The following is a 72,089-nucleotide window of genomic DNA, read 5'->3' as shown; positions in this document are numbered from 1 at the left end:
TGAACAGGGACTTATTGAAATGGTCCCTGATCTCCCTGAAAAATTTCAAGTCCTAAAAATATGTACATCACAAACTTAACCTAAATAGCCCGTAAGCGAGTGTTTCGGCATTACCTTAGCGGGTTTGGCTCGTTTCCGACTTTTTAATCAAGTTTTCAGGTTCTTGTGCTTCTAAGAAAGCTAGGTACAAGTCCTATATCACAAACCAAGCAATATTTCATCAATATAACAGCCCTTAAGTTAGGGTTTCGGCTAGTGTACAAAAACGAACTTTTGAACCGTAAAAACGTCGTTTCAACCCTTTAATCCATGTTTATGGCCAAAAAAACTATCAAAACAGGTTCCTTACCATGTGTATGATCAAAACATGTTTAGGGACCATTTTTAGGATTTTTACACGGTTAGGAATGATTTTTAGTAACCAAGACATGTTTTTATGGTATTAAACAAGTTTAAACAAGTTCAAAAGCTACTTATTTAAGCCCTTTACCTTAGGGTTTCTTGAGTTTTTGGCTGGAGAAGAAGTTTATGTCCAGAATTTACAAGAACTAATGTTGAAAATATCTTGTATCTAGTTTAAATGTGAAAGAATAAAAAGGGGGGGCTGCTGCTGCGATCGGACCATCATGGGCCCACTTTGGGCCCATTTTGGCCCAAGTTTCTTATTTCTCAAGCCCAAATACGAAAAGCCCGGTCCAAATTTAGTTCGGGTTCGGTTTTTGGCGCGAAAAACTTATTGGGTGCGTTAAACAGCGCGAAAACGAGTGTTTTTCGGCTAGTTTTGTGTAAAATTATAAAAGCATACTATATGTTTGTAAAAATCAAAAATATTTTCACGAATCACTTAAAACATTTCAAATAAGTGTTTGGTAAGTCTTTTTCGGCTTAACGGATGATACAATGCTTGGTTTGTAACTATCTTTTGCGTTTAAATCTATAGCGGGTAGTTAAACGAGCATGTTTTCGTTTAACTTGTTCGCTATCAAACTAATACCATATTTCTAATATTTTAGCTTGCATAGATCGTATATCACTTATAGATGCCCCCCCGAGATATCTGGGTCATAACTCGATCCGTTCGGTTAATCATTCGTTCGTTACGCAATAAGCCGTTAAACGCTTATTCGGTTTGTGAATACCAAGGTGTCGGTTTTGTCACGAATGTCACAGTAGCGGAAATAAAGATAAGGCTGAAAACGCGTCAAAGAGTCAAAATGATTGGACCTCACAAACTATAAATAAAATAAACACAAAAATTGAAAGACTAACTAATGTGATTGATAAAGTTAAAAATACTTTAGTTGTAGGATTTTGTATTATTTTAATGTATTTTATAGCATTTGATTATTTTAATATTATTTTTAAGTCTTACGGAAATTTTCAACGTTTTATTATTTTAATATTATAACTTAACGCTTATATGAGAGTTATGGAATTTACAAGGCACGGATTTTAGATGGTGATCTTATCTCGAAAAACAATTATGTTAACGAATTAAAAAGCTAACGAAATAAAGTTAACGAATTAATATTAACGGGTTTAATGAATATGAAAGTTGCGTTTTAGGTGAGAAATGATAAAATATAACTTATACTTGATTTTATTTAGTTTAAAATAATTTTAGTTGATTTAAAATGATTTTTAATACTTTAATTGGTTTAATAAAAGGGTTTTTTTTAAATAATAATATATTAAAAGTGTCGACCCGGGTCTTGGGATTCATACTCAAAGGGAATAACCAGTAGACCAGCTTAACCACTTGTTATACTACCAGAAACGATTATTTAAATATAAGATATATGTTCATTATAATCAAAATTAAACCCTAGAAACCCAATTCAAGTAATTCATTCAATGTACGTTAAATCTATGTTAGGGGTTTTAATTGTCGATGAAAAATGATACAAAACCATATAATGATTACCTGAAATGGTTACGGATTGGTGGTGAACGATGATATGGCTGGAATCAAACTTGGATAATCAAAACGGGATTACAGAGAGTTTTTTTAAAGAATTTTGATGTTGTAAACGATTTTAGTTGAAGATTGGCGTCCCATTTATAATACTAAGTGGAGCGTATATGGATTAATTCTTTTAATTGTGTTTGACTCAAACTCCGGCCGTTTAAGGTTTGATTACAGACTGATTAGGTGGAATTACACGTTTTATCTATGATTACGGGTTTAATGTTAAGGTTCTAAGCCATTAGGAACATTTAATTTATTTAAGTTTGCGTTAAAATGTGTTATTGGGCTCGCCGAAGCCAAATTCCGGCGGCCGGAATTTTTGATGGGAAACCAGGCTAGGGGCGTGGGTTAGGATTAGTTATATTAATTTAATAGAATATTTGAAATAAGTTAAAAGTATGGTCCCTTAAGTTTTCATTTGTTTTAAAATCAGATTTTAAAGTATATTTACATTATAATAAACCTTGAACTTTGAAATGCTTTATAAATGTAATAAAGTTAATATACCTGGATAAATTTTTATAACCCGAAAAGTTTGCAAATGGTTTTACCATTAATTCCCAGAGTTTTATTAATTGATCGACAATAATGGAAAACGAACGAACGAAAACTTAAATTGTTGAGAATATTTTATTAATGAAGAAAAATAAATAAAATACATCGAAACGACGCAACGGGTCCGTTTATCAAATACAAATACGAATCCAAATATAAATAAAAATGATGAATGCCACAACATTCCTTACTTCTGATAATTTCATCCCGAAAGTAGAAGAATCCGTATAAAAGAAGATGAGGATACTTAGTTTGCATTTGTTCTTCCCGCTCCCAAGTGACTTCAGCGCCACGCTTGGATTCCCAATGAACATTTATCAAAGGTATATACGGCTACTTTTGATCTCCTTGTCTTTGCAATCCATGATTTCCACCGGTTTCTCAACAAAGTGCATTGTTTCATCAATTCGCACCTCATCGAGTGGTATGTGGAGATTTCCCTCAGCTAGACATTTCTTGAGATTTGAAACATGAAACGTCAGGTGAATATTCGAGAGTTCTTGCGGAAGCTCGAGAGTATAAGCTACACTAGCGACACGTTCTAGAATCTTGAAAGGTCCAACAAATCGAGGAGATAGTTTGCCTTTCTTGCCGAAACGAGCCACCCTTCCCAAGGGGATACATTGAGAAGAACACGGTCGCTGACATTAAACTCGAGAGGTTGTCGTCGGTTATCAACGTAACTCTTTTGACGGCTACGAGCGGCTAAGAGATTTTGTCGAATATGAGTGATTTGATCAATAGTCTCTTGAACAAGTTCCGGGCCAGTGATTTGGGTTTCACCAATTTCACTCTAACAGATAGGGGAACGACATTTACGACCATAAAGTGCTTCAAATGGAACCATATAGATCCTCGAATGAAAACTATTATTGTATGAAAACTCAATCAAGTGAAGATGAGAATCCCAGTTTCCACCAAAATCCATGACACATGACCTAAGCATGTCTTTGAGCGTTTGAATCATTTGCTTGGATTGCCCATCGGTTTGAGGATGATAGGCTGTGCTAAGATCCAATCGAGTTCCCAATGCAATTTGAAGTGGGATTTCAACTTTGATCGATGCCAGAGGGACTAAAGAAAAACAGAGTGCTTGGTCTCCCTCGACTACTAGCAAATTCAGTTACACGTGCTTTTCAAATACGGCAAGCAACTGCATATACTTCGGATATAAATTGCCCGTACTAGAAAATATGTATTTTATTAGTTATGTATATTGTATGCGATGACTGCATATATCTCTTTTGTAAAACAAACATGCCTTCCTATTTTTACTTGAGTAGAAGTATACATCAACAATAATAGCCATTAGCAAGCTTATTAAGCAACGTAACTACTTCTTTAACACCACCTCTACTAAGATTAACAACCTGTGGCGGGGTCTAATAACTAGTTAAAATCAATTTATAAAAAATCACTTAATGGTGGATGATATATACCCAATTATGTGTGCGTTCATTATTGAGTTGAGAAAATCAAACTTAACTTGTTTAATTTTTCGAGATCTGTTATAGTCATTCGACGACTGTATATCGACGTCAGTTCTTTTGAAATAGATTCTTCATTTTTAACTAGGTTATTGACCCGTGTATTACACGGGCAAAAATATAAAAAACCGTCCAAGTAAACGTATATATAATTTCAAATGACAACATTTTTTAATATGTATTTTGAGACAGCAATATAATTTATAATTGTAAGTCATATTCAAATGAAAACATAATATTGAAAGACATGGACTTACAAAAAAGGACATTATATAGTAGAATGTTTACAAACAAAAATTTAAACTTTAAAACATAAACTTCAAAAATGCTACAAATATTTGCTTATAAACAATATTTTTTTGCTTTGCTTGCAACTTTCTATTGCTTATCTAAAATAAGTATTTATTTTTTGTTCGACTCTACACTTCACTCTTGATAAATCTACATAAAATTGACCATGTGTAAAACGGGTCTTTTAAGTATGCCAACTCTTGCTAGAGACTGACCTAGAATTTTGTGGATGATCATTGCAAAACCAAACTACAACAAAAAACTGTCTTGTCTAAAACTTAAACAGAAGCTTTTTTATCTGAATGTGTCAATTGTATATATATATATATATGCTTATATATATGAAAAATTTGTAAATTTTGTATTCGTGTCAAATTATTTTAAATAAATGTTATGTTTGTCCTTAACTCACATATAGAAATGCATTTTAATAATCACAAAATTAATAATTCATTTTAGTGAACATAACACCATTTGCCAAAAAAAAGAAAAAAAACTATATAAAAGGGCTCCTTATTTTGTTTTATTCACTTAAACATTTTCAAATTTTCATAAAATAGATCGTTTTACTTTAAATAATTTATTTGTTATGAAAAATAATCCTATATATTTATTTAATTTTGCGTGATATAACAATATTCATAAATTAGATCGTTTAACTCGAATAATTAACTTGTTGTAAAAACTAATCCTATATATTTTATTTAATTTAGTGTGTCACAACAATATGTGTTAAAAATTCATTTTATGGAATTATAAATTTTTTAAACTAATTTCTATTTAAACCATCATAAATATATTGCCAAATAAATGTGGCTATTTTATAAATTTAATATTAACGTAAGTGTAATTTGGAAGAAATGATGGTTATAGTGGCCCTAACCTTTTTACTAAAAGAAATAGACATATTAGATTTTGACCAATTTAAGAAAACGTAAACAAAGTATGATACACAATAAAATTATCATATATTATTAATAGAACTACGTTTTATATTACAATGCTACTTAAAATTACATATTACATGGAAAAATTAATCAACACATTATAAGTAGTAACATACATAAAATTGTCACCTCTACGACAAAGGATGACCAACTTGTAGTCATGTTGCCAAATATTATCGCTGAAGATTTATGTATATCCAGAAAATCTTGTGCATTTAACCAATCAAAAAAGAAAGATGAAACTATAATATTATTATAATTCAAAAAATCCCCAAATACATTTAGCTCTCTAAAAGAATCAATTTAAAAAAAATTATCAATAGTTCAATTGTAATTATGTCTTTTCTTGTAATTAAATTCTCAATACTTTTGTGAAATGATCACCTAATCCAAATCATTGGATACAACAACATAGCCAAGCTCATTACTAACTTTCTTTGCCACATATGTTGTCTCAAATTTATAATTTCTATTACGAGCCTTACCTGATAAGAAAGCCTGAATGTAAACAGCATGTGTTACGATTTCTATACCCTTGGTCTATATTATGTAATTGATACACACCAAAACCGACCCATCATATCCTACTCATTAAATAAAGTTAGCTCTTTAGACTTATTCTGATTTAACAGTTTTGTAAATAACTCGTTTCGACCTGAACTCATTATGATCATTATTTACCCATTTTGGCCCGAATCTAATTTGGCCTGTTACTCCATCCAACCCGACCCATGTAACGCCCGTTAATTTTCGGTTCAAGGATTAGAAGCTTGTAAAGTGTGTATATTTCTCGGGATTTAACCGACTTTTCTCGAAAACCTTCTCGTCATCCCGGTACGTTAAATCATTTAAATTTTCTTTCAAGATGCCATATCATTCAATTTGGAGGGGCTAGGATGAAAATATTTTATATTATAACAAAACACAAAACCCTAATCCTCTCCCCCTCTCTTGCAGCCGATCGGCATAGTGCAGCCCCCCCCTTTCGAATTTCTTCTGTGCCGCGAAGATTAAGCCATAAAACTTCAATTCAAGGTTAGTTTAACGTCCATGCAAGTCTTTTTCACCATCAAACCCGTTATCGAACATGTTAGGGTTGAGTTTTTATGATAACAGTTTGCTGACAGATTCGTATACGTTTATTGTAGGGTCTGTAACGCCATGATAATCCATTGATTTTGACCGATTATTGTTTCCATGATGTTATACTTTTAGTCTAGTTTACAGAAAGATATAATATGTAATTTTTGAACGAGATTTGAATGGTTTTTATGAATTTATAAGATCGAGTGTCAAAGCTGATGCGGGATGATGGATTCTGGTCTGTCTTCCCGACATCATAACTCTTTTTCAACAAGTCCAAATAAGTTGGTTCCACTTCTGGAACTTAATATTTTGAGTTAAGAATCAAACCCAATTGGAATCGTTTAATTTGGTTGGTAATGAATTTTATAAAAATAAAACCATTTTGTTGCGCACTGAAATAGCTGCACGTACCTTGCTATGTTGGAGGAATTTTTATAATTTTTGTGTCCAGTAGAAAAATATAATAAAAATATTTTTATAAACCTAAGACATTTATTAAAGTCTTTTAAAAATTTAATAATTTATTTCAAAGGTTATCCTATGTAATTAAATGCATCCTCGCATGCTAAAATCTGCATGTTTTACTTGTTATTGATCGATAAGTTAGTTTTAGGCTTAACCGGTGGATGTTCAATTGTGTCCTTGTTGGGGCTGTTTGAAGTGAGTTTTTGCACCACAATCTTCCTAGGTATGTCCCGTATATCATACTTAAGTATCGTGTTCATTGGAGTTCGTTAGATTGGTCAACTAGTTATCGTTTGAAAGATTGTGTTCGGTTGACTAGAATTGTAGTTGGATGCGTTTAACGCGAGGGTTGAAGTGATTAACGACCAATTCAGCTCGGGGACATTTGGTTTGATGTACGGGCTGTTAAAAATCATTTTTATAAGTTATGGGGCTGAATTGGTTGTCGGTTACTCAAACGGATCGGTACAACAATTTCGTTTATTGAGTAATTGGTGCGTTTTACTTGCGAGTTACCAACCCATTTGACTCGTGTAGCGTCGTGTGGACTTGTTGGCTGTGATTTTATCATGTTGGGTCCACACGGGGCTGAGTTGAATGTTAAAGGCCTACACGACTCTTAAACGCGTGTATCGGTATCACCTAGTGTTTCCGGGAGTAATTTGGGAATTCTTTATTCCCGGGAGTATCTAAGGGTCATTTTGGTGAATGTGAGTCCTTGGGGGCTGTTGTGATTTAGTTTGATGAGGTCGAGTGTAACATTAGTTACTTTTCATACCCGACCCATTTTAAATTTTTTATTTTTGTTTTTTAAATATATATTCCACAAGTTCGTTCGTGTATTTATATGACTTTTGTTAAAAGTTATTTGGATTCATATTTGTATATGTTAAAACAAACCATTTCATTGCCTCATTGTATTCGTGTTAAAGTTCGTCGTTAATATAAAAAAAATTCACAACGATTTAAGTTGTTGTTCGTTCGTTTGCTTACCCATTTTAATCGATTAACGGAACTCCGAGATTTAACGTCTTAAGGTTTATATGTTTAAACAATTCACAAGCTATTCGGGATTAATACAAAGATATCTAAATTATATAATTCCTAATTCACTTTAAATACATTGCAAAGTACGAGGTTCAAATGGTAATTTATATTTAAATTTCTGTTTAATATAATCTGAAAGTCCAAGGGCTAGTTATGTAAATATGATAAAATTTTAAAACTACCCAGCCCCACCCCCCTCGTCACCCACGTTTTTCCGGCAGTGTTCCGGTCACCAGAATCCGGCGCCAGATAATCTAGTTTGGCCGATAATCTCGCTAATCAATCAAAATAATTATCATAACTTCTTTACCCGCCGATATTATAATATAATCAATGTATTAATTGTGATTTAACAACCATAAACCGTCGATTTAGCCGTATGACCCGCCTGATTCTTCGTTCGACAAATTAACCACCTCTTTGACCATACCCGTTGCACTTCAAGTATAATAGGGCTGTACCCAACCATCACAACCCGCTCATACCTCTCAATCTATCCCAATCTCTCTTAGCCGGCCGAGTATTGAGATCGAAGTTTTGTTTCTCCGGCGAGTCCTATCCCCATCAAACACAATAGTTACAGGTATTTACAATAGAAATTATAACGATTATGATACGAGAAGCAAGGTCCCTATGCTTTTTGCGTCGTACATGGACCAGATTCCTCAATTGAAACCCTAGGGTTTTGATGAGGAAGATGACCCTGAGTCTTGTGTTAAAACAAATCTTTATCATACTCTAAACGAATGTTATTGCTGGTCCAGTGGTTAATTCCTTGTTCTGCTAAGCGCAAGACCCGGGTTCGAAACCCGGGTCAGACTCCATTTTTTATATATCAAGTTTTATTAATTATTTTCTTATTCATTAATTATAATAAATTAAAAATCATATTAAAATTATAAAAACCATTTTAAATTAATTAATTTAAATTCTTAAATTAGTAAAAATATTAATAAATCAAATAAAACTATTTTAAATTAAATAAAAATAGTTATAAGTTACATTTATCACCTTTCACCTAAAAACCGACTTTTGATTTCATTAAAATTCGTAAAACCCGAATTGTTATAATATTAAATACTTGTCCGTTAATATTACAATACTTTTTCGATAACTTTAACTACGCTTGTAAACGAGGATACAATTAGACCAATTAATTTCGTATCTCATAAATATTAAAGCCTATCACTAATAATAATTACATAGTATTAAAATAATTAAAACCGTTAAAATGAGTTATAGTTCGTTCACTTTAATCAAATAACATAATTGCTTTTCGATATAAAACCCGTGCCTTGTAATTATCATAACTCTCATATTAGTGTTAAAATTATAACTTAAATCATAAACATCGCTAAAATTTCGTTAAACTCAGATATAATATTATATTATATTTTTCCATAAAAAGCTAATAAAAATACATCACAACCTCTTTATCTAAATTATTGTTTTCATCAATTCCGTCAGTTAGTCTTTAAATATTCGTATTTATTTTATTTATAGTTCGAGAAGTCCAATCATTTCGGATTCTTTAAAGTACTTTCGGTTGCTTCGGTTTCGTTATTGTGCTTACAGTTTATATTTCAAGTTATCTTCGATTTCGATGTGAGTTTCTCACAACCCCTTTTTAAACGTTTTTATATTTTGGGGTAGCATATGTATATTATTACAAATTCAATGTATTACGATTTCGTTTACAAACTACAATTCACTATATGGACTTGTGTGTTACTTGATTACTTGCTCGAATTTTACTTGCACATGGTAGCCTCAATAAGTATGATCATACGCCCCATTTGCACTCAGGTCCATTTGTATCGAGTGGAAAAGGGCCTCATTATCCGAGTACGTTGGTTTTTACCAACTGGAAATGACCTTACCTGCGCGATTACCCGAGTACGTTGGTTGATACCAACTGGAAAGGACTTTACTTGCTCGTTTATCACTTGTCCATGAATTGTATGATTTTTATGTATTATATCAAACTGTGGGAACTCACCAGCTATTTTCATAGCTGACTTTATTTTATACATATGTTATAGGTGTAAAGATACGAGGATGAAAGTTAGAAGACACATAGCATGCCTATATGATATTCAAAGAACAACTTATCATTTATTTATTTATTGTTTTAACTTGTATTATTTGCAACCTTGTGTTACATGATGATTTAAATGAAATGATGTTGTTATGGTCACCTAATAGTGTCACGTGTGTTTGAGCAATCTGTACTTCACACTCAGGCGTTTCCGCTTTAGCCGAGGTGTTACATCGAGGCTTTAGGTGACCCGAACCCCGTTAGAACGTCTCGTAGGATAAACGAGTCATCTTGATGTCATTAGTATTGATTGAATGTAAACCGGCAGGTTTTTGAGTCTTGGGATTACTTAGGGATTCTCTAGCTCGTGGTGAATTCGTGTCTCGTGTTAGGTGAGTTCATGATGCCCCTTTTAACTCCTTTTAAGTTTTGGGCTAGCATGCACACCTAAACGATTTTCTTGATGAAACATTAAAACTATTTTATATAGGCTTGCTCGTATATGGTAGGCCTTGGGATGTTATAGTATGTATGTATATATATTATTGTATGGCCAATATTTGGCGATGTTGTAGTCGTTATCGACTACGGAAGTTACGTATGCCTACTTTGTGTTTGCATACGTTGATGAGATGTTACGTGTTTGGGTTGTACGTTTTCTCGACCCTGATGTTATTACTGGATGTTATATATATATATATATATATATATATATATATATATATATATTTATATTTATATATATAGGGATGCACTTATAGAGATGTTTATATATATGTATGTATATGTGTATGTGTGTATATATATATATAAGAATGATTATTTACTAAAGATGATGGCCTAACTGATGTATCCCGTTTAAAGTTTAAAACCTCTGGAATGAGTATTATGATTATTATGATTGATGTTATTTATTAAAACTTGAACTCACTCAGCTCAGACTGACTTTGTGTGCATGTTAGTGTAAGTTTCAGGTTAGGATGTGGATGCATTATCGCTTGGACGTGCACGAAGCTACTTGGACGGTGGAGGGCCTGCTTAGTCGAATGTTTCAATAATAATAAACGCTTTCTTTTTAACATTTATTTAAATACATTTAAATTGGTTTTGGGCATAACTCCCGGGTTTTGGGAACTTATTTTATTATTTATGTTTTCCGCTGAATTATACTCCGAGATGCTTATTTTAATGAAACGAACTGTTTTCAAGTTTAAGTATTTTTACAAGTGTTTTGTATGAATACCAACTGTAGGATTCCCGGGATTCGGGGTCGTACAAGTTGGTATCAGAGCCATGGTTCGAGGGATCCGAGTATCCTCGAATGCTTGGACTCGAACTGTAAGGGAAAAGACTAGTTTGCCCACCGCGAGTAGCTGCACGCCAAGAGGTAACTTTAAATTGTTTAGTCATTCCTTTGAATTTTAAAGTTCAAGTATGTGATTAATTGTTTAAGTGTTAGATAGAATGCTATTTTGGTTAGGGGCAGGGAGTGCTTAGGACGGGGCGGTGAAGTAAACGACTAATAACACTTGATCAACGTTATTAGCAGTTTACCCTTACCTTCCATGTTCTAAATACCACTTGTGTCTGACTATTTTAGGGTTCCGTCTTTTTAGGGATAGGATTTGGCTAACTCTCGAGTCCTTAGCGTTAAAGTTCATCTTATTCCCTAAATTCTCCTGTTCGTTTCCCATCCTCTCGAACGCTTTGCACGTAATTGTTTAGCTGAGGCGTAGCATGCTGTCACTCTGGGTTCCTTGGTACTTGACCGCTTAAATTCCTCGCTCCTTCAAGAGTGTATATGCAACTGTTTAGCTAAGTAGGAGCGTAATGTTATCCCAGATACCTTTTTACTTGATGGATTACAAGCTTCGGTCTTATTTGATTTGGGTGCCAGTAAAAGTTTTGTGACTACCTCTTTCTGTTCCTCGTTGAATAAATCACCCGAGCGCGTAGTCGATGTGTTTGAGGTTGAGGTCGCCGTAGGAAAGTCCGTTTCCGTGTCTAGGGCTATTCAGGGTTGTTCCATCGAGTTTTCTGGGTATAGATTTCCGGTGCGGTTGTACTTGATGCCGTTTGGCAGCTTCGATGTGATGCTTGGGATGGATTGGCTCGCAAGTGTTGATGCTCAGATCGTTTGTGGTCAGAAACTTGTACGTCTAAGGGCCCCATATGGGACCCAAATTACGGTCTTCGGTGATCGGAATGGTACGACGCCACATTTCATATCTATGCTTAAGGCGAGGAAACTGATGCAGCGGGGGTGCGGGGCGTATCTGGCGTATGTTATAAACATGAAAACCACGGTGGCTACCGTCGGTGATGTTCCTATTTTTCGGGATTTCCCGGATGTATTTCCTGATGATTTGTCAGATGTGCCGCCGGATCGCGAGGTCGAGTTCCAGATAGACCTTGTATCGGGCGCCAAACCCGTTGCTCGAGCCCTTTACCGTCTAGCACCGAATGAAATGAAAGAACTTATGGCTCAATTTGAAGACTTGCTCAACAAGGGCTTCATTCGACTAAGCATCTCACCTTGGGGTGCCCCGGTCCTATTCGTTAAGAAGAAGGATGGTAGCATGCGGATGTGCATTGACTACCGTGAATTGAATAAACTCACTGTTAAAAATCGGTACCCTCTCCCAAGGGTCGACGACTTATTTGATCAACTCCAAAGAGCTAGTTGGTTCTCGAAGATCGACCTTAGGTCCGGGTATCATCAGTTGAAAATTCGTGAGGAAGATATCCCTAAGACTGCCTTCCACACTCGATATGGGCATTATGAATTCCTCGTGATGTCTTTCGGTTTGACCAGCGAACCGGCTGCGATCATGGATCTTATGAACCGGGTGTGTAGGCCGATGCTCGATCGTTCGGTTATTGTGATCATCGACGACATTCTTGTGTACTCCAAAAGCGAATCCGATCATGCCGGTCATCTCACAGAAGTTTTGGAAGCTCTGCGAAAGAACAAATTGTATGCGAAATTTTATAAGTGTTCCTTCTGGTTACGCGAGGTTCAGTTCTTGTGTCATGTTATTAACCAGAGTGGTATTTTGGTTGACACTGCAAAGGTGGAAGCCGTAAATGAATGGGAACCTCCTAAGTCCCCATCCGAAATTCGTAGTTTTCTGGGCTTAGCCGGGTATTACCGCCGCTTCATTCCTGACTTTTTAAAAATTGCTTCATCATTGACCAAGTTTACTAAGAAGAGCGTTAAGTTTGTTTGGGGTACTGAGCACGAGGAGGCTTTTCTCGAGTTGAAGAACATGTTGACGCATGTCCCGATTCTAGCTTTACCCGATGGCACCGATGATTTAGTGGTTTATTCTAATGCCTCTTACCAGGGGCTTGGGTGTGTTCTGATGCAGCGAGGTCGAGTCATCGCTTATGCCTCACGGCAGTTAAAGCCTCATGAGGCGAATTACCCTACTCACAATTTGGAGCTGGCAGCGGTTGTGTTTGTGCTTAAGTTGTGGCGGCATTATTTGTACGGTGTTCCTTGCTTTATCTATACTGATCATAAGAGCTTAAAATATTTCTTCGAACAAAAGGAACTGAATATGCGACAATGTCGATGGTTGGAGTTGATTAAGGATTATGATCTGGAGATTATGTACCATCCCAGTAAGGCTAACGTGGTAGCCGACGCGTTGAGCCGGAAGGAGAGACCGAAACCCATTCGTATAAAATCTTATCAGCTTATTCTTAAACCCGATATTTTGAAGTAGATAGCCAACGTTCAGAATGAGGCTTTACAGGTGGAATGGATTATGTCAGAACGTATTTGGGGTCAGGAAAAGTTGTTGGAAGACGTCGGTAATGGAGTGAAGTGTAAGGATGGAAGTTTATGGGTACCAAGGTATGGGGGATTCAGAGGTAAAATTTTGGATGAAGCACACAAGTCGCGCTATTCCATTCATCCGGGCGCGACCAAGATGGACCAGGACCTGAAAAGGAATTATTGGTGGCCTGTGATGAAGTTTGAGGTAGCTCAGTATGTGAGTAAGTGTTTGACGTGTCTACAAGTTAAGGCCGAGCACCAGAAACCGTTCGGGAAACTTCAGCCTTTGGAAATACCTGAGTGGAAGTGGGAGCATCTTACGATGGATTTTGTGACTAAACTGCCCCGTACTCCTAGGGGTAATTATGATACCATTTGCGTAATCATTGATAAACTGACCAAGAGCGCTCATTTCTTGCCGATCCGATAAACTTTTAAGTCCGAACAGTTGGCCGACGTGTTTATTCGTGAGACCGTTTCTAGGCACGGGGTGCCGGTATCCATCGTTTCGGATCGGGATACGCGATTTACCTCTAGGTTTTGGAAGAAGTTTCATGAGGATATGGGAACCAAACTCCTCATCAGTACCGCTTATCACCCGCAAATGGATGGTCAGTCCGAGAGGACCATTCAGACTCTTGAGGATATGTTGCGGGCTTGTGTTATCGATTTTGGTGGTATTTGGGATCGTCACTTATCGTTAGTCGAGTTCTCTTATAATAACAGTTATCACGCCAGGATTGGGATGCCACCGTTTGAGATGCTGTATGGTAGGAGGTGTAGGACTCCAGTCTGTTGGAGCTCCTTTGGTCAGAAGCAATTGGGTAGTATGGAGGTGGTCGAGGCTACGACTGAGAAACTCGATAAGATTAATGCTTTATGAAGGCCGCTCATGATCGTCAAAAGTCCTATGCGGACAAAAGACGGAGGCCTATTGTGTTTGAGACTGGTGATCGGGTTTTGTTGAAAGTTTCTCCTTGGAAGGGTATTATTTGTTTTCGTAAGAGAGGGGAAGCTTAGTTCGAGGTTCATCGGTCCGTTTCGTATATTGTCCCGTGTTGGTGAGGTAGCGTATAGACTGGAGTTGCCCGATGAGTTCGCGGGGATTCATCCTACTTTTCACGTGTCCTATTTGAGGAAATATTTAGCAGATGAGGAGGCCCATGTGCCTCTCGATGATATTGAGCTTGATAGTAAGCTGAACTACGTTGAGGAACCTATTGCTATACTTGACCGTCAGGAAAGGCGTCTGAGAAATAAAGTGGTTAGGCAGGTGAAGGTGCAGTGGAGGCACCGTAGGGGTTCCGAGGCTACTTGGGAGTCCGAAGATGAGATGATGAAACTCTATCCGCAGTTGTTCCTGTCGCATCGGGATTCGGGGACGAATCCCATTGTAAGGGGGGTGGACTTGTAACGCCCTTTAATTTTCGGTTCAAGGATTCGAAGCTTGTAAAGTATATATATTTCTCGGGATTTAACCGACTTTTCTCGGAAACCTTCGCGTCATCCCGGTACGTTAAATCATTTAACTTTTCTTTCAAGATGCCATATCATTCAATTTGGAGGGGCTAGGATGAAAATATTTTATATTATAACAAAACACAAAACCCTAATCCCCTCCTCCACTCTTGCAGCCGATCGGCATAGTGCAGCCCCCCCCCCTTGCGAATTTCTTCTGTGCAGCGAAGATTAAGCCATAAAACTTCAATTCAAGGTTAGTCTAACGTCCATGCAAGTCTTTTTCACCATCAAACCCGTTATCGAACACGTTAGGGTTGAGTCTTGATGATAACAGTTTGCTGACAGATTCGTATACGTTTATTGTAGGGTCTGTAACTGGATGATAATCCATTGATTTTGACCGATTCTTGTTTCCATGATGTTCTACTTTGAGTCTAATTTCCAGAAAGGTATAATATGTAATTTTTGGACGAGATTTGAATGGTTTTTATGAATTTATAAGATCGAGTGTCAAAGCTGATGTGGGATGACGGATTATGGTCTGTCTTCCCGACATCATAACTCTTTTTCAACAAGTCCAAATCAGTTGGTTCCACTTCTGGAACTTAATATTTTGAGTTAAGAATCAAACTCAATAGGAATCGTTTAATTTGGTTCGGTAATGAATTTTATAAAAATAAAACCATTTTGTTGCGCACTGAAATAGCTACACGTACCTTGCTGTGTGGGAGGAAGTTTTATAATTTTTGTGTCCAATAGAAAAATATAATAAAAATATTTTTATAAACCTAAGACATTTATTAAAGTCTGGTAAAAATTTAATAATTTATTTCAAAGGTTATCCTATATAATTAAATGCATCTTCGTATGCTAAAATCTGCACGTTTTACTTGTTATTGATCGATAAGTTCGTTTTAGGCTTAACCGGTGGATGTTCAATTGTGTCTTTGTCGGGGCTGTTTGAAGTGAGTTTTTTCACCACAATCTTCCTAGGTATGTCCCGTATATCATACTTAAGTATCGTGTTCATTGGAGTTCGTTATATTGGTCAACTAGTTATCGTTTGAAAGATTGTGTTCGGTTGACTAGAATTGTAGTTGGATGCGCTTAACGCGAGGGTTGAAGTGATTAACGACCAATTCAGCTCGGGGACATTTGGTTTGATGTACGGGCTGTTGAAAAATCATTTTTATAAGTTATGGGGCTGAATTGGTTGTCGGTTACTCCAACGGGTCGGTACAACGCGCAATTCCGTTTATTGAGTAGTTGGTGCGTTGTACTTGCGAGTTACCGACCCATTTGACTCGTGTAGCGTCATGTGGACTTGTTGGTTGTGATTTTATCATGTTGGGTCCACACGGGGCTGAGTTAAATGTTAATGGCCTAAACGACTCTTAAACGCCCGTATCAGTATCACCTAGTGCTTCCTGGGGTAATTTGGGAATTCTTTATTCCCGGGAGTATCTAAGGGTCGTTTTGGTGAATGTGAGGCCTCGGGGGCTGTTGTGATTTAGTTTGATGAGGTCGAGGCTTTAGGTGACCCGAACCCCATTAGAACGTCTCGTAGGATAAACGAGTCATCTTGATATCATTAGTATTGATTGAATGTAAACCGGCGGGTGTTTGAGTCTTGGGATTACTTAGGGATTCTCTAGCTTGTGGTGAATCTGTGTCTCGTGTCAGGTGAGTTCATGATGCCCCTTTTAACTCCTTTTAAGTTTTGGGCTAGCATACACACTTAATGATTTTCTTGATGAAACATTAAAACTATTTTATATAGGCTTGCTCGTACATGGTAGGCCTTGGGATGTTATAGTATGTATGTATATATATTATTGTATGGCCAATATTTGGCGATGTTGTAGTCGTTATCGACTACGGATGTTACGTATGCCTACTTTGTGTTTGCATACGTTGATGAGATGTTACGTGTTTGGATTGTACGTTTTCTCGACCCTGATGTTATTACTGGATGTTATGTATATATATTTATATATATAGGGATGCACTTATAGAAATGTTTATATATATGTATGTGTGTGTATATATATATATATATATATAAGGATGATTATTTACTAAATATGATGGCCTAACTGATGTATCCCGTTTACAGTTTAAAACCTCTGGAATGACTATTATGATTATTATGATTGATGTTATTTATTAAAACTTGAACTCACTCAGCTCAAGCTGACTTTGTGTGCATGTTAGTGTAAGTTTCAGGTTAGGATGTGGATGCATTACCGCTTGGACGTGCACGAAGCTACTTGGACGGTGGAGGGCCTGCTTAGTCGGATGTTTCAATAATAATAAACGTTTTCTTTTTAACATTTATTTAAATACATTTAAATTGGTTTTGGGCATAACTCCCGGGTTTTGGGAACTTATTTTATTATTTATGTTTTCCGCTGAATTATACTCCGAGATGCTTATTTTAATGAAACGAACTGTTTTCAAGTTTAAGTATTTTTACAAGTGTTTTGTATGAATACCAACTGTATGATTCCCGGGATTTGGGGTTTTACAACCCACTTGTTTAAAAAATCATAAAAAGAATGCATCATGAATGAATTTGCCTTTTAAGTTTATACTACAATATAAAACAATTGGTTTTGGCCCAAACTCGTTATCTTGGGAATTTCCGTCTATGGGAAGTCTTTATCTGCCATTTACTGCATATTCTTTTCCTTCTGATCTCCAAATTTTAAATTTAATTTTGTAACATTAGTGCTCGTGTTTAATGTATGATAATTTACTAACAAAAGGAACAAGAATAGAACAATTTATGGGAGCATAAGTGACTCACCAGTAGAGAATAGCAATTTATCATCTTTTACATCTAAAGTTTCAATTGCGAAGCAAAATTAGCAAATTATAAGAAAAGTAGTTCAATTTTAATTTAAAATTCATTTGCAAATGCAGTTAATTCAATATGTGCAGATATCAAACAAAAATGTTATTAACAGAAAAGTTCAAACTTTAGGCAAAACAAAAGTATATAGAGAGCAATGGCGGACCTAGCATATAACTAGGGATAGCCTCCGCTACCCCTCAACTTTTCACCGGTAGTACAAATTTTATACATTTTCGTCGGTTTTCATATTTCGCTACCCCTAAAAAAATATAACGTTACCCCTGTTTATTTAAAACCCAACCAAATTAAAAGGCGATACCAATTAAAGCCCAATCAAATTTAAGCACAAACTAATTAAAACCATTTGTTTGTTTTTCCTTTATGCTTAAACGTTTGGTTTAGGTCGGACATCAACATTCAACAAAATAAAGTTTCATTCAGTCGTGGCTTCCACCCACACTGCCCCAACCCCTTGCATGCTGCAGCCGAGTAGCCAACGGTCAGTGCTTCTTTAGTCCCTCACTCCCTCGTCCACGGTTTGAATTCTACTTGTTCAATTTAGGTATTCTTCGACTTCTACTTAAAATTGTAATTGTTTATTTGTTTATATAAATTGTTAATTTGGAATTATTTATGGGCAATTAAATGATATTTTTAACATTGAACTTCTTTTAATTTTTGTTGTATTTAGGATTTGAACCCATGACCTCCCCTCCAAACCCATGTGTTTTAAAGGTTTTGCCTTTGGCAATAGAGTATCACCTCATTGGTAGCAATTGAATGATTGATTATGGTTTGTTGGATATTCGGATAATATAAATTGAAAATTGTAATTGATTAAGGATTTAGGGTTTATGTGTAAATTGAAATTGATTATAGATTTATGGTTTAAATTTTGTCCCTTCTAAAATTAGGGAACTTGGAAGATGAAACAACAAAGTCTTATTAGCAATCATTTTAAACGAAAATTACAAGAAAATGATGATACGGTCCAAAGGCAAGTTTAAAAAAAACAAAAAACTATTGTGTGAAATATCGTAAAATAAATTCTGTATTGTATGAAATACGGTAAAAAAAAATTGTTTACATTGTATGAAATACGGTAAAAAAAAAAATTTTGAACGTTACCCCTGTAATTATGGTCTGGCTCTGCCATTGATAGAGAGGTCAATTATGATTACCTCCAGATAAGAAACAATAACTTCTGTTTATATTAGTCCAACCAGTGATTCCAATTTGTCAATTCTAAACTTCTGCTTACGTTGTAGACACGAAGCATGTTAAATTGAGGGAAATATACATATTCAAATAAGATAATTTGAAAATGATGTGATTTGCAAACAGTGAGTTGGAGAGAAAGGAATGAAAATTAGGGTTATGAAACGTATACGGGTCCATAATTGGTTGTTTAGGAGAAAACACATTCAATTAAATGATTATTATGATTTTAATTTTGAATTATTTTATTAGTAACAACTTTTATGAGGGCTTATTATTTTTGGAATATAGTAAAATCAACTAATAAGAATGAGCCAAAAATAATGTCCTCAATAGTATTTATTATATAGATTAAATGATTATTATGATTTTAATTTTGAATTATTTTATTAGTAACAAATTCTATAACGGCTTATTATTTTTGAAATATAGTAAAATCAACCAATAAGAACGAGCAAAAATGAATTTCTTTAACAGTAGATATAGATAAGCTTATGGCATGATATATCTACAAGTGGATTGCACACAGTCTGTGTTTTATGTCCTTACAATCTTTAGCTTTCAACCTTTGTTTATGCTAAAAAGTTATTTACATTTTTTTTAAGTCGAACAAGAGTTTGCTAGGTTTGAGTAATCTTTAGCATGTTAGATAGATGGTCAACCTATGCATTTATTGTATGCATTATGTATGATTTATTCTACTTATTTGATATATGTAGGGCGCAATTGTTGATGATTAAGAGTGCATGAGTTTGAAAGATGAATACTTACTTTTATGTGTGTGTGTATATATACTAAATGCTCATTGTTATCAAATTGAAATGTGCATTCACATTGTGTGACATTGTATGCATTGATGATACCAATGATAGAGGTAGTAGCAGTACTGTAATTTACTTATATCTGGAATTCAATCTTTGCAAGTTTTAGTCGGTTCTTGAACTTGTTAATGAATTCATATGCATTGCATTGCTATCATCGTCCATCATCCTTGCTGTTGATCCCTCACAAATCACAATGGTATGTTGGTGATGAACCAAAATATATCTTACTTTAAAAACTTGAAAATGCAAATTTTAAAATTCTTACTTCTAATCTTTACAGTTCATTTCACCAAACACTAAAAACATCCATCTAAGCTTTTCAGATCATTGTTTTCTTCCTCATGGCTTCCCATAAATTCGTATCACATTCCGACTTGTTTATATCAAGATCTAGAATAGGAAAATAAGAGTAAATGTGATGACACAAGTAGTATGATTGTTATCTAAAGAAGATCACACAAATAAAAGGCAACATAGTTAAAACAAAAAAAAAAGATCTCAGCATAAGTCGGGATAGATAAACGTAAAATATTTCTTGCTGTAACTAGCCACACGCTTATAAGGCTTGGGTTATACACACACCAAGAAGGTTATTCAAATACCATGAGAGCCTATACGACTCGTATAGGTGCAGAGTCAAGCCATTTTCGGTCAGGAGTGTTTGTTTTATTCCCTTGTACCGTATAGCCCATATACGAGCCAATTGATACCTGATTTGTACGGGTCTTATACCATTTCGTATAGACCAGAAAATAATTATAAATCTCGGGTAAAAGTATAGGCTGACATGCTGTTTATACGAGTCGTATATATAGCTCGTATTGGTCAGATGAGGTAAGTGGGCTATAAGAGCCGAAAAACCTATACGGCTCGTATAGGGTCTATATGATTCATATAGACTGTAAAAAGCCGTCACATCCGTACGTATGTTAATAATTTATGGCTATACGACTCGTATAGGTCATATACGAGTCATATAGGTTTATTTACACACCAAAGGCCTGATTTTTGAATTTAACCATCCTAGAATAAAATTTTAATTTTAATGTATAAGGAATGCCACATTGACATGTCCTGCTACTGCTACTACTATTATTATTATTATAATTATAGACAAAAAAAAATAAAAAAAAGGATAATGAGTATAATAACAAGGCCCTATAATAAAGGTTATGTTCAAATAAGAAGTTTGATTTTTCTAAGAAGGCTAGGAAGGAGGGTATTATAGTCTAACACTTTAATATCAAAACCCACTTACTTTAATCTCAAAACCCATTTAATTATATTAATTTCAAAAACTCACTTACATAAAACTCAATTGCATCTTCACTCATCTCCTACAACCACCACCACTCCACCGTCCACCGCCCACCGTCACCCACCACCACCACCTCGACGGAAAAGTCCGAAAAAACACAATAGAAAACACTATGAGAAACTCAATGTAAAAGCAAAATGAAAAAAAACACTATGAAAAAAAAACACAACGATAAAAAACACAATAAAAAATACAATTGTATGACACAATATAAAAAACACAATGAAAAAAAAAACACAATGAAAAATACCATTGTATAACACAATTTTGTAAAACACAATTTGTAAAAAACCCACCAATTTTTTTTAATTTTTATATAACAATATGGTACTCATATAAAAGATAAAAAGACACTCGTTGTTATGGTGAATTTATTTTTCAATAAAACGTCGTAAAAAAAGTTATGAACGTTTTAAAATGATGGGGGAATTTGGCATGTGGAGAGAGAAATTCAACAAATGTTTTATTCCTTTTATACCCTTTCTCTTATTTTTATAAATGATTTCCTTCTAAACTAATCTCAACCCTTCATATTCAAAATCAATGGATAAGATTATTTGTTATCGTTATAAAATAAAATAGCTAAAAACATCCTCAATTTAACCTTAACCCAAGACAGGAAAGCACTAAGCAGAGAGCAAAAGGACGGCATACAAGATAGAGTGCTTCTCAATTGAATCCCATGGCTGATGACGTCATCACGCAACAAGCGGAAGCCTCGTAAGACCTACAAACGCAAGAAACCGACCAAGAAAATCATTCACCTGACCAACACAATCCCCTTTGTGCCCCCCAAAACCCTGCATCAAGACGTTTTGAAGAAGCTAGGGCTGCTTGAGTTTACCAAGATCGAGTTCGACCGGGTCATCAAAACCGATTTAGTTGTGCAATTGATTGGGAATTACGACCCCAAAAGACGCTCCAGCTACGTCAATGATTCCAGGGCTGATTTAGCCAGGGCTTTGAAATTGCCGCCTGCCAAACAGGACCGCACCAGTGTCGAGGAGGTTGATCTGGATTCGGAGGTGTTTTCCGACGAGGCCATTGAGTTTATTGAGGACTTTGTTGACAAGTGGATTGTGCTGCGGGACGAGCCGCCCGTGGTGTCGGGTGAGATGGTGAGTTGGGCGAGGTGTATTCGAGATGGCCACCCGGAGAAGATGGATCCCGCCAGTTTGATTTGGAGTAGGGTTGAGAAGGAGTTGAGCCAAGGGGATAAGCTTGTGGATTGCTATTACGCGTCACATTTGTTATGCTTGATTCGGTCGCAAAAACCGGAACTTTTTGTGGAAGATGGGAATGATGATGAGGATGTTGAGGAAATTGCGAAAGCCGATGAAGAAAAAGTTGAAGAGAAAGAAGAAGAATCTGCGGTTCAAGAAGAGAATCTAGAGTTGAGTTTAGAGACAAAAGTTGAGGAACCAGCACTTGATGAGGTTGCAAAAGATGATGAAGCGATGGCGGATGCTGATGTGGAAGAACAGGCGGACGTGGTATCGGGCGATCGTTTCTTACAGCCTTGTCGAAACAGCAGTTTGGTTAACTTTGAACAAGTTAAGGTTGAAGAAGTCGAAGACGAACACATTGAAGAAGTCAAGGCTGAGGAAGTCGAAGAACACATTGAAGAAGTCAAGGTTGAGGAAGTCGAAGAAGAACACATTGAAGAAGTTAAGGCTGAGGAAGTCGAAGATGAACACATTGAACAAGAACACAACATTGAGCAAGTGGATGATGATGATGATGATGATGATGATGAAGATGAAGAGGAGGAGCAAGAAGGCGGTGAGCGTATGGATGAAGGGTTTGACATGGAGGCGAATGATGACTCATTTGATCGAGACGGATTAACTGACAACTTCCTTCAAGGAGTTGAAACGTCGCATAACCCTTACAACTCTCACGGGATGGACCTCTTCATGTCACATGGCGGGCCGTCGTTCTACAACAATGGCGGGAAGCGAGTAATGGAGCCTGAAGAAGACATCCAAATGCAGAATGATATCCAAAACAGTAAAAGAATTAAAACCGAAGATATGTGGGATCAAAAACAAAACGACATGGGTTTCTGCTTTGACCAAATGCAGCAGCTAATGCAAAAGGCCAAGATGATCCACGAGTCAAAAGAGCGAAGCTATGAAAACATGCAATACAGTCAGCAAATAGCAGTGGATCAGCTTCAAGAACGCCAACAAATATTGGAAATGATTATAAAATCAAAAGATGAAGAGTTGGCGAAGAAGCATAATGAGGTGTTTCGTCTTGAACGGGAGATTTATCTGATGAGTGATCTGGTATCCGGGTATAGAAAGGCTTTGAGCGACACGCGCTCTAAGTTTTCTGACTACAGAAAGCGGGCTCAACTTAAAGAAGAACTGCTTTATAGAGATGCGGGCCCAGGTGGCTTGGTTTTGAGCGTACGGGAAATAGAGAAGCAGCGATTGAAGCAGGAAGAGGAGATGACGAAGATTCAGGTTATTGCAAAGAACTTTGAAGAAGACTGTGTTTATCGGTTGCAAATGCATAGTAATAGGCTTTCACCGATGTTTGATAAGTTGGTGGTTATTGAGAATGAAGTGCAAATGCTTAAAGAAATATCTGCAAAAGTGAAAGAGACTCAGGTCGAACCGAGTGCTGAGCTGGCACCATCTGTTGAGCCTGAAGTGAATCAGAAGTTAGTGAATGAAGATGAGTTATCTGTTGAGCCTGAAAAGATTAAGAAATCAATGGCTGAAGATGAATCTTCTGTTGAGCCTGAAAAGATTATGAAATCAATGGCAGAAGATGAATCTTCGGTTGAGCCTGAAAAGGATCTGAAATCAATGGATGAAGATGAGGCTTTGGTTGAGGCCGAAAAGAATCAGGATGCACCGAATGAAATCACCGAGAATGATGTTAGCATGGATGGTGTTCTTCCTGATGCTGGTGAATCGGAGGTATGAACAAAACCTGTTTATAAAATGCTGTTGGTATTATTCTTGATCTCTGGTTTTCTTTAGTTTAATTTTTTGTTCTATTTACCATTTGGACCTATAAGATATTCGAGCATTATAATTGTTAAATTTTTAATATTAGAAGTGGGTTGGGATGGTTGGGGGCTGGTCAAACTGGGTTCAGGTTAGGCCTGTAAACGAACTCAATGCTCAGTGAACAGTTTGCAAAGTGTTCGGTGGGAAGTTGGTTTATTTAAAAAACGAACGTACATGAACGTAGGCCTCATTTGTGGTCTATGTTCCTTTACGTTTTTTCATTTAAATTCGTTTGTTTACGTTTCGTTTGGTTAAAGCATGTTTGTTAACAAATCTTTTTTATTGAACGGAGACTCTCATTAAAACACGATCAAAGTAGCTAATTACTGGTGGCTGAAAACAAAACAACAATTAGAAAGAAAAAGAATATGTTCACATATTCATTTATAACTTTTTGGCCCATTACAACTTAGTATGGTTTTAATAACCTTTTACTTCACTTATGTTCATTCATCTATGTTCGATTATGGTTCTTGCGTGAACCGTTTGTTTATACTTTTAACGAATAAAATCGTCTTAACAAACGAACACAAACAAGCAAATCCTGTTTGTTTAATTGTTCTTGTTCGGTCAAAGTTAAATGAATGAACACGAACAGCTTCGTTCGTGTTCATTCAGTTTGAATGGGTCATTTTCATATACTTAGTTTTAAAATGCGCGAGGCGTCCTAGATTACAAATAACAGAAAGTTTTGTACCAAAATGGGTTTGGAGGTTAAAAATATACCATTCCATTTTGGGCGACATTTAACCGGTTTGATCTGTTTCTTTTTATAGCTAATTTCTTTCGAATTGGCATGTTAATTCTAACACAATCTAACTTGAACCATTTATGGGATGTAATCGCGGCACCTATAGATTTTATGGATATAATCGCGATCTCTGTTGATTTGAATGGTTTATGGTTCACGTGTTGCAGGAAAAAGCAGGTGGTGAAGAAGATTGATGATTCTGTTTGTGTATGGAAGATCCTTATCGTTCGTTTATGTTTCGATGAAATCTGAAATTGTGTTGGATATGGTTGTTTGTTTTACCTTTGTATGCTCGTTTAGATGTCGAGATGATTCTGTGTTATCTTTGTTTGGATGCAGTAGATTTGCATATTGTAAGTCCCCCCGGGGCGTCGCCGATCGATACGAGATCCGCACGAGGTCTAGGAGTGCGGAATCCTCCTAGACTCGTTTATTGGTGTAGAAGACGAAGAACACGATTACACACAAACACATACACGAACAAACACACGAACGGGATAAACAAATCTGTAGATCTTTTATAATAATCAAAACCACGTTACATACCGAACATAAACAGAAACACGTCCGACCCGAGGTGAGCTCTACCTCGGGTTGTCCCACACGGCTCTCCCTCTCTGTTTCTCTCTAGACAATTGAACTGTACACAAAACTCTAACTTTCTGGATACCCAAACCTAAACAAGACACGTATATATATATCGAAACAACTTCGCGGGCTTGGGCTTGGGCCAGTAGGCGAAGTTGTTCTAACTTCGCCTTTGGCAGAAGTTGTTACAACTTCGCCTACGGCAGAAGTTGTTACAACTTCGCCGTAATAACTTCGCCTATGGCAAAGTTATTCTAACTTCGTACTTCGTTTCCGCTGATCAGAATTACATAGCGACGGTCACAAAATGCACCAACAGACTTCTCTTTGACCGTTGCTCTCAATTCTAACAAACACAAAAGATCATTTGTTACAAACCATGCACTAACGGACTCCCTCTTAACTGATGATCTTCTGTTTGCTCTTCAACCAGCCGTGTCTGAAACTGTCAATCAACACGGAACCCCATAACTTCGCCTGCGGCGGCTGTTCGGCCAAAAACGCATCAGAAACGTGCCAGAAACACCAAAACGCAGATCTCAAACCATAGCATAAGAGCCTAAGGCTCTAATACCACTTGTAAGTCCCCCCGCCCGCGGGGCGTCGCCGATCGATACGAGATCCGCACGAGGTCTAGGAGTGCGGAATCCTCCTAGACTCGTTAATGGTGTAGAAGACGAAGAACACGATTACACACATACAAACACACGAACAAACACAAGAACAGGATAAACACATCTGCAGATCTTTTATATAATAATCATAACTCGTTACATACCAAACACGAAAACAAATGACGGCCGACCCGAGGTGAGCTCTACCTCGGGCCGTCCCACACGACTCTCCCTCTCTGTTTCTCTCTAGACAATTGAACTGTAACACAAAACTCTCTAACTTTCTGGATCCTACAACCTAATCAAGACACATATATATATATATAAACAACTTCACGGGCTTGGGCCTGTAGGCGAAGTTGTTACAACTTCGCCTAAGGCGAAGTTGTTCTAACTTCGCCTATGGCATAAGTTGTTACAACTTCGCCTATGGCGAAGTTGTTCTAACTTCGCCTATAGCGAAGTTGTCCTAACTTCGTACATCGTTTCCGCTGATCAGAATTGCATAGCGACGGTCACAAAATGTACCAACAGACTCCCCTTTGACCGTTGCTCTCAATTCTAACAAACACAAAAGATCATCTGTGACAAACCATGCACTAACAGACTCCCTCTTAACTGATGATCTTCTGTTTGCTCTTCAACCAGCCGTGTCTGAAACTGTCTTGTAGCTTCACAAATCTACCAATCACCCAGCGTCTTCCATATCAGATCTCCCCTTCAGTGTAAGCTTCTCCGACTATATAGATTGAGGTCTTTGTGTTACAGTTCAATTGTCTAGAGAGAAACAGAGAGGGAGAGCCGTGTGGGACGGCCCACACGGCTCTCCCTCTCTGTTTCTGGATCCTACAACCTAAACAAGACACGTATATATATATCGAAACAACTTCGCGGGCTTGGGCTTGGGCCAGTAGGCGAAGTTGTTCTAACTTCGCCTATGGCAGAAGTTGTTACAACTTCGCCTACGGCGAAGTTGTTATAACTTCGCCTACGGCGAAGTTGTTATAACTTCGTACTTCGTTTCCGCTGATCAGAATTGCATAGCGACGGTCACAAAATGCACCAACACATATAGTAAACTTGAAGCTTTTTAACGCATCCTATTAATAAATAGCTCAGGTTTATTATGGCAATTTAGTTTAATTTTTTGGGTTTAGGATGGTTTTTTAAGCGACATCTAAAATCTGGAGTTTAGACAATGGCAATGGGACACCTCATGGCAAGCTTTGAACTCATGTGGTAACACCGTCGCTGTCTATGTATTCATGCATGGCTTTGAACCCATGTGGTAAACCTTTATCACATAAGCTAAACCATTCTCCTCAACTTCTAACAACCAAATTAAATAAATAATAATATAAAAAGGTCCAAGGGTACTTATGGGTAGCTGTTAGTAATTTTGTGATTTGTGGGTAATTAAGCGTAGAAATGAAGTGGTGGTGTAGGATTTGGTTGATGTATGTATAGTACCCATGAGTGTCTTTTTTCCTTAAGCTTAAGGGCATGTGGTATGCCAATCCTAGAGGCTAGCTCAAGAAGAAATCAGAGGTGGCGGGAGATGCAGCATGGAAATCTGTAGATGTGGTGGAGCGGCATAGCGTGGAATGCCACACTGGTAGAGCGGGCGATGCCTTGAGCAGGCCATAGGGAAATTTTGAAACAAAAAACTTACCCAAAGTAAGAATAAGACGTAATTATTGAAAAACTTTGTAGAGTACATGTGTTTTTTTATTGATGTTGAGTATAGATAAACAAGTATCTATTCACTAACTTAGAAAATTTTTAACGTTATATAATAATTATTTTAACTTAAAAATTTGATTATCCAAACCTTGAGTATTGGAAAATTTCAAATCCCGAGAGACTAGAGCCATCGACAAAGCAACTGGCGACCGGAAATTTTCAGGCATTAAAGGCTGGTGACTGATGGCGGTGGCCACACCTTCATTGATCGTTTCGCGCTCTTAGTTTTCCAGACTGCGATATAAAATTGACCCTCCAACTATTTTTTATTAGGTCAAAAATTATTATAAAATATAAGCTTCCAACTTTAATATTGGGTTTGTGTTAGAATTACGCTTCTAATTGGTCCAGGGAATATATTTGGCTTGGGATTTCAAATTTAAATAAATGTTTATTTTAGATTTATTTGGGTTAAATGATTTAAATTATATTTATATTTGTAAATATCTCTTTCTATTTTAGTATTTATTAGCATCTTGAAATTTAACAAGGATCGTTCACTTGTTCTTGAAGTTCTAGGGGATCGACGTCAAAATTTCTTTAGGGGGGGGATGTTATATGTATACACACACACAAGACTATATGCCCGTATGACACACGAGTTTAAAACACTATAATAATATGAGATGATGAGACTCAGTCATCCAGTGCAATTGTACAACCAACGTGTTTATATATATGTATGGTCGGCTTAGCCTCCTTGAGGGCCTAAAATGATGTCTAAAAACGAGGACTTGTAAAAAAATTATCTTACTTTACTCCAAAAAATAAATCAAGAAGTGATGCAATTCCAATTTACAAGTGTATAATTATTAATTTGGTTTTGGAAATTATGGGTCTTAGTAAATGGGGGCCTAAAGCCCTAGTTTCATTTCGCTGTCTCTAGAGACGACCCTGTTTAGACTAACGAGGTTCTTTAACCTTGGCATGATGATGATATCCAATTGAGTTTCACACATCTCTAGTTGTGATTTAGCACCATCACGTATTCATAGTGCATGTCTTACAAGTCAACTCTGTATCATTAGTATGTGTTTCATTGAGCTTAAATTATATATAACTTTTATTTTAACTGTCAAAGTTTTAATTAACGTTAATAAAATATTGACATCCATTCAGTATCATAATTGTGTCTCGACACTTAAAATGGGGTTTTAATGCGGTAGATCCCAATGGCATTTCTAAATGGTTCTGCTGTTGACAAATCATGCAAGTAGGGATGCAAACGAGCCGAGCAAAGTCCGAGCTCGACTAGGCTCGAGCTCTGCTCGTTTAACTTACAGAGAGCTCGAGCTTGAGCTCGGCTCGTTTCGAGCTCTATTTTCAAAGCTCGAGCTCGGCTCGTTTACTATTTATCAATTATTTTTTTATATTATTATAATTATTTTTATATTTTTTTCTATTATAATTTTATGTTTAATAAATATATACGTTATTTAGTTATTTTTATTTATTTTTTTCATAAGATTATACATATTACTTAATTATTATTAAATATATATTTTATAAAATTATATAAATGGTAGGCTCGTTTAGGCTCGCGAGCCGGCTCGAGCTCGATGAGTGAAGCTTGGGCTTGGGCTCGATTAAGCTCAGCTCGATCAAGCTTTTTAACAAGCTGATCTCGAGTAGCTCGCGAGCAACTAGGCTCATTTGCACCCCTACATGCAAGAATTTGAAGTTGCGGGATGGAGATTAGGTCACATATTCATTTGTGGTTTAGTGTAGCGAGCTTTCGGATTGGTTCATAGAAGTTTCTTATATGATCTTTTTTGTTTTGCTTCCTGTGTTTAGTTTCCGTGTGTTTTTCTAGTCTTCTACTTGCGTTTGGGGGTCAGTTTGTAAATATGTCTCGTATGTCTAGTTTCTTACCAATCGGGTTCATTATTAGGACTGCTCACGAACCGAGCAAAGTCTTTCATGTTGCTTGGCTCGTTTACAACCGAACGGCTGAAATTCGAACCGAGCGGAAATTGAAATGAGCCAAAATTGTATCGAGCATTTTCTGATCAAACATCGAGCGATATCGAGCATTTTTGTTTCCTTTTTACTCTAAAAATTTCAATAAGAAACAAGTTTGAATGTTGTAAATAATATATTTTGTAAACAAATGAGTAGTTTTTAGACAAACGCGTAATAGGTTGTAAATTTTTAGGAGAAAGAAGTTTAAATTGAGATATAATGAACATGCACACAAACTTCTAATATTTTGAAATTTTGAATTGAACTAGAAACTATAAAATTGACGAAACATGAAAAATTTAAAAGGGTTTATAAAATTATATACTTATATTTTATATATGTGTAGTCTATATATATTTATATATTTGTTCATATATAATTACATATAAAATAAATTCAAAATATTCGAGTCGAACCTAACCGAGCAGACATTTGCTCGTTGCTTGGCTCGTTTACAAACTGAACCAAGCAGAGCGACTCATTTACAATCGAGCGAAAAAAGGAGCGAGCATTTTCCTAACAATTTCCGAATAAGCGGCGAGCGTTTGGACGGCCCTATTCGTTATAATAACATTTTTGGCGTTCATAAAAACAAAAAAGGATTACAAAGCCATTTGAACGGAACTTGATTGGGCTTTCCGGGTTCAGTTAGTTGGGCCTAATTTCCTCTTATCCCGAATAAGGATAGCTTGTCCTGGTCCTGGAATCCCTTATCCCTAATTACGCCATCCACAACCGATTCTCGTTACGCATTTCATACACCGGTAATTGCTAATAGTATTATTTATCTCATAAAATTTTAATAATGCATCATTAAATACGTTTCTGTTTGGGAATGATTAACATTGATGAAATTAAGGGGTGTTTGGCTATATATTTTAAATCTGGTTATCTGTATAATAATGTGTTTGGATACATCACTTAAAATTTGATTGCTTATTAAAAGCATAACAAGTAGTGTTTGGGATTATTATTTTATTACATTGCATACTAGGTTATCTTCAAATTGCTTATTATTTATTGATTAATTTATATATTTAATTATTCTTTTATATATTTATATTTATATTATAGTTATAGTTATAATTTTTATATGACATAACATAAATTATTTAATTAGTTTAATCATAACTTTATATATAATTATTATTGTTATATAAATAAATCTTAAACATATTAAATAAAAATTATATAAAATAATAGCCTTGTGAGCCAGCTCGAGCTCGATAAGTGAAGCTCGGGCTTGTTTATTAAACAAACTTATTTTAGGCTCGAGTTCGTTTATGCCCAGCTCGGTTTAAGCTTTTTATGAGCCAATTTTGAGTAGCTCACAAACAGGTTGGCTCGTTTAAAACATGTAATATATTTTTGTGCAGGTGGTGTATTATTATGCAAAAATGGGCCCAAAAAACAGTGATCGTTTGCGCACAATATGGACACTCGAAATGGACAGATATTTCATTGATCTCATGTTAGAGCAAGTTGCGAAAGGAAACCGGATTGATGATCATTTATTCAGTAAAAGAGCATGGAAACACATGACAACATTGTTCAATGCAAAGTTCAAGTTTCACTATGAAAAAGATGTTTTGAAAAACCGACACAAAACGTTAAGGAATCTTTACAAGGCAGTGCGTAACCTTCTTTCGTTAAATGGGTTTAGCTGGGATCATACGCGACATATGGTGACTGCTGATAATAATGTGTGGGATGATTACATCAAGGTATTATTTATCCAGCTTTATATAGGTTTGTAAATGAACACGAATGCAGCATGTTTGTGTTCGTTCATTAAGAAAATCAGCATGTTCGTTTTTGTTATGTTTGTTCATTAACAATATAAACAAATGCTTCACGAAATTAAACGAACGATATCTTGGGCCTAAAACGTTAATAAAACTAGACTAAGTTGTAATGGGCCAAAAATTTGTTATTATATTATCGAACGTAAACAAACGGGCTTAAACAAACGTAAGCTAATGACCATAAATGGATGCAAGTGAATAAACATAAAAAATATAAGCGCAACTGAGCATTTATGAATATAAATGAACAAACGAGACATGTGTTCATGTTCATACGTTTAACTAAATGAACAAAAATTTTTGTTCGTGTTCGCTTATTTATTAATTAAACGAAGTTACCGTAAACAGTCCAAGAATTGTTCACTGAGCATTCGGTTCGTTTACAGATCTAGTTTTATAATTTTATAATATTAGTTTTTATCAACTTATGATTCTGCATATGCAGGGACACCCGGATGCTCGATCATATAGAATAAAAACCATTCCGCATTACTATAATTTATGCCAAATATATAAAGACGTATCATCTGAAACAGATCCCGAGAATTATGACAAGAATCCTATGAAATCATTGTCGGAATCAGTTGATGAGGATGACGTATTTGAAAACAACAATGCTGACTTGGAAGCTCTTCATGAAATAATGATAGATGAAGAGTTTACAGTTTCAGTCTCTAAAGAATCTGAATATGAAGATGTAAGCGGTAGTCGGGTTAGGACATGTTGGCAGCCGACAATGGACCGTTATTTTGTTGACCTTATGGCTGACCAAGTTAAGAATGGGAACCAAGTTGATGGCTTGTTTCGGAAGCAAGCGTGGATTGAGATGATCAAGGTGTTTAATGCGAGATTTGGTTTGAAGTATGATGTTGATATACTGAAGAATAGATATAAGACATTTAGAAGGCAGTTTAATGTTATAAATAAGCTTTTGGAGTCACAAGGGTTTTTTTGGGATGATTTGAGGCAAATGGTGGTTGCGGATGATCTCGCGTGGCAAGATTATATAGAGGTATGTGTTATCTTTGTTTGTGGAAGTGGTCATTTGATTATTGTTGTTTCGGGTTGACTTGTTTAGTACCTGTCAACTTGTTTCATTTAACAGGTCAACCCACCATCCCATTTACGACCTGTGTAATACGTTTACTACTTGATTACAAACGAGTTGTGTTCAAGTTACACGAATTTAAGCATGTTTGGGTTAGGGTTGATGTTTTTGACCGACCCGCCAACCCGTTTCATAATTTAAAAGGTAAACCATTTACTGTCCGTTTATTTCCGACCTTTTAAAATGTTAACAACATGATTACGACCCGTCAAACCATTTGACTTATAATGATAAATAGGTTAAACAGGTTGTGTTCATGATACACTAATTTAAGTGTGTATGAGTTAGGGTTGATGTTTTGATCGACCCGTCCACCCAATTAATTAAACAAGCCAACCCATATAGAATCCGTTTATTGCAACCCGTCAACCCATTTTACACATTTACAACCTTATTACAACAAGTCAACCCATTTGACTTATGATGGTAATTGTGTCAAATAGGTTGTCTTCAGGTTAAACGAATTTAAGCGTATCCTGATTAGAGTTGATGTTTTTGACTGACCCGTCAACCCGTTTAGTTAAACAAGCCAATCCATTTACGACCCATTTATTACAACCCACGAGGGTTGTAAACGGACCGAACCGAACTGGACGAGACCTTGACCGTGTTCGTCCGTTTAACTTTTGTCGGACAAACGGACGGTTCACGAACACTACCGAACAAGAATTCGTGTCTGTGTCCATCCATTAAGGAATTAAGTTTGTCCGTGTCCGCTTGTTAATATTATAAACGGATGTTAACGGACAAACGAACTCTAACAGACCCTAATGGACAAGTGATCACATGGACATTAATGGACACTAATGGACAAGCGAACACTAACAAACACTGATGAACATTAATGGAGAAACATACATAAACGACTCTAATGAACAAACAAACATAAATGATTACATATTAATTTCAAAACGTATAATCGTTACCGGACGCTCATGAGCACTATTGAACAAAAACGATCTCTGTCCATGTTTGTTCGTTAAGCTTACCGAACGAATTTTTTTTGTTCATGTCCGGTTCGTTTATTAAGCGAATGAACATACATGAACTTCTCACCGAATGCAGATGTCTGGTTCGTTTACAACCCTGCAACCCACCAACTCTTTTTACATGTTTACAACTTGATTACAAGCCATTGACCCATTTTACTTATATAATGATAAATGTATCAAGCGGGCTGTGTTCATGGTACATGAATATAACCATCTCTGGGTCAGGATTGATGTCCACGACCCAAATAAATATGCGGGACATGTTCGGGCCTTCAGCCCGTCAACCCAAAACCTATGAATATATAACCTATAACATCAATGTGCAGGCAAACTCAGATGCAAGACAATACATGACTAGACCAGTTCCTTACTACAAAGACTTATGCATCATATTTAAAGAATCCGACACCGACGAAAACGACAGTTCATCCAACAACCGATCAACCACTGATGCCGATATTAAACGCCAACTCGAAAACAAAGAAAATCCCGAGAATTCAAAGAAATCAAGGGTGGATGAGGAGAGGCTGTTGCGTGCGCTTCAAGAAATGACGGATGCGGTTTCTTGTTTAGTAGAAAAAAGCAAACTTGAAGGTGAAGGTAACCAAAAGCTTATTGATGTAGAGAATGTGGTTGCAGGGGTTCAAGCATTGCCTGATATGGATGATGATTTAATATTGGATGCTTGTGATTTGTTGGAAGATGATAAGAAAGCTAAAACATTTTTAGCATTGGATGTTAGATTAAGAAAAAAATGGTTGATCAGAAAGCTACGTCCCTAAATTATTGTATAAGTTAAAGTATTAGTATTTGTTGGTTTTTGATGAAGTAATCAGTTTTTAATTAGTATTTTTATTTCCCTCCATTTTGAACTAATCGCATAGTTAATTTATGAGCATTGTTTTAGTTTATATCATGTTCTGTTAGGCTAGTCTCTATGGTGGGGGGCTTCGAAGCCCCACCACAGTGCCACGTCAACGCCACGTGGGCATTTGGGGGGGGGGGGGGCATCGAAGCCCTTTAACACAACCCCCCTCCACGAAAACCTACCCTTGCCGGAAGCTTTGCCGCTTTCCATTCGCCTTCATACATACAGCCGTCGGACCATAGGTACTTGCCGGATCCGTGAGGTACGTTGCCGGAGAAGCTGCAGATGTAGAGATCGCCGTTTTTTAAGTGTTTTTCTAAGGTGGTTGTTGGGGTTACACGGCGGCCGGAGGTGGACTAAGATCTGCTCCGGTGGGCTGAGACTAAAGAGTCTGTTTGTCGTTGGATTTCTTCTTTTTGGTGGTGACATTGTCTGATAAGGATGATAATATTATTTGCTCTGGCGTGGTTTTGGAATGCGTTAAAAACCCAGAAGAAATTGTGAAGGAATTGGTTGCATTTAGAGAGGGAGGGAGAGAGCCCCTCTCCTTGCCGGCTGGCCAGAACACCCCCCCCCCCCCGGCACGCGCGCGCGCTCCCATTGGCGGTGCCCCCCCGCGGTGTCCCCCCCCCTTTCCACGCCGCCTTCCTCCCCTTCCTCGCCCCATAGCAACCAGTCTTAATGGTAGAAAGTAGAGGTGCACAGATCGGGTTTTTCAGATATCCGATCTAGGGTATGGAACCAGTTTGGGTATAACCAGGTTTTGGTCACCTTTGTGCCTTTTGGCAACCTTATTGCCTTTTGGGCTCCCTTGGTGCCTTTTGAGCAACCTTTGTGCCTTTTGGGCCACCTTTGTACGTTTTAGGCTATCTTTGTGTCTTTCGGCAACCATGGTGTCTTTTGGGTTACCTTTGTGCGTTTTGGGCAATCTTTGTGCCTTTTGGTCTACCTTTGTGCCTTTTGTGCAACTTTTGTGCCTTTGGGCAACCTTTGTGCGTTTTGGGCTGCCCTTGTGCGTTTTGGGCAATCCTTTTGCATTTTGGTCTACCTTTGTCTCTTTTGTGCAACCTCTGTGCCCTTTGGGCATCCTTTGTGCCTTTTAGGCAACCTTGTGACTTTTGGGCTACCTTTGTGTCTTTTGGGCTATGTTTTTGCGTTTTGGGCTACCTTATTGCCTTTTGGGCTCCCTTGGTGTCTTTTGGGCAACCTTTGTGCGTTTTGGGCAACCTTTGTGCCTTCTGTCTCTTTTGTGCAACCTCTGTGCCCTTTGGGCATCCTTTGTGCCTTTTGGGCAACCTTGTGACTTTTGGACTACCTTTGTGTCTTTTGGGCTATGTTTTTGCGTTTTGGGCTACCTTTGTGTCTTTTGGGCTACCTTATTGCCTTTTGGGCTCCCTTGGTGTCTTTTGGGCAACCTTTGTGCGTTTTGGGCAACCTTTGTGCCTTCTGGGAACCTTTATGCATTTAGGCTATCTTTGTGCGTTTTGGGCTACCTTAGTGCATTTTGAGCTACCTTTGTGTCTTTTGGGTTACCGTAGTGTCTTTTGTGCAACCTTTGTGTCTTTTGTGCTCCCTTGGTGCCTTTTGGACAACCTTTGTGTCTTTTGGGCAGCATTTGGGTCTCACCTTTGTGCCTTTTGGGCAGCATTTGTGCGTTTGGGCTACCTTTGTGCATTTCGGGCTACCCTTTGTGCGTTTTAGCTACCCTTGTGCGTTTTAGCTACCCTTGTGCCCTTTTGGCTACTTTTGTATGTTTTAGGCTACCTTTATGCGTTTTAGGCCCCACTTATGATTTTTAGGCTATCTTGATGCTTTTTGAACCTTTGTGCCTTTTGGGCATTGGATACCAGACAAGAATGAGTCACATTTTTACAAGTTACCGGAGACTTTTGATTTTTGGTTAGGCTAAAACATGAAGTTCTAAAAAAACATTCTCATAAATATTATTTTCGTTTATTAATAAGTAACAACCTAAATATTAGCTTCACTTTTAGAGCAATAAATCGAATATCATTTGCTTAGCCCATATTACCAAGCCCACATTTATATCTTTTGGTATATTTCAACGTAGAGGAGCATAAATCGAGTTTTCCCAATACCGGTTTCAGGTATGGAATTAAGTTCAGGTATAATCGGGTATTGGAAAATCAAGATTGGTCGTACCCGGATTAGTTTCGGGTCCAGGTATTGTCTCTAAAAACCATACCCTATGAACCGGATATAGAACTGTGTATTCTAAAACCAGATATTTGAATACCCTATTTCCGAGCATTGAAAAAACCTTATTTTCGGGTATAGATTAGGTTTTTAATGGGCTGCACTTTTTTTGGGGTATTTTTCTGGTACTTTTCGGATATAGATTGGATATTTGAAAAACCTGGTTTCCGAGTATTGGAAAAACCCGGTTCCGGGTATCGAACCGGTTCCGGTCTTCGGGTATACAGGCTACAAATCGGGTCCGGTTCCAGGTACGGGTAGGGTCGGGACGGGTTCAGGTAGCAAAAAGATACCGGTTCCGGGTCTTTTTTTTGGGACCGGTTTCAAGTTTCTGGTTTTTTTTTCACCTCTATTTCAACGTATGAAGAATAAGTAACCACCCAAATAACAATACATTTAGCCCAATAAATCGAATATCACTAGATAAGCCCATGTACCCGACCCTCCTGTTTTGTCTGGCTTAAATTAATAGGTCAGAAATTACAATCAAATTTAAAAGAATTAAAAAGATACAGGTTTTGTCAGGCACGTTTAAAATGGATGGACCCATATGATTGTGATGATGAACATGCCAACAGGTCATCATATTGTGTTTTGGCAATACATGCAGAACACCATTTTATCAGGTTGGTACGGATGGATGGTTGATATTGTTAAAAGCTGTTTTTAATTTTGTATATTGCATTGATAGTTGTACATGTGAATACACCAACAACTGTAATGGTGGAATATGAATATATAAATATGGTCCCTAGTTGTGTGTTGACAGTGAAAGAGGTGGCTGTTGCTAGCTGTAAAGACATGTTCTACTTTCATGTGGGACTACAACCATCCTTTAATATCTCAACAACATAATCCTAGTGTAACCATGTCCATTCCCTTATATATTCTACATATGTTGACACAAATAGGTATCGTTACACGAACCTGAAAAGAAGCCTGATAATTGTCGTCGACATCAACAATTGAGATTTACGGGAGTCATGATGTAGGCACTAAGTTAAGGGTGTACATATCTTGGTCCAAGATATTGAACCAGCAAACCGAACCACAGTAAGACTAGATTGGACCAGATTTGATAAGCAAATAGGAGCGAAAATGAGTCAGATCGGATAAGCAGGTAGAAGTGTAAATGAGTTGAGTCTAAGCACCTATAAGCTTTTAGAAGTCAATAATTTTTTAAATTCTACGTGATCTCAACTCGTTCATTATTTGTATTGTTTTATTTATATACAATATAATTATTTTTAAATATGTTTATAATTATTCTTAATGTAGCCTGGCATAATTACATATAACATCAATATGCCATTTATAATCTATATTTAAGAATATTTATTATGTGATTATATATTTGGTATAAAGAATAAAGATTACATTTAAATAAAGTAAAAGACTTGTTTAGACTTGAAAGCACGTTGAAACTCAATATGCGAACGTAGTGCCCGAGCTCTTTTATTAAGTGAGCTTCAACTTAAATATAAGCTCGGCTTAGTTCAAGCTTTTAATGAGCAGATCTCGAGTAACTCAACTAATTTACAACCCACGCTTCTCAATCAATGATGCTTACAAAATAATTTTGGATGGATACAACATGAAGATACATACTAAACAAACTACCAATGCACTACACATGAGCAACCTATGCATTATCACGCACATTAATCTGTTTTTTTTTCCTCATTTATTTAATCATGTTTAGTATAGTTTAGTATAATATAAATATGTATTATAATTTATAAGTGCATTAGGTAATTGAAATAAAACCAAGAGTTGCGTGTTGATTAAAATAGAAAGTGACAGGAAGGAGATGTTGCTAGCAGCCAACACAACTGGGCTTTTTGAATTTATTAATATTTATTATTAGTTTAATGCTAAGAGAACGTTAGTGTCTGTTGCCATGTCTTAATCACATTTCTTAATTCAAAAAAAATAAACTGTTTATATCTTGTAAAATCACCATAACATGGTCAACTCTCATCTTTCTTCGATTTGTCGCGTAAATCGGCATGTCTGGCCGGCTTAAAGGTTCGGTTTAAAGGTTTACGGTTTGAAACTTGGAACCAACTGTTTAACATTTTTTATTCGTATTTTTTCTATTTTTAGGAATATAAAGTTACATATATATTTTATATTTTATGAACAAACCCAATCATTTAAAAAAAAAACTAACAAATAAATTATGCTTTTGAAAAAACATCCCCTTTAAAACCAAACGGCTAAACCGTCAAACCATGAAAACCAGCCAGTTCGGCCGACCCAACCAACCCAGCCGAACTGGACCATGAACATGTGGAAGCTATACTAACGAACGAGACCACTGTGGCGGTCTCATCTGGACATTTACCTAATCTAGGTAGAAAACCAGCGGAAACTAGATTCAAACCTGAAATCCTGTTAGAAAATCACTTTAACAATGCGCGTGTTCAAATTGTGTTGATTTCATAATATAAAATTATTGATGTTAGCATTGTCCATAAGTCTTCAACAATGTCAAATAAACAACTTTCAAAATCACAGAAATCAAATGAATTTTATAAAATCAAAAATATACATTCAACATCATGAAAAATCTACCAAAAATCAAAAACAAACTATTTGAATATCTTTTAACCTTTATTACCAAAATGCAAGAAATAATGGAATAGAATACAGAAACCCAAAACAACATAAACCTATAAACCCCACCAAAATGAACAAGAAGTTGATGAACATAATCTTGGCAATTTAAACAAACAAAGAAATTAAAAAAAAGTTTACCGGCGGCAAGCTCTGAAAATCATGCTGACTGCCCGTACGATCCGTACAAATCGTACGGAGCCCATAACGCATCCAACGGACACGGCTGCTTCGAATCAAGCCGAATCCACGGCTTCCCGCTCCCACTCCAATGCAACAGACTCACCGGACCGGGGTGCAAGTCCCGGCAGCTGCCTTTAACATTATCCCCACCTAACCCGTGCTGGTTCCACGCGTGATCAATCGGTGCCACGTGACCGGCGAAAACCAACAGAAACGGCGGTAACGACCCGAGTTCGTATATCCGCTCGGTTTTTTGAATCTCCATCCACTTTTCTATCCGTTTCGTGTAGCCAAACTGTCTCCATTTCGCCAGATCGATTACCATAACTCCGGTGTTGAAGTAGCACGGGTTCCGATAGGAGAACACATCCGAATGTTGCCGGTTTGACCAGAATCCGGCGGTGAAGTACTTCGTGAAATTCGCATGACAATATTCCGGTGCACCGATCGTTTTTAACCCCAAATCCGTACTCCACAGCTTCGAAACATCATCCACCACCACCAGATCCGAATCCAAATAAATCACTCGCCGAACACACGGCTCAAGCAAATCCGCCAAATAATTCCTCGCGTAATTCAACGGCTGCTCCAACGCCTGCCTCACCGACGTCGAGATCAACTTCCTCACAACCTCCGGATCGAAATAATACACCTTAAACTTCAACTTCGGGAACGTCGAACCGATCAGCCTCTCGACGCTCAAATCCGAGACCAAAAAGTGAAAGAACACGCTCTCCGGACACGCCGCGTGCCGGAGAATCGAATGAACCGAGGCGACCGAGCCTCGAAGGTACTCGAAGTCGAGCGTTATTGCCAAGTGGACTAACGACGGATCGCACACGTCACCGGAGGCCGAGAACGTAAGCCGCTTACATCCTACGGCGTCTCGGAATGCCGCCGCAGTTCGGAAACCGGAGCGTTGTCGGTGAATGTGTGAGTGAGAGCTAGATCTAATGGCTTCGGCTGGATGAAATGATTGTAACGACGGAGCGAGTACAATCATCACCATTGTTGCCGTTACAAACGCTGAGAATCTAATCATCCATTGCATCTTATTATTATTATTATTACAATTACTCTTATTATTACACTAAATCACTCGTTCTAGCTCACGAAACGACGTCGTAGGTCAACGGATAATAAAACCTAGGGTTTCCGTACTACCGTAAGCAAAATCAATCAATTAATCAATTAAATCAATCACTTAATCAATTAAACTAAGCAATTAACCAATCAACTAATCAATTAACCAATCGATCGATGAACTAACACGAATTGAGAAGCATTACGAAGCAATTAGAAGCATTACCAGACGAAGAAGCTCTGAAACATGTGGTGACGTCAGCTGTAGAGTGGAGTGAGGATGACGTGTCGCCGGCGGTAGGCTTCCGTCCTCCGATGCTCGCCGGAGATGAGAAAGAAGGACGGAGAGAGGTTTTGTTGTTGTTATTATTATTATTATTATTATTATTATTATTTTGGATTTTTGTTTTTTTTATATATTTAATTGTTGTTGTTATAAATAGGTTTTGGGTATAGGGGGTGGTGGTATGGAGATTGTGAGGTGACATAATAGTGTTTTATATTATGTTGTTGGAATCAAGATTTGTATACTCTGCTTGCTGGTTGTGGTTATTTTAAAACTTATTATTATATATGTATATAAATATTTTTTATTTCTATATGCTAAAAAAATAGGCTTTTATCTCTCTTTTTCTCTCTATATATAATATAAAAAAAATATCATATTGTTTTTGAAGATCATGATATTAATTGGGATAAAAATATCCAGTGATCCATTTTATAGTTAAAGAATTGGACCGGACCGGGCCAGCTATTATCTCATTCGGTACGTTTGGATCGGTTTAGTTTTGGTCGTTTGGTTTTCTGGATCAATTGAGACGTTTAGAAAAGAGAGAGAAAAATTATAAATTACTAAAAGTTCAAGGCGATTATATAAGTTATAAGAGAAAAGTTGTAAAAGTCGGAAAACAACAGGGAAGAGAGTCATAGGATGATAAGAAAAAGAAAGAGTGAAAATAAAGTTTTCTCAAAAGTATGTGAAAAAATAAGGGTAAACGGTCGTGCTATGATTTTTTATATACAAAATAACTTAAAAGTGTGTATTTATAATTTTTTTATTATTTAAAATGTGTGTATATATATATATAAACGAAACCTTTAAAATCTCTCTGGTTGCTACTTAGATTCTCTCAAACCACTAGATTTTTTTATTTGTAAATGAATGATTCTCATGCATTTGACTCGAATTTACGGGTAGGGTCGCACCAAACCAGATAACCTTTAAACCGTTTATAACATCTCATTAAATTAAAAATTAATCTCACAAAATATTTAGGGATATACTAAAAATTAATATTTGATTTAAAAAAATAGATAACATGTATAATTAAGAAATAAATTTATAGTAAAAAAATAAGCATGCCATTGGTCTCACAAAACCCATATAGCTTTTAAACTATGTTATAATATCTCATTTATTTGTGAAACTCATTTATAATCAAATTCTAAGTATATTATTAGCTTCCTTATTATAAATAAAATTAACATCTAAAATAATATATAAATATTAGAAACAAATAATAAGAAACAACTTCGTAATAAAGGAGATAAATCTAGTGTGTGTATGTATATATATATATATATATTTAGAATTTGGTTTGAATATATGATATCTAACTAATTTTATAGATTATGATATTTGAAATCGGAAAACCAATAGCATTTATGAGAATCATGCGTTTATTAATAGAGAATTATATGTTGACTCAAATAACCCCTTTACTCCTTTAGATTTTACAAAGCCAAATAATCCTAACTTTATTTTTAACAATGTTTGGTACTACCTGTATTATCCGTGTAAGCTTTTATGAGATCATTTGTTAACCGTGTTTACTGATTTTGATACTTTATACTTGACACACCCAGAAACATCATCAAGGTGGAAACCCACAAGTATGAGAAAACCCTATTAATTAGGTTTCGAGCTTGAGACCAAAAAATCTTAGGTATTAGGAATTGAATGTTGAATATAATTTTTTTCAATTTCTTGATTTGATTTTATAACAATGTGTTTTAGTTGTATGGTTTGTCAAATAACTATACAAATGTTTCTAAAGGAGAGTGTGATACATCCACGCATACTTTTTACTTAGCAAGTTGCTTTCAACTTCTTGGATGTTAAAACTTAAAAGTTAAGATGTTTGTATACATTAATGAAGCCAGCCTTTTATAGTTTAACCAAGGTATATATAATATGACGCAAAATCTACGACTCTTATGCGAAACCGTAAATAATAACAATAGTTGTGGTGTATAAATCATAAATAAATGATGTTCCTTTCTAATATGTAAAAATTATCAAATTATAAGGAGCACCGTATGATCATACTTATTGAGTATCAGGATGAGGCCAACCAACAAAAGCAATAAACATTTACTAAACAATCATATGATACATATAACACATAATCGAACAATTATTATAAGTAACACATAAACTAGAGTTTGCGGTTTGAGAATCCAAGTCTCAAATCATTTTTGCTTAAGTAAGCATGCAAGCTACATCCAAAATATAAAAGTGAAAACGAGGATGAAATTACTCATGTGGACAAAGTGACGTCGATGAAGAGAACTTAGAAGAAGAATAATAATAATAATAATAATAATAATAATAATAATAATAATAATAATCTTCAAGAAAGTGAGCCGACGGTTTAACGTGTTTGTCATAGATTGAAAGATCTTGAGTTAATATTGAGTCCTGAAGATAGAATATAAGTAATAAAATAGTTCATAAAAACTAGGTTTGGGTTTTTGGGATTTTAAGTTATATTTTTATAAAATGCGGTTAATAAAGTATGCATAAAATAAAATAAGTTTTGCATGAAACCGGGTCTTTGATGTTTAGTTTTACTCAACCTTTGTTAAGTTTTACATAGGGGGGTTGGTTTAGTGATAGCGTGCACAATCCCGCTAATGTAATCATCAAGATCCGACTTTTAAAGATTCGTTTGATTTAGTTGGTGCAGGTTGATAAAGCACCAAAACGTAATCCAACTTACCAAACTATTTAAATATATGAATCATTTTAATAAAATCAGTAGCTTAAACAAGTTTGAGATTTTTATTAATTAAAGTCTCAAACTCGGTTTTAAGCGAGTGTAAGTCGGCCTGGTTTAGTATAATACCAAGTTTGGTTCCGACATACCATAATCTTATATAAATAATTTAAAGTGAAATATACGTTAAAAGCTCATGAAATATTTTTGGTGGTTTGAACAATGACTTGCTCGTTAAGACGAGTAGTTAGACTAGCTTTTACTTGGTTTTTACTCGAAACTTGGTTTAAGCCAAGATTTGTTTCAACACTTTCAAAATCTTAACTAATATGAGAAGTATAAAGTAAAACATAACGAAAAAAATAGGTTGAACTGTTGGTGGTTTGAACATTGACTAACTTTTTAAAACAAGTGTTCGGTTGTACTCGTTTTTTACCCGAAACTTGGGTTCAAGCCAGGATTTATTCTACACTTCCATAAAAACCATATAATACTAAAATAAAAAATAAAAAAACTTAGATCTAAAGTGTTTGATGCAACATGGTTGCTTAAAAGTTAATTAAAGTGCTTAAACGAGTGTTTGGTTTGGTTCGGTCTTTGACTTGGTATAAAACCGAGGATGATTACCACATGCCCAACACCATAGAACTAAGATATAAAGGAAAACTCAGATCTAAAATGTTTCATGCAACATGGTTGCTTAAAAGTTAATAAAAATGTTTAAATGAGTGTTCAGTTTTGGTTCGTTCCTTGACTCGGAATGAGACCGAGGATGGTTACCACATGTCCAAAATCATAGAACGAAAATAAAGTAAAATTTTCATATCTAAACTCAAACAAGAAAGTTAAGCGAGTAAACTTCCCAAACGGGCCTAAAATGCATAAATATGTGTATGAATGCCCACAAGCCTTAAATAAAGTTGAAAATGGTTTTCTCAACATAAAATAACTAAGAAAAACTGAAAATATCAAAAACAAATACCCAAAACGGATTGAAATGCAAGATTCGGTTTCGTTGACTTTTAAAGTCAAACTTAAGCAAAACTAATTAGAACAACTTGCGAGTTCAAATAATTTGGAATAAATAGATTAAGATGAGTAGGAGAAAATGGCTAAGATAGAGGGGTATTTATAGGGGAGGATTAGGGTTTGAGGGATTGGATAAAATGTTTATCCGGTGGATAAACCGGTATACTTTGTTCTTTTGTTTAAATGATTTTTAATTTAAATAAATTATAACTAGAGATAAAAACATGTTTAGAGGGTTCCGTAATAGTTATGGGTTGAGTATTGGTTGGCTTGGATGGTTACAATACGAGTTCGGGCCTTAAACGAACCAAAAACGTAAAAAAAATGATTTTTGCTTTAACGAACTATGGGCTGCGCCACGCAGCGAGCTGAGGCCAGTCCTACGAGCCACGTGAGGTGGGGGCTATCGGCCAAACTTTATTTGTTTGGCAATTTTAGTCCCTGTAGTTCGTTTTAGATCGTTTTGAGCACAAAATAAGTGTTTTAAACACCGTTAAAGACTTTGGAATGAAACGACAAGTATGGAAATAATTACAACATAAATTTCATTATTTTATTAATATCTGACGTAGGCTGTCGCGGTCTACTCAAACAATTAATTAAAAAGACTTAAATACCTATAACAAGTACGGGAAAGTAAGGTCGTCTCCATAGGGACTCAAGGAAAGTGATTGTGACATTCGTCAATTTCGGGTCTTGTTTGTATTCGTTTTTTTATTTGTTTATTATGTAAACCGACCCGATTTGTAAACCGAAGTTTATGTTATAATCCAAATAATGGATTTATGTTACAATATTGTTTCACACTTGTTGGGTCTTGAAAACATCCTATTTTTATTTTTATTTATTTATTATTTATTTATTTATTTATTTATTTATATTTTTTTTTTTTTTTGTGTTTTTGTCTTGATCCATTTTGCATGAAAACTCTTGTGTCTCACACCCATATTTGACCACCAACATTACCCTATATATACACCACGTTTCCTCTTCATTTTCCCTTGCTACAACTCCAAAAAAAAAAAAAACTCTCTCAAACATCAAAGATTCAAGGTTATCTTCTTAAGTGTTCTTGAAGGATTTTGGTCTTTCATCTTAATTAGTTTATGTAGCCTTATTAATACTTGTTTATGGTTGTGCAACATATATATAATATACACCCATTGTTTACCTTTGGTAGTTACTTCTCTGATTCCGTTCGGTGAGGTTTCGGACCCCATAAGGCAAGGCTTCATGGAGGACTTTGTGTCCTTGATATATATACATCTATATAACTTGTTCATACATATTAATCTTGCTTATTTTAGTTTGATGGTCATGTTTACAAGTTCCATGGTTATGGGTTTTTAAGAGTCTATGCTTCGGTTTAACCGTAAATAGCTCTAAACCATAAACCGAACTTTGTTACTAGTTTTGTTTGTTTAAACATACTTAGTGTTAGATCTAAGTTTCTAAAATCATTTTTACAAATTCTATGGTTATGGGTTTGTAGAATCTTACCTCGGTCTTAACCCGAAACACGATCCGAACCGAAAACCGAACTTTTGTTTAAAGACTTTATTGTTAACTTTTGGTATTTTTTTATTTGTACATTATTATACAAGTTATTTAGTGTTTGGACATGTGGAAACCATCTATGAACTTGTTGTAAGATGGAAACCGAACCAAACCGTTTCTTGCTCGCTTAAGACACACAAGTGTGTTTTTTTTAGCCATCAAGACTTGTATATTTCTTTAAAAATAGTTACAAATTGATTTTTAAATATTTTCTTAAGTACTTGGAAATGTTGGATCCAACTTGATCTCATAACAAAGTTTGGACCGACAAAGCCGAACACTCGCTTAACGTGCGTTGTTAGTTCTAAAACAATGGAACTACATACTTGGTTAAGTCTTATTAAATTTTATTGAGTTGTCTCATAACATTCGATATTTTGGAAAGTTGACTTTGGGTTTGACCAATTATCAAGACCCGAACCGACAACCCGAACACTCGATAAAAAAAACCCGTTTTAGTATCTTTATTCCAAAGGGATTTGCATTCTTGCATTTTACCCACCTTATTACTTAACGTAGGTTGAGTAAATATTAAGTTTAGATACTTTAACCCGGTTTCGAGCAAACTTACATTTTTAAAGGGTTATTATTATAAATTCCTAAATAGTCACATTTTAAACCTTGAACTTTAATTATTTACATTTCTCAACATTTATTTTGTTTAAAGACCTTCAAGACAACCCTTCTAAATTCAAGACTTCTTTTCTTTTTAGGCATTGTGCGTTAAACTCGTCGTTCCGACAAATCTCCAAATTATCATCTTTCAAGTTTACTACTTGAAGGTGAGTACTTCATACCCCATTTTCCATCTTTTATTTTGGGGGTGACATTTCATACTTATTCAACAAAATGCTTTATATTTGAATCTTAAACCACAAACGTAGTTGTATACTTTACCTAAATAATTGCTCGATTTGGTGTTCTATGCTTATATGCCTATGTGTTTATCGCTTTTGGTTTGTGGAACTATAAAATCCTAGACTATTTGGCATCCCCTTATAGCAAGGTGTCGTTAACGTAATGCAATTAACGATAACTATAAAATCCTAGACTATTTGGCATCCCCTTATAGCTAGGTGTCGCTAATGTGTTTAGCGATATCTATTTATCCAAATTACCACTTTTATTTATCGTTTCGTATGCAAGTTTTGTGGCTATCTTTATTATATACTAATATGATTAAACTTATGAATTGCTCACCAACCTTTGTGTTCACAAACTAAGTTTGTGTTCACAAACTTAATTTTATGAAATGTTGCAGGTTTGCATCTTGGTTGATTTATGATTGTGAAGAAAACGACATCAAAGACCTTAGGATATTAGTAAAAATGAACAATACCAATTTGCCATATTTTGTGATATCTTGTTTATGGTTATTTTATGGATAATTGTTATGTGACATTTTCGATGTTGTGAAATGAAATGAGTTTATTAAATACTGTCACTTTAATTAGTGTCATGTGCTTATGGACAATCGTTACACCTCGGCATGTTCCGCCGCCTTTGGTCGGGGTGTGACAGTGATAATTTTAATACTACTAATTTAATTATTAAACTAAGGCGAACAAACGATGTCAAGCGGTTTTTAGAAAAAGATTAATATATGTCTAGGACAACTAATTCAATGATAAGGTTTGATGATTCTAGTTCAATGACACAAGAGATTAAACCCTAAATGTTAATGAACAACCAAACAAACGTTACACAAATCAATAATCGCAAACACAACCTTTAATCAACCAAAAAACTAGTTAAGCAAGACAAATTCATATAAAATCAATCAAGCTATATTCATTAAGCATAAGAATCTGTTTATAACAGTATTTCACACAAAACCTTGGCCTAGAACGAACACGTGAACTTAGCCGATCATCGACATAATCGTTAAAACACTTATCTTGATGAACATACGATCAATGATGGAACCGAAAGCTTCGGGATGAATGAAAATCGCCTTGGAACACCTCTTCTGCATCTGGAAGTCGTTATATGCCGAACGGGGTCGAAAAATCGTTTATATAGTGCAAACCCTAATTTTTGCCGACTTTAAGCATCTTCGCGTATCGCGAAGATGTTCTGGCTCACTTCTTCGCGTATCGCGAAGGACAAAATTTTCGGGCCCTGATTCCTGCAACTTCGCGTATATACGCAAAGATGCACTTTTCAACAGAAAAATTATTTTATTCACTTTAATGCCTCGTGATGCGTGCACTTCCAATCTCTCACTTCTAAGCCTTCATTCCAAGCCCGTAAATATCCTCGATAAACTCCATAACTTCCAAGTTCCTGAAAACACATAACAACACTTGAAGTACCAATGTTCTTTTATTTATTTAACTAAAATTAATTAATTAATTAATATATAATAATAACTAACTTTTATCCAACCATTAATATCCAAAGATCCGAAAAACAAAACGGGTCGGGTTTATCATATAAAACACAAATACAAATAGAACCAAAAATGATAAATGTCACAAAATACATGGATCGATATGATTTATGAAGTAAAAAAGGTAAAATTATAAAAAGTCATGTTAAGTATATAATTTTAAGTCACAATGGAAAGCACACAGGATTTTCTGTAAAATGAAGTTTTAGCTCTTCCGGAATAAAAAAAAACCCTTAATTTTGTTTGTCAACAAAATATTTTCTTTTTAAAATAACTATTTCTAAAAACATTCATATCCTTTTCGTAAACATAATTTGTTGTTAGTCTATGTGTAGTGGTTCTAACTAATTGTTTAGTTAGAATGTCACCTATGTGTCATGTAGGCAAAAATGAATTTACTAAAGTCAAATTTAAATCAAGTGTAATGGTTTAGCTAATTGTAATTATTACTCAACCTATATTTAACAAACATAATAATTTATTTATTAACATTAATTAACAAAACTTTCAAAAATGAGAAATAGTAAAAAGCGAAAGTTATTTTACGTGTAGAGAGAATGACAGCAATAACAAAACTTTGAAAGCTAAGAGCATTCTCATCCTATTCTCTATAAATATGTGAGGGAAGTTTGTAAATTATAGGGTGGGGTGATGAGTGGTTGTGAGTGTAAATTATAGGGTGGAGAGAGAAATGTAGTGATTTTTTGTAAATTTGGGGAAACATTGTTTTCCCTATTTATTTTTTAATATTTGTTGGATTGGTTGTGAGTAGAGGAGAGAGAAAACTGTAATGATAAATGTATAAAAAATACTATTTAATTAAGCATGAGAAAGAAATGTAGTATTTTTTAGTGTAATTATAGGGATAGAGATGAGGAACGGATTGAGAATGCTCTAATATTTGGATCCCAACTCAGTTGAAATAGAAATTGTAAAATAGTAAAAATAAGAGACAATGATTACGTCTACTAGTCTACTACTTTTCCCTATGTTGTCATATTAATTTAGTCTCTTCTCAAAAGAAGAAATCTGAAAACCGCTTCTTCTCCACCGCAAAAACCATATCCGCCAAGAACAAAGTATTGGTCTTCGCTTTCATGATACAACACAGTGGTTAAAGCATCAAAAAGAGTCTTATGTTTGGTAACTGCTTAACAAAAGTCTTTTCCTCGCCAACTAACGCCCGTTAATGGCTTGGCGGATTGTGGCTATGGCTCTCAAATTGCAGCTTGTGTAATGGTTTTAGCGAGCAGATGGCCAGCCAGATCACCATGTTAGCGCCTATGTTTCTTCCACTACGCCCAGTCTTACTATAGTAGCAAGAACATCATTTCTGATGTCAGATTTTTTAATTAAAGATTATAATAATTATCAATTTTTATTAAATTTCACAGGTCTTAACATGTAAATTCACACACACAATAAAAATCAACATTGCATTGCGAGTTTTTAACTTTCGACCCTCTTCTACCTCTGCAATCGTCTTGGCACATGCCTTCATCACATGGGCAAAAGCTTCCATTTTTTTGAACATATTTTGCGGCTTATGACCATATTGCCTGATTAGTTAGGCATATAACCCCATATTGCCTGATTAGTTAGGCATATATTGTGCAATAAAAATAGTTAGCAAGTCATTACAAGTGTGTATTCACATCATAAGTAAAACATTAACGCTCCATAAAATTATAGTAATGTATAACTTACCAGCAATTGTGAGTATAAGAAAAACTGCAACACAAATCTTTCTGGGTGACATACTTATGATTTTTTGGAATATTGAAACTAAAATATTATATAATGAAATGGTTCTTTAAGATTGTTTAAACATTTTAAATTTATACTCAATTAGAGGTAGGGATGGCAAAATAACCCGAACCCGACGGGTATACCCGAAGCATTCGGGACGGGTATACCCGAAGCCCGACAGGTATTGGGCCGGGTATGGGATTAGTTTTGAAATTTTTTTGCGGGTACAGGCCGGGTATGAGATTTGGTGATACCTGACCCGATTACCCGAAAAGACATACCCGCTTACCCAAATTATATACCCGAAATAAAAACCCAAAAATTCTTTATTATTAATTTCATTTTTTCTTAACCTTTGGTATTTAAGATATGTATTAAAAAGTATTATTTATATTTTATATGCTATCAAGTTAACTTTATATATAAATTTCTACAAAAGTTATAGTATTATTATTTATTTGTGATAACGTTTATATAGATGCAATGTGTTATATTTTAGTTTGTATCAGTTTATGTATAAATAAAAATATATACGATAACTATAATGGTAAAAAAATGTATCTAAAAATCCTAATTTTTTTTAACAATCTATACGATAATGGGCCGGGTACGATAAAAACCGGGTACGATAACTACCCGACACATACCCGACGGGTAATGGGCCGGGTATGAGACTGAATTTTATAACCGGGTACGGGTATGGGATTAGCAATACCCGGCCCGAACCCGGCCCGTTGCCATCCCTAAGAGCATTCACATCCAACCCCTCATTTAATGTGAGGGGTGTTTTTATAATTTAGAGAGTGATTCAGGGTGTTATGAGTGAAAAGTTTTTATATTTTAGAAAAAATAGTGATTTTTCTGTATATTTGAAAAGTTATCGTTCATCCCCTATAATTTTTTAATATATTTTGAGAGTGGTTGTGAGTGAAGGAAAGAGAAAATGTAATGATAAATGGTATAAAAAGTATTATTTAATTAAAATAGAGAAAGAAAATATAGTGAGTTTTAGTGTAATTTTTTGTTTAGGGATAAGGGTTGGGATGAGAATGCTCTAATTAGAGGGGTATTTGAGGGAAGCATACTTAATATTAAATAACAATAAAATTATGATATTTAATAATAGTGAATAGCAATAAATACATGAACATATTAGATACAAAGTATAAGATCATGTGTATTGGACGGAGTCCCTATTAAGGCGTTTTATGGTATGTGGCGTCACCTCACTAAATGGGTGTTTTACAACAAAGTGTTTTAGTAGATGGAGCTCCTTTAAATCATTTTCTCATTATTATTTTATTATTAAAGAAAAGAAGAAAAAAAAGAAACCACCAATCACCTTCCACCTCCCCCCATCCTCTCCTCCAAAGCCCCTAAAGCGACCCGGGTGGTAATGTTCTCAGGCACTTTCGGGCTTTTTGGGCGTGGGAAGCGCCCCACTATAGGTGATCTAAGGCTTGATGGATTTAATAATGAAAAAAAAATTGTTGTTAAAAAAATAATAATGATAAAATGCAGCATAGGTTCACGCTTTTGTATAACAAATAAAAAAGATGATGAATTAAAAAAAGTCACAGCTTGTTAGTGTGGGGCTAACCTAATTGGTAGCGGTATGCCTCTTAAAAGGAAGGATACTAGTTGAAACTTGGTCAAATACGTAAATTATTGGTATAAAGTAGAGTAGAAATAACATTTGTCGTTAAAAAGAAGAATCACAAATTGTTTCAACGAATATTACTAAATATACAAAAATATTAAAGTGATGTTTCTTTTCTCAAACTTATAAATTTATTCGAAAAATATTTGCATGAGCATGTTAAATAAATATATGTATCGAGTTTAACATGAAGATAAAATAGTTCAAGGACCGAGCTGGACAAGCTATGCCTCATTTGATTTGGTTGGTCTTAGTTCTAGTCGTTCGTTTTTCTAGATCACTGAGTCGTTGAAGAAAGGCAAAAACTGCAAAATTACTAAGAAATCAAGGTGGTTGAAAAAGGTATAGAAAAAAGTCGTGATAGTGAGAAAAACAACTGGGAAAGCCAATAATAGGTAGGGGTGCAAACGAGCCGAGCTGCTCGTGAGCTACTCGAGATCGGCTCGTTAAAAAGCTCAATCGAGCCGAGCTTAATCGAGCCCGAGCTCGAGCCTTAAAAATAAGTTCGTTTAATAAACGAGCCCGAACTTCACTTATCGAGCTCGAGCCGGCTCGCGAGCCTAAACGAGCCTGCCATTTATATAATTTTTTTTAATATATATATAATAATTATTAATTAATATATATAATGTTATAAAAAATAAATACAAATAACTAAATAATATATATTATTTTATGCATAAAATTATAATAGAAAAAAATATATAAAAATAATTATAATTTATATAAAATATAATTGATAAATAGTAAACGAGGCGAGCCCGAGCTTTGAAAATAGAGCTCGAAACGAGCCAAGCTCGAGCTTAAGCTCTGTATAAGTTAAACGAGCCGAACTCGAGCCTAGTCGAGCTCGGGCTCGGCTCGGCTCGTTTGCACCCCTAGTAATAGGATGATAATAAAAGTTGTAAAAATGATTTTTTTTAAAAGTTTATAACAAATTAAGGGTAAATGGTCATACTATGAATTGTTATATATAAAACTAGTTTTAGCCCGTGTCACACACGGGATAATTCAAATATAAAATATAAGTAAAACAAATAATTACATAGCATATATAAAAAAATGTATTACATGTATGCTTGTATCTATACAATGTGTACATAAATTGATTTTATTTATATCACAAAATGATTTTTTTAAATAAACTTAATAAAAAAATGCTCGTGCAAAATCGTACCCGATAATGCTTCTTTCTATTGAAAAATTCATTCTCGGTGTCATATATGTATAACTGAAAGAATTTTGGTTATGAACCAATTTCGAAAATAAGACTTCTCATACGATAGTAGTTCTAACCACTTAGCCTAAATACAAAACAGGCGTTACCTTTGTTGATATATTTATCAATTTACCACCCATCAAAGGAAAGTAGGATATTAAATTGTAACAATGGATGTTCTTCAAGAACTATGTTTTTCTGAGCTACACCATAACTGTCACACCCGGCCCTGAGCGGCGGAAACAGCCGGGCGCGCGCGAGTGGGGATTGATAATTAAGCACGGGCCATTGCAAACATTCAAAGTAAGATTTCATTGCGCATGAAATGTTTAATACAAATACATTACATTGTTTAAAAATTACATAAAAACATCCAAGTATAAAAACTGTTGAAGATTTCCACGCCATATCCCCTTGCGCGGCGGGAACAACCACGCGCATCGAAGGGATAGAACTAAAATCTTCCAAAAAGCTAGTTTTAGATGTTCAGCGTGAGGTGCTCTAAGTGTGACTCCATGCGCTACTTAGTTATCTCCTGAAAGACACGTAAAACATTTGAATCAGTATAAACTGAGTGAGTTCACAAGTTTTAGTAACTTGATAAATCGTATTGCATCATAATCTTGATACAAATCATTCTGAAACATAATTCTGATAGCATCATTAAAACACATGCTTGGTAAAACATAGTTCTATCAACATATTCTGATAAAATCGTTCCGCGGGTTACGCGCGAACATTTCTGGGAATTGTGCTCGTCTGTGCAAGTGGCGCTGCCACTACGAGCAAAACAAGTAATACTGTCCCGCGGGTTACGTGCGGACACTTCTGAAAAATCGTGCTCGTCTGTGTAAGTGGCGCTGCCACTACGAGCGAATAATACCGTCCCGCGGGTTACGCGCTGACGTTGTGCCGGAAAACAAGGCGCCCGTCTGCGTAAGAGGAGCGACCTCTACGAGCGGGCTCAAACCCATAGTACTGCCCCATGACCATACTAGGCACTCGTCTGTGTAAGAGGTGCGACCCCTACGAGTGGGCGGATCAAACCAGCAGTCCCTACCCTTAGAGTTCCAATGGTAAAGTGATCACTTACTCGAATTCTGGCGCACATACATCGTAAACCAAAGATAACCGTTTGCATTGCTCATCATGAAACATAATTTAAACATAATCGTTTACATAACTTGTAAGTATACCATGATAAATCGTAATTTAAGTACGTGTCCCTCGCCCCGAAAACAGTTTAAAAATAGTGAAAACAGTGAGAATAGGGCTGTGAGACTCACCTGTGGTTCTTGTTAAGGGATTAATCGAGATTCGGGTTTTCTTGGTGTTGGCCTCGGAATCGAAGGTCTAGAATACGATTAAATAACAAGTATATATATTAAGATCAAGAATTAGGAGAATATAAGGGTTGGAAAGCAGGTCTCAAGGTTATATTCTAGGCTTACCTGGTAACAGGATCGGAAACGAAAACAACGGATGCTTGGGAGATGATTAGTGCAGGTTGCAGTTCTTAAGAGAGAAGTTTGAAGTGTGTTTTGGGTGATAATTTAGGTTACATATTTATAGGCAAATTCAAGGGAACACAATCCCTTGCTTTAGGGGATTGTAATCTCTTCATATCTAGGTGTAGTGATGATAAAGTATGGAAATTATTATTATTTATTTAAAAGTGGAGTAGTGGATAAAAGATTTTGATTTGATTTGGTCAGGACATGCAGGTCTGGGGTTGGTGAGAATAGGGTGGCTGACAGTTGACTTTTCATGTTACAGTGTGCTTTTTCAGGAACTTTTGTCAGTGTACAGTAAAAAGTGAAAAATCTCTGAAACACGCTACTGTTTCCTTTTGGGCGGGAGTAATCTCCCTACGTCTGGAGAATAGACTGTGTTCTGTGCGTATCGCTTTGTGCGCATAGCTTTCTGCGTGAAGGACATTTCTTTGCTGCGGGTAGGCACGTAACCTTCTCGCAGTTAGGGACATTGAGTTTCATTTGTAGATTCTCCAGGTGGTCTTGGTATTTCAACATAGTGATCAGTTATGTTGAAGTCAATTCCATCTTGGAGCTTCAGACAAACTAGCTCTCAATGTTCCCGCCATGCGGGGAGGTTAGTTCCCTTCCGCACGCGCATAAACGATTTAGGATGCACCCGCCTTAGCATCATGCGGGATGGTCAACCCATTAGACAACATAACGTTAAGGTACATGAAAACATAAAGCCAAAACATTCGCGCATGGCGCATATAACATATGCCCACGCTGGTTCTTAACATGGCGCGCTCGCGCAGGGCGCACATAACAAATGCACGCGCTGATTCTAACATGGCGCGCTTGCGCAGGGCGCACATAACATAATTACCTAATATTTAGGTTGATTACTTGGTTTAAGGGATTGGGAATTTACCGGGTGTCACATTCTCCCCCTGTTAAGAGAATTTCGTCCCGAAATTTAGGAGACGTTGCTGGCAGAAGCCATGCTCTGAAAGAGGTGTGGGTATTTCATGCGCATCTGGTCTTCTCTTTCCCAAGTGAATTCAGGCCCACGCCTCGAGTTCCATTGAACCTTTACTAACTTGATTCTGCTTCTGCGTAACTTTTGTTCTTTCCAATCGGTTACTGCTATAGGTTCTTCTACGAAGTGCAGCTGTTTGTCGATGTGAATCTCTTCCAACGGTAAAATCAACGTTTCGTCAGATAAGCACTTTTTGAGGTTGGACACATGAAACGTATCATGAACTCCACTGAGTTCGGCGGGTAAACGGAGTTTATAAGCAACCGGACCGATCCTTTCCAGGATCTCAAATGGTCCAATGTAGCGTGGATTCAACTTTCCTCGCTTGCCGAAACGGGGGACTCCTTTCCATGGAGAGACTTTCAAAAGTACTCTATCCCCTACTTGAAACTCCAACGGTTTCCTTCGCACATCTGCGTAGCTCTTCTGTCTATCGCGCGCTGTCTTAAGGCGATCCCTTATCTGAAAAATCTTGTCTGTTGTTTCTTGGATCAATTCTGGACCAGTCATTTGCTTGTCACCCACTTCAGCCCAGCACAGTGGGGATCTACACTTGCGCCCATACAAAGCTTCAAACGGCGCAGCCTTGAGGCTTGTGTGATAACTGTTGTTGTAAGAAAATTCAACCAATGGGAGATGAGTATCCCAGCTACCTCCGAAATCGATTGCGCACGCGCGTAGCATATCTTCCAATGTCTGGATTGTTCGCTCGCTTTGCCCATCCGTTTGAGGATGATAAGCTGTACTCATATCAAGGCGAGTACCTAGAGCTCCTTGTAACGATCTCCAAAACCTTGATGTGAACCGACTATCTCTATCAGAAATGATGGACACTGGGACTCCATGTTTTGAAACTACTTCTCGAATATACAATCTGGCTAACTTTTCCATCTTATCGGTTTCCTTGATCGGCAGGAAGTGCGCTGACTTAGTTAGCCGATCTACAATAACCCAGATCGTGTCATAACCCCCAGGTGTCCTTGGCAGTTTGGTGATGAAGTCCATAGAGATTTGTTCCCACTTCCACATGGGAATTTCTGGCTGCTGAAGTAACCCCGACGGCTTCTGATATTCAGCCTTTACTTTTGAACACGTCAGGCACTTACTGACATACGTCGCGATGGCGCCTTTAAGATTGGGCCACCAATACAGCGCTTTAACATCATGGTACATCTTGTCTGCGCCAGGATGTACGGAATACCGTGTCTTGTGAGCTTCGTTTAATACTTGCTCGCGCAATCCTCCCTTGAGAGGGACCCATATGCGGTTAGCGAAATATAAATTGCCGTTCTCTTTAAGTTCCAAACTCTTAATCATACCCCCAAGGGATTCGTTTTTAGCAAACTCTGGTTTCAAGGCTTCTTGCTGAGCGTCTCGGATGCGGGTAGAGAGATCTGCGTGAATGGTCAACCTTAGAGCCTTGACTCGCAGCGTTTTTATTCGCTCCTTCCTACTTAGCGCGTCTGCCACCACATTCGCCTTTCCAGGGTGGTACTTAATTTCACAATCATAATCATTCAACAACTCCACCCATCTTCGTTGCCTCATGTTTAAATCCTTTTGATCAAATATATGTTGAAGGCTCTTGTGATCCGTAAAAATTATACACTTTGTACCATAGAGGTAATGGCGCCAAATTTTTAGCGCGAAGACAACCGCTCCAAGTTCCAGATCATGCGTTGTGTAGTTCTTTTCATTGGTCTTGAGTTGGCGCGAGGCATACGCTATGACTTTGTCTCGCTGCATAAGGACACATCCAAGTCCCTGATGTGAAGCGTCGCAGTAAACGACGATGTCATCCGTCCCCTCGGGCAGAGACAAAATTGGCGCACTACATAACTTCTGTTTCAACATTTGAAATGCTGTTTCCTGATTTTCGCCCCAAACAAACTTCTTGTCTTTCTGAGTTAGCGCGGTCAGTGGTAGAGCTATCTTGGAGAAGTTCTCAATGAAGCGTCGATAGTAGCCAGCTAGTCCTAGGAATTGCCTCACCTCAGTTGGGGTTTTTGGCGCTTCCCAGTTTTCGATGGCCTTGACTTTGGAAGGATCAACGTGTATTCCTTTCTCGTTTACAACGTGACCGAGAAAGTGAACTTCTCTAAGCCAAAACTCGCACTTGGAAAACTTCGCATACAACTTTTCTTTCCTTAACAATTCCAAAATCAATCTCAGGTGTTGCTCATGCTCGGCCTTGGTCCGAGAATAAATCAGAATATCATCTATAAACACAATCACAAACTTGTCCAAGTATGGTTTGCACACGCGGTTCATCAGATCCATGAATACAGCCGGCGCATTAGTTAGCCCGAAAGGCATCACTAAGAACTCATAATGGCCGTATCTAGTTCGGAAGGCTGTTTTCGGCACATCTTCCTCATGGACCCTAAGTTGGTGGTATCCGGACCGTAGATCTATCTTCGAATAATAACTGGATCCTTGCAACTGGTCAAATAGGTCGTCAATCCTCGGTAAGGGGTACCGATTTTTGACTGTCAGCTTATTCAGCTCCCTGTAGTCAATACACATTCTGAACGAACCATCCTTCTTCTTAACAAACAGTACTGGAGCTCCCCAAGGTGAAAAGCTTGGGCGTATGAAACCCTTATCCAATAGTTCCTGTAACTGATTGGATAGCTCTTGCATCTCAGATGGAGCTAATCGATAAGGCGCTCGAGCTACTGGCGCAGCTCCTGGGACTAAATCAATACGAAATTCTACTTGTCGCGGCTGCGGCAATCCGGGCAAATCTTCAGGAAAAACTTCTGGAAATTCGCGCACTACTGGTAAGTCTTCAATTCTTCGCTCATCTCCTTTCTTCTCTACGACATGCGCCAGGAAGGCGTAGCACCCTTTCCTTAGGCACTTACGTTCCTTTAGGCACGAAATTAGTTTCGTCGCAACTCCCCTTCTTTCCCCTTGAATCACCAAGGTTTCTCCGTTCAACAGTGGGACCCGAACCTGCTTCTCATGGCAAATAACTTCCGCGTGGTTCTCGACTAACCAATCCATACCTATCACAATGTCAAAACTTCCCAAGTCTATTGGCAACAAGTTAATGTTGAACCCGTGACCTCCCATGACTAATACACATTGCTCAGTTCTTTCGTTCGCGCATAACTGCCTACCATTGGCTAGTTCTATAGTATAAGGCGTGTCTAGCCTATTGGTTGCTAGGCCTAGGGAGTTTTTAAACTCAGCAGATATAAAACTTAGGTCAGCGCCAGTATCGAATAAGACAGATGCAAAATGGCCGTTAAGCAAAAACGTACCGGTTACCACATTCGGCTCTTCTTTAGCTTCACCCGCGCCGATCACAAAAGCTCTCCCGCGAGCTTGGTTTCCCTTTTGTGGGCAATCCCGATTAAAATGCCCTGGCTTCCCGCATGCGTAGCAGTTGTCGCTCGCTCCAGCTTCTCTGACACGGCAATTCATCGTCTTGTGCCCTGGCCTGTTACATTTGGCGCACGTGACGCTCGCGCATTCACCCTCGTGGTGAAACTTGCATTTGTTGCACCATGGGTAAGGCCCGCTGTATCCTTTCCTTGATGGCTCCGTGGCTTGGATCGCGTAAACCCTTGCGCTTTCCTGCTTCTTGAATGGTGGCTGCTTGGAGTCGGACCCTCGGTGGTGAGAGTTCCATTTCCTCTTGGAGTCAGAGGTTCGCTGCTCGTTTCCGCGCGTAGTCAACATACCCGCACGGACCGTATCCCTTGTAAGGGTGATGGCCCGCGCTACCGCCTCATCAAAGGTTGGAGGCGCTGCGGCGTTGAGCGGAACCCTAACAACAGGAGGTAACCCAAAGATATACCTCTCGATCTTCTTTTCCTCTGTCTTTGCCATGTCTGGTACCAACTGGCAAAGCTCGTTGAACCGGTTGTTGTAGGCGTCGATATCCGTTCCTACCATTGTGTGGTTCCAGAATTCCTGCTGCAGACTCTGGATTTCTGCGCTAGAGCAGAACTTTCTCATCATCATTTCCTTCAGTTCTTCCCAGGTTTTGTGAAGAGCAACTTCTCGCCCCAAAGTCTTCACTTGAAGTTTCCACCAAGACGAAGCTGCTTCTTGGAACATGCATGTCGCGTAAAGAACCTTCTGGTTCTCACTACATCTGCTAATGGAGAGAACTGTCTCCATCTTGTCAATCCAGTTGTAGAGCCCAATGGCCCCTTCGGTACCCTTGAATGGCCAAGGCCTACAGGCCATAAATGTCTTATAGGAGCACCCTTTGTCCAAGGCTCCTGAATCGGGTTCTGGGGTCTCGTTCTGACGACCCTGACTTGATTCGGCCTTGCTGGCCTCATGTGTTGCGATTGCTTGCGCGATTATTTCCGCGAGTTCCTCGGGTGTCATGGTAATTCCCTTGGCTTTAGTTGGAGGCATTCTCGCTTTAAAAGAGAATGAAAATATATCAAACTTAGCGCATGTACTCTGAGCACATAATGTTCTTTATCTTTATTCACTAAACACTGTGTGACCCGTGTTCCTAAGTGTGTGTATAGTTTCTTTTGAAAATATTTTCTTCGAAAAATATTTCATGCGATTCCCCAACGGTTATAGTCTAGGTTAAAACTTCTTTTCCTAGTTCGCTATAACCAGTGCTCTGATACCAATCTGTCACACCCGGCCCTGAGCGGCGGAAACAGCCGGGCGCGCGCGAGTGGGGATTGATAATTAAGCACGGGCCATTGCAAACATTCAAAGTAAGATTTCATTGCGCATGAAATGTTTAATACAAATACATTACATTGTTTAAAAATTACATAAAAACATCCAAGTATAAAAACTGTTGAAGATTTCCACGCCATATCCTCTTGCGCGGCGGGAACAACCACGCGCATCGAAGGGATAGAACTAAAATCTTCCAAAAAGCTAGTTTTAGATGTTCAGCGTGAGGTGCTCTAAGTGTGACTCCATGCGCTACTTAGTTATCTCCTGAAAGACACGTAAAACATTTGAATCAGTATAAACTGAGTGAGTTCACAAGTTTTAGTAACTTGATAAATCGTATTGCATCATAATCTTGATACAAATCATTCTGAAACATAATTCTGATAGCATCATTAAAACACATGCTTGGTAAAACATAGTTCTATCAACATATTCTGATAAAATCGTTCCGCGGGTTACGCGCGAACATTTCTGGGAATTGTGCTCGTCTGTGCAAGTGGCGCTGCCACTACGAGCAAAACAAGTAATACTGTCCCGCGGGTTACGTGCGGACACTTCTGAAAAATCGTGCTCGTCTGTGTAAGTGGCGCTGCCACTACGAGCGAATAATACCGTCCCGCGGGTTACGCGCTGACGTTGTGCCGGAAAACAAGGCGCCCGTCTGCGTAAGAGGAGCGACCTCTACGAGCGGGCTCAAACCCATAGTACTGCCCCATGACCATACTAGGCACTCGTCTGTGTAAGAGGTGCGACCCCTACGAGTGGGCGGATCAAACCAGCAGTCCCTACCCTTAGAGTTCCAATGGTAAAGTGATCACTTACTCGAATTCTGGCGCACATACATCGTAAACCAAAGATAACCGTTTGCATTGCTCATCATGAAACATAATTTAAACATAATCGTTTACATAACTTGTAAGTATACCATGATAAATCGTAATTTAAGTACGTGTCCCTCGCCCCGAAAACAGTTTAAAAATAGTGAAAACAGTGAGAATAGGGCTGTGAGACTCACCTGTGGTTCTTGTTAAGGGATTAATCGAGATTCGGGTTTTCTTGGTGTTGGCCTCGGAATCGAAGGTCTAGAATACGATTAAATAACAAGTATATATATTAAGATCAAGAATTAGGAGAATATAAGGGTTGGAAAGCAGGTCTCAAGGTTATATTCTAGGCTTACCTGGTAACAGGATCGGAAACGAAAACAACGGATGCTTGGGAGATGATTAGTGCAGGTTGCAGTTCTTAAGAGAGAAGTTTGAAGTGTGTTTTGAGTGATAATTTAGGTTACATATTTATAGGCAAATTCAAGGGAACACAATCCCTTGCTTTAGGGGATTGTAATCTCTTCATATCTAGGTGTAGTGATGATAAAGTATGGAAATTATTATTATTTATTTAAAAGTGGAGTAGTGGATAAAAGATTTTGATTTGATTTGGTCAGGACATGCAGGTCTGGGGTTGGTGAGAATAGGGTGGCTGACAGTTGACTTTTCATGTTACAGTGTGCTTTTTCAGGAACTTTTGTCAGTGTACAGTAAAAAGTGAAAAATCTCTGAAACACGCTACTGTTTCCTTTTGGGCGGGAGTAATCTCCCTACGTCTGGAGAATAGACTGTGTTCTGTGCGTATCGCTTTGTGCGCATAGCTTTCTGCGTGAAGGACATTTCTTTGCTGCGGGTAGGCACGTAACCTTCTCGCAGTTAGGGACATTGAGTTTCATTTGTAGATTCTCCAGGTGGTCTTGGTATTTCAACATAGTGATCAGTTATGTTGAAGTCAATTCCATCTTGGAGCTTCAGACAAACTAGCTCTCAATGTTCCCGCCATGCGGGGAGGTTAGTTCCCTTCCGCACGCGCATAAACGATTTAGGATGCACCCGCCTTAGCATCATGCGGGATGGTCAACCCATTAGACAACATAACGTTAAGGTACATGAAAACATAAAGCCAAAACATTCGCGCATGGCGCATATAACATATGCCCACGCTGGTTCTTAACATGGCGCGCTCGCGCAGGGCGCACATAACAAATGCACGCGCTGATTCTAACATGGCGCGCTTGCGCAGGGCGCACATAACATAATTACCTAATATTTAGGTTGATTACTTGGTTTAAGGGATTGGGAATTTACCGGGTGTCACAATAACAAATATTTTGATAAGTTTCAGAGGGCTTCTCGACTTTGTCATAATGACAACATAAAAAATAACATGTTAACCCATTCAATTTTGTGAATATTTTGTTTCATTTGAGCACAGTTTTGCATGACATGCTTCTCATACAACGTTCTAATCACCATTGAAGGTAAAATTAATGTTAACATAAATATTTCAAATTTGATAAAAGTTAGAAGCATTGATAGGCATGGGATGGCATGTCGAAAGTGTTCGCAATCTTTTCTTAAATTTTAATAGTTGATGGAAAAATAGTCAATTTGCCAAATCCCGAACCTTTTGATTATTTCAAAAAATGCCCTTAAAAATAAACTTGAAACCCGAATCATGTTTAAAATTCTAACTTTCATACTTTTGACATTTTAAAGTTAACACTTTGAACCCATAACAAATTTGACGATAAATCTATTTTGCATTCTCAAACTTTTAAAAATACTCAAAATTTTCATTTTTGATCCGTAACAAATTTTGATGTAAATGTAGTTAACTTGTACCAACAATCTATTTACCAACTTTTGACCTGTAAAATCAAATTTAACTTCCACAAAAAACCCGAAACAATTTTCATTTGAGAAACATGATGTAACGTTCGTAAATTTCCGTTAAAATCCTTAAACCTTGTAAAGTTTATATTTTAACCGAGACCCGTTCTGACGTCTTTAGGGGCCTCCTGGTCGTTCTCGTAAGTTAAATTTCCTAACTTTTCATCCAAGTATTACATTCCGTCAAGCTGGAAGGCCTAGATGTAACATTTGTATTAACATAATAAGTTAACCCTAACCCCCACCCTAAGTTGCGAATCGGCAGCAGTTATACAGGGGTCCTTCTCGATTTTCGTGCAAGTTCCGGCCATTCTCCAGCCTCCCGAGACCAATTCCAGGTTGGTTCCAGCCTAATACAACTCCTTTTCACCCTTAAACCCTTTGTTGAACACGTTAGGGTTGAGTTTTGATTGTAACAGTTTCTGACAGATTCGTATATGTTTATTGTAGGGTCTGTAACACGATGATAACCCATTGTTTTTTATCGATTCTTGTTTCCATGATGTTCTACTTTCAGTCTAGTTTCCAGAAAGGTATAATATGTAATTTTTGGACGAGATTTGAATGCTTTTTATGATTTTATAAAATCGAGTGTCAAAGCTGATGCGAGATGTCAGATTCTGGTCTATCTTCCCGACATCATAACTCTTTTTCAACAATTCCAAATTAGTTGGTTACACTTCTGGAACATAATATTTTGAGTTAACAATCAAACCCAATTGGAATCGTTTAATTTGGTTCGTTAATGAATTTATAAAAATAAAACCATTTTGTTGCGTACTGAAATAGCTGCACATACCTTGTTGTGTTGGAGGAATTTTTATAATTTTTGTGTCCACTAGAAAAATATAATAAAAATATTTTTATAAACCTAAGACATTTATAAAAGTCTGGTAAAAATTTAATAACTTATTTCAAAGTTTATCCTATGTAATTAAATGCATTTTCGCATGCTAAAATCTGCACGTTTTACTTGTTATTGATCGAGAAGTTCGTTTTAGGCTTAACCGGTGGATGTTCAATTGTGATCGTGTCGGGGCTGTTTGAAGTGAGTTTTGCACCAACATATTCCTAGGTATGTCTAGAATTACATACTTTATAATCGTATCCATTGGTGTTCGTTTGATTGGTCAACTTGTTGTATATTGAAAACTGTGTTTAGTTGCGTTTAACGCGAGTGTTGAAGTAATTAACGACCAATTCAGCTCGGGTAACTTTGGTTCAGTTTAGGGACTATTGGAAAATGATTTTTATGGGTAATGGGGCTGAATTGGTTGTCGGTTATTCAAACGGGTCGGTACAACGCGCATTCGCGTTTATTGATTAGTTGGTGCATTGTGCTTCGAGTTACCGACCCATTTGACTCGTGTAGCATCGTGTGGACTTGTTGGCTGTGAAATTATCATAACGGGTCCACACGAGGCTGAGATGGATGTTAATTGCCTAAACAACTCTTAAACGCGCAAACTAGTCCCACCTAGTGCTTCCAGGGGTAATTTGGGAATTCTTTATTCCCGGGAGTATCTAAGGGTTGTTTTGGCGTATACAAGGCCTCGGGGGCTGTTATAATTGAACTTATTGAGGTCGAGGCTTTAGGCGACTCAAACCATGTTAGAACGCCTCGTAGGATAAACGAGTCGATTCGGTACCGTTAGTAATTATTGTTCGTAATCCGACAGTCTTTTGAGTTGTTGGAGTACTTAAGGGTCCTCTAGCCCGTTGTGATTGTGTGCCTCGTGTCAGGTGAGTTCATGATGCCCCTTTTTAACCTTTTTACGTTTTGGGCTAGCATACACACCTTATTATGATTTTAACCGATTTTATTCATTTAAACTATTGGGTTGGTATTGTATGATCTTGTTTGTGGTTGTGCCTTTAAGAAGACATGTGTAAATTATATTTTATGCCTTAGGATATTTTAGACTCGTTATAGGGTCATATATCCCTTAAGGTTATGCATATTACTTGGGCTCTAAGCCTCGAGGTTGCTATTAGGCTTAGTATTGAATGCCTAGATTATCCATTATTTATGGATTGTATGTGGTGATATTGTTGGTTGGATGTTTGAATTTGTAGAAACGTTATACTAATGTTTACGAGCCAGGAATCTAGTCGCAGATCGATACGTTAACTCGTGTTCAGTACGTTAAAGGATGATTACATTACATGATGAAGATACATTATGAGTCTAGAGAGAATCCGGCATGGTAACGGTAAAGAAACATAAATATGGCACAGATCCCCCATGCTAACTAACTATGGAAGGCCTATTTATAGGCTGGTCTCATTCGTTATACTGTAGTAACGAATAAGACCTCTCATTCGTTAACAAGGTTAACGAATAAGGTCTTTCCATAGCCCCATTCTCTAAACACCCTTAGCGAATGGATATACCTTAACGAATCAGCCTCCATTCGTTACACTGTAGTAACGAATGGGCTCTTACATTAACGAATAGCCTAGTCTTATACGAATGAGGCCTCATTCGCTAAACATTCTTAGCGAATGAGTCTTTATACATTATGTGTATAGACTAAACTACCCCTAGCCTATTCGAACAGCTGCGGACACCAAATCCGTGCACTTACAGAATTAGATGTTTGTATGTGTATATGTGAATGTGTATGTGTTGGTAAACTGTGACCAGGTCAAATATATTACTCGGGGAAGACCCGGGGTGAGGAGGCCCGTGTTGCATGTTTATGACCCGGCGGGTCAAATATATTACTTGGGGAAGACTCAGGGTGAGGAGGACCGCCGTTCTGAAAACCGTGGTCGGGTCAAATATATTACTTGGGGAAGACCCGGGGTGAGGAGGCCCATATCACGTGTTTGGGTATGTTAAACCGCGACCGAGTCAAATATATACTTGGGGATGACCCAGGGTGAGGAGACTCGTGTTGCGTTGTCACACCCCGACCAAAGGCGGCGGAACATGCCGAGGTGTAACGATTGTCCATAAGCACATGACACTAATTAAAGTGACAGTATTTAATAAACTCATTTCATTTCACAACTTCGAAAATGTCACATAACAATTATCCATAAAATAACCATAAACAAGATATCACAAAATATGGCAAATTGATATTGTTCATTTTTACTAATATCCTAAGGTCTTTGATGTCGTTTTCTTCACAATCATAAATCAACCAAGATGCAAACTTGCAACATTTCATAAAATAAAGTTTGTTAACACAAAGGTCGGTGAGCAATTCATAAGTTTAATCATATTAGTATATAATAAAGATAGCCACAAAACTTGCATACGAAACGATAAATAAAAGTGGTAATTTGGATAAATAGATATCGCTAAACACATTAGCGACACCTAGCTATAATGGGATGCCAAATAGTCTAGGATTTTATAGTTATCGTTAATTGCATTACGTTAACGACACCTTGCTATAAGGGGATGCCAAATAGTCTAGGATTTTATAGTTCCACCAACTAAAAGCGATAAACACATAGGCATATAAGCATAGAACACCAAATCGAGCAATTATTTAGGTAAAGTATACAACTACGTTTGTGGTTTAAGATTCAAATATAAAGCATTTTGTTGAATAAGTATGAAATGTCACCCCCAAAATAAAAGATGGAAAATGGGGTATGAAGTACTCACCTTCAAGTAGTAAACTTGAAAGATGATAATTTGGAGATTTGTCGGAACGACGAGTTTAACGCACAATGCCTAAAAAGAAAAGAAGTCTTGAATTTAGAAGGGTTGTCTTGAAGGTCTTTAAACAAAATAAATGTTGAGAAATGTAAATAATTAAAGTTCAAGGTTTAAAATGTGACTATTTAAGAATTTATAATAATAACCCTTTAAAAATGTAAGTTTGCTCGAAACCGGGTTAAGGTATCTAAACTTAATATTTACTCAACCTACGTTAAGTAATAAGGTGGGTAAAATGCAAGAATGCAAATCCCTTTGGAATAAAGATACTAAAACGGGTTTTTTTTATCGAGTGTTCGGGTTGTCGGTTCGGGTCTTGATAATTGGTCAAACCCAAAGTCAACTTTCCAAAATGAATGTTATGAGACAACTCAATAAAATTTAATAAGACTTAACCAAGTATGTAGTTCCATTGTTTTAGAACTAACAACGCACGTTAAGCGAGTGTTCGGTTTTGTCGGTCCAAACTTTGTTATGAGATCAAGTTGGATCCAACATTTCCAAGTACTTAAGAAAATATTTAAAAATCAATTTGTAACTATTTTAAAGAAATATACAAGTCTTGATGGCTAAAAATAAAAAATAGAAAAAACCATGTGTGTCTTAAGCGAGCAAGAATCGGTTTGGTTTCCACATGTCCAAACACTAAAGAACTTGTATAATAATGTACAAATAAAAAAAATACTTTACGTTTTATAACCAAAAGTTAACAATAAAGTCTTTAAACAAAAGTTTGGTTTTCGGTTCGGATAGTGTTTCGGGTTAAGACCGAGGTAGAATTCTACAAACCCATAACCATAGAATTTGTAAAAATGATTTTAGAAACTTAGATCTAACAATAAGTATGTTTAAACAATTATTTAACAAAACTAGTAACAAAATTCGGTTTACGGTTTAGAGCTATTTACGGTTAAACCGAAGCATAGACTCTTAAAAACCCATAACCATGGAACTTGTAAACATGACCAACAAACTAAAATAAGCAAGATTAATATGTATGAACAAGTTATATAGATGTATATATATCAAGGACACGAAGTCCTCCATGAAGCCTTGCCTTATGAGGTCCGAAACCTCACCGACCGGAATCGGAGAAGTAACTACCAAAGGTAAACAAGGGGTGTATATTATATATATATATATATGTTGCACAACCATAAACAAGTATTAATAAGGCTACATAAACTAATTAAGATGAAAGACTAAAACCTTCAAGAACACTTAAGAAGATAACCTTGAATCTTTGATGTTTGAGAGAGTTTTTTGTTTTTTTGGAGTTGTAGCAAGGGAAAATGAAGAGGAAATGTGGTGTATATATAGGGTAATGTTGGTGGTCAAATATGGGTGTGAGACACAAGAGTTTTCATGCAAAATGGATCAAGACAAAAACACTGAACAACAAAAAATAAAAAATAATAAAATAAACAAATAAAAATAAATGTAGGATGTTTTCAAGACTCAACAAGTGTGAAACAATATTGTAATATAAATCCATCATTTTGATTATAACATAAGATTCGGTTTACAAATCGGGTCGGTTTACATAATAAACAAATACAAAAACGAATACAAACTAGACCCGAAATTGATGAACGTCACACTGTTTTCATATCCGCCATGAGTTTTCAAAAAAAGTCGAAATTTGTGTTTTTTTTAAATTTATCTGACCAGATGAATTTTAAGTGAATTTCATCCTTTGACATAAAACCCACAACAATCTTCATCTTCTTCACATAATCTACCAACAACCCCGCACATACTCCCTCTGCCGCTGCCACCTATATCCTTCCCCGACGAACTCCAAGAGCTCAACCTTTTCCGGCGAGCCACCGCGACCGCCGGAAATTCGTATGGATTTAACCGACGGTGGCGGTGGCTAGCTAGAAAAGGGTAAGGTCTTGGAGTTCATGAGGGAAGGAGATGGGTGGCGGCTGAAAAAGGATGTGTGGGGTTGTTGGTAGATTATGTGAAGAAGATGAAGATGAAGATTGTTGTAAGTTTATGTCAAAAGACGAAATTTACGTGAAATTAGTATGGTCAGATAAATTTAAAAAAAAAACACAAATTTCAACGGCTTTTGAAAACTCACGGAGGAGATGAAAATAGGACCATACATCACGGAGGAGATAATTTTGCAAAGACGCTTTTCACACCAAAACTAACGAAGCAGATGGATTTGAATAGAAAACCATCAGTCCATCGGTTTACTTCAGTACCTTTACACGTGGCACAGTTTCATAGGTAGACGGAAACCATCGGCGGGAAACCAAAGCATCGCCACTCATGCTTTTTGAAGGATTAATATTGGAATTTTTAAAAGGTTTGGCCTATTTTCAAATTCTCTCTTTTTCAAATGGTTTATTTTAGAAATTTTCCTTTTTGTTAATTGTATAAGTATTGGTTGTTAAAAGACATGATTATTGTTAAATGTTATAAGTGAAAAGAAAAAGGAAAATTAGATTTTAATAATCCAAACTATCTATTATTGGACAATATTAATCCCAACTAACAATATAACTACCATCAATCCCAACTTTCAACTTTCTAACCAGCAACAATCCCGGTCTAACGGACCGTTAACTTTGTCACTTAAATAGGTATAAAATGACAAAAGTTCCCCTTTACATTAAACAAAAAATAATTAAATCACCAATTATAATGAACCCCACAATTCTCCTATAATTCACAAATATTTTGTGTTAGACCTTGAATAAGATAAACAAAATTAAAATTACATTAATGGGACAAAATCACCAAACAATTTCCGGCCAGCTTACCTGGTCTTCCGGCGAACTTCCGACGAGAAAAAGAAAACCATCAGTTCGCACCCGACCGCATCTTTTTTATTCCCGCCAATAGCCGCCACTCCAATTGCTTGGACCTGCCAAATCACCACACCCTAAACACTTAATCTTGTGCTGGGTTTCTAAGATGTGTGTCGAGATTTATGACCGATTTTCGATATCTAAACCGAGGAGATGATAGTTGTTCTGTCGCCGGAAAATCGGGGGTTGGAAGAATGGTTCAAGTAATCAGCAGTTCACGTGGTTTAGGTGGTGAGTTCACCGGAAAAACGAACCTAACTGGCGAATCCAAGGCCGACTAGTTGGTCTTCGGGCCCCTACCTTGGAGACTTTTTCCAAGTCGGCCTAGATTAGTCGGGGGTGGTCAAACTCGGTCAAAAGTCAGGAGAGGCGGGCTAGGCGGTCAAAAGCCGGCATAGGAATTTCTAAAAGTCGGTAAAATCGGACAAAAAGTCGGGCTAGGTGGTTAAAAGTCAGGTTAGGCGGGCTGGGGTTCTCTAAAAGTCAATTAAAAGTCATTCAAAAGTTGACGAATCAGCTAGAGTACCCTTTTAACGTGAATCATGCTTATTTTGATAAATATTTAATATCCTAAAATTAATTTTCTTTATATTTACCATGTCCGGGTACTCTCCGAATACTCCCCGAGTACTCTGACTACTCCCAACTCCACAGTCGGCCACTTAGGGTCCACTAGCGACTTTTGCAAGCATGGTCGTAGGCATTCTTCTAATTCCAAAATGTGACTTCATCCATTTTGTTGTAAGAACTGGAAACCATGCAAGTTACTGTCTTCTAGTCTGAACAGCCATAGGAATCTCATACACTCTTTCTAGTCTATACACATTCATTACTCAACAACTATAATGTGTTTACTACACCTATCCACTACTTATATTATTTATTACTTTCACGTTGGAGTTTGAATATTTGATCACACTAAAGACACTTTCATTCGCTATGACAAGATTAAACTTTAAAGATGGGTACTCTGAGCCAGCAAATGCTCATTAAGTTAGTGTTGAGTACGTCGATGTGGTGGTCGAGGAGGTGACGTGCGAGTGACAAACTGAGGGTTATGAAAACATGTGAATTGACAAAAACGTAAAAATTTTCATTTGGCAGTAGTTTGAGGCTGACTTAAAAGGTTTGCTGACCGTTAAAAGGTATCATCCTTGCTGACTGTTAAAAGGTATCATCCTGATGAAACAAACACGCTTAATGGTAACAAATTAAGTGGTAGTTTTTTTAATGAAACCATTAAGAAGATTCCTTGATCTTTATTTTTACAATATTTGTTTTTCTTTTTCTTTTTGTTCAACCACTTCCTAACTCATGGCCCGCTAACAATTCTATGTTTTAATCTATTTTTAGGCATTGTTCAAAATGTAGTTGTGTGTCAAACCCCAACTTAAGGCGAAAATGTCAGAGCGTGATCCGATTGCTCACAGCTCGAAGATACTATCATAATTTAAATGTGACAATATCTAATTAATTATTTTATTTCAATTATACACACAATATCCAAATACAATAAACAATTTAAATATACAAATACAAACTCAAATAAAGGTTAACTTGATTATATCCTAAGGTCTTGTCTACATGTCCATACTTCTATCTTTAATACAAGCAACCTGCATATGCGTATAAAATGGAGTTTTGTCAATATATAGTTGAGCGAGAATATCACCAGTTTTAATAAGCATAACATATTAAATGCGGTAAATATAATTAAACCATAAACAAGTATGTAGACCGTTGCCAAGCGAATCAGACGTTGGTCACCAACAGGAACACCCACTATATGATTGATTGAATAGTAATCCCAATATACGAATGATTGAATGGTAACACAAGTTAGCAAGTAGCACGTATGTTTGATTAAATCACTCACAATAACACGTATGCATTTGATTGAATATATATATATATGTAGTATGAAATACGGATACTTACGCATATGTCCCCAAAATGTTTAGAAAAGTTGGTAAAATAGGGGAATGATAAACTCACCTTAAGCGATTACTAAATGCGATTAAACGAGCTAACGAATAAGCGAGTCGTCCACTACATGTCAAACGATGTATATAATTCAGAATCTGAGATTTTAGGATATGATAATATAAATAAAAACAAACTCATTTCCGCTGGAACCAATCCAAACGGACATTTAGAACTCAAGTTATGTTT

General features: G+C 36.8%; 2 protein-coding genes, 1 long non-coding RNA gene and 1 pseudogene across 3 annotated transcripts; 3 read left to right on the top strand and 1 right to left on the bottom strand.

The window, feature by feature from the left end:
• Nucleotides 1–22,693: 22,693 nt before the first annotated feature.
• Nucleotides 22,694–23,248, top strand: LOC143544806 (uncharacterized). Its single transcript, XR_013137317.1, has 3 exons — nt 22,694–22,906; nt 22,982–23,014; nt 23,069–23,248. It is a non-coding gene; the product is annotated as an uncharacterized LOC143544806 (long non-coding RNA).
• Nucleotides 23,249–23,266: 18 nt separating this feature from the next.
• Nucleotides 23,267–25,422, top strand: LOC143544805 (uncharacterized). Its single transcript, XM_077036809.1, has 2 exons — nt 23,267–24,280; nt 25,292–25,422. Exons 1-2 carry the CDS (start codon nt 23,312–23,314, stop codon nt 25,316–25,318), a joined length of 996 nt encoding a protein of 331 aa, XP_076892924.1. The 5' UTR covers nt 23,267–23,311; the 3' UTR covers nt 25,319–25,422.
• Nucleotides 25,423–31,386: 5,964 nt separating this feature from the next.
• Nucleotides 31,387–34,728, top strand: LOC143544804 (L10-interacting MYB domain-containing protein-like). The gene is made up of 3 exons (XM_077036808.1): nt 31,387–31,755; nt 32,282–32,848; nt 34,263–34,728. Exons 1-3 carry the CDS (start codon nt 31,429–31,431, stop codon nt 34,716–34,718), a joined length of 1,350 nt encoding a protein of 449 aa, XP_076892923.1. The 5' UTR covers nt 31,387–31,428; the 3' UTR covers nt 34,719–34,728.
• A 4,859-nt stretch (nt 34,729–39,587) lies between these two features.
• Nucleotides 39,588–40,876, bottom strand: LOC143544803 (putative galacturonosyltransferase-like 7 pseudogene; annotated as a pseudogene).
• Nucleotides 40,877–72,089: the final 31,213 nt, after the last annotated feature.

Source organism: Bidens hawaiensis, unplaced genomic scaffold (assembly GCF_021521415.1).
Source record: "Bidens hawaiensis isolate Kalapana, Puna unplaced genomic scaffold, B.hawaiensis_p1.1 tig00013755_1, whole genome shotgun sequence".
Lineage (NCBI taxonomy): Eukaryota > Viridiplantae > Streptophyta > Magnoliopsida > Asterales > Asteraceae > Bidens > Bidens hawaiensis.
This window is presented reverse-complemented; position numbering and strand designations above follow the sequence as displayed.

Bases quoted from the DNA above. Each gene is read 5' to 3' on its own strand.
- LOC143544804 (XM_077036808.1), top strand. From the start codon at position 31,429: ATGGGCCCAAAAAACAGTGATCGTTTGCGCACAATATGGACACTCGAA. The intron at 31,756-32,281 runs GTATTATTTATC...CTGCATATGCAG, and splicing joins TGTGGGATGATTACATCAAG to GGACACCCGGATGCTCGATC. The intron at 32,849-34,262 runs GTATGTGTTATC...ATCAATGTGCAG, and splicing joins CGTGGCAAGATTATATAGAG to GCAAACTCAGATGCAAGACA.
- LOC143544805 (XM_077036809.1), top strand. From the start codon at position 23,312: ATGGAGCCTGAAGAAGACATCCAAATGCAGAATGATATCCAAAACAGT. The intron at 24,281-25,291 runs GTATGAACAAAA...CACGTGTTGCAG, and splicing joins CTGATGCTGGTGAATCGGAG to GAAAAAGCAGGTGGTGAAGA.